Genomic DNA, 54,440 nt, shown 5'->3' on the forward strand with positions numbered 1-54,440 from the left:
TTTATTGGTTGCTTCAGAGATGGACTGCTGGGCCTTTGTGTGATGAAACAAAGATGGACTGTTGCTAGAGGAACAGTTGTTGCCATAATTTGCAGGTTGGTGGATGGGGGTCTTCCTTGGGACAACAGCTGCTCTCTAATAACACTGAGGAAGAAAGGAACTCCACCACTTACATACTGACAAGGCTCAGCTGTTAAATGGAAATAATTCCAGACTCATGCAGTTGGTTGAGATAGTGCTGCTAGTGTTTAATGCTGTCAAGAAGGTCTGCTCTAGAAATCCATATTTCACACTTTTGTCTTATAAGCCTTGGTGCTGAATGCAGAAATCTAGATCTTTGATGCTGTTTTTCTTTCACTGTTTGACCCTTATGGTTATTTAAATGTAACATTTCTCCTCAATTTAGCTTCACAAAAGATTTGAATCACATCAGAAAATGAGGTGATTCAAAACGATCCAACAAATGTCTGAAGAAGTTCAAAACGTTCAAGGACAAAGACAGAAAACAAATTGCTGGTACTGATGGACCTGATGCTGGAAATCTAAACACTCAACAAATAAACTGCAGCTAATATAAACCAAAACCTCTTCCCATTATTATTTTTTTAAATAAAAAACTGTGCTCATACAATTACAGTGCACCATGAAAATATGATAGATGCATTAATGGTTCATAAATTACACAACAGAGAGCAACGGTTGCATTTAGCAGCACTGGTGAGAAATCTAAAAACCAAACTTAGGTGTCCTATTCTGACTGTACGGAATCTGAATTATTCCACAACTTATTTCATAAAAACAATAAAATACAACCTCATAGCAATTAAAACTTCATAGATTTATGAAGAAAAAGCTCAAATCTTTGGTAAAAATCAGATTGTGCAGATTAGTTACCATTTGAACCAAGATTTATTTGATCATGTATAGAGTAGGCTTGTTTTAAGAATTCATTTTAATTTGAGGACATTTAGGTTGGATAACAAAGATAAGACATAAAGGTGGGAATCAGAGTTTCTTCCTGGCATCATGGTAAAAGCTTTAAAACAGATTCAGACAAAGATTTAAACTTCAGCCTCTACAGTGATCCTGTAAATATGATGATGATGAAAGTTGGGCAAAAAAAAGACAAAAACAGCATGATTGTCTCTGACACGTGATTTTATTGTGTATAATGAACATTGTGTGCGATTGTTTCCCCGACTGTGTGGAGTTGAAGACTTGGTGTTGGTGTGTGAACCTTCCCCTCCCTCCAGACTACGACAAAGTGCAAAATAACAACCCTCAGGTAAATTCAACTCCCCGCCTCTCAGATTTGCTAACCTGCTCTTCAGACCTGTGTGACATAAAGCAAACGCACTCTTCCACCAGCACAAATAGGACACATGGAGTTCATGTAAACAGAAAAACAAAGCAGAGCAGCGAAACATTTAGGAGGCCTCGAACATCTTCTTCCTGTCAGCTTTGTCCTCAATGTTCTTACGCCAGTCACCCACCGCTTCTGTAGGCTGCAGAGGACAGGAAGCAGCGAGTTAGTCCAAACAAATCGGGAATTTAGACATCTTAGTTTTATTAAAAAGAGAGGTGATTGAACTTAATCAGCTGATTTCTGCACTTTGACAGCTGACACATGGAAAACCAGCCCTTACATGCCTTACATGTGACTTTATGTTTCTAGAAGTAGAAAAATTCTGTAATACTGTAAAGACTGACTGATGAAATAATTGACAGGAATTAAGTTTTTTTGAAAAAGCAGTCTTTATTATGCTACTCCTAATAATTTTAAAAAAAAAAATTAATTTCCTGAATGAGTTTTACTTTGCATCACAAACTGTGAGATTTATTCAAGTTTTTCAGGAAAAAAAACACACAAAAGATGCAGAAGTCTCCAAAACGTCCTCCAAAAACTTGTGGACCAAATATGATTCAGTTGTTAATTACAGATTTAAGAGAAATTAAGAAAAAAATGCTTTTTAATTTCATCTGTGAGCAAATGTGTGGGATACAAGGCTCCAGTGCTAGTTTCTGATCAGAAGTCCAAAAATGTTCTCTTCCAGATTGCCACCAAGTTTCCCTGGGTGTGCATATTATTTTTGGCTGTGTAAAAATTGATTTATGTTTGAAATCTGCAATATAATCTCAGCCTGGAATTCAAAGGCCACGGTGTATCGTCTAACCGCGTGACGCTTTAACGTCCAAGTCACCAACTATTTTTTTGTGCACGTCAGAATTATTTTGTCATGAATGCCAAAACTTTGGAGAACATTATATATAATATTCTGATAGTGTAAGGTCATCACATTGATGATAAGCTGCTTCATAGATATTAAAACAGGTTTACTGGCACCACATCAGTAAACTCAGTAATGTAAAGAAAGAATAAAAATCCATCACTGCTGGAACTAAAAGTGCAAACATGTCGATTTATCCTGACAAAACCACCCTCTGTCTGTGAACTCACCTCCTCCTTGACCTCTTTCTTGACCTGCTTCAGGTTGGCCCTCAGGTCCATGGTCACCTTGTGTTTGGAGCCCAGCAGAGCCTGCAGCATGGTGTCAGCAGACATACGCACTTTCTTCAGGGCAGGCTTCTTCACTCCTATCAGGTCCACAACTTTGATCTTCAGGTCTTCAATCTATGCACAGAAAGAAAGTGTTATATTTACCCTTCTTTACTTTTTAGAGGCCACTCTAATCCTGTTATGCTCCCAGAGGAAGATTACCTCTTTGTCAGCCTTTTGCACCTTGGCTTCGGCATCGTACCGCTCTTCATCGATCTTGTCGATGGCGGCGTGAAGCTTCTTGCAGAGTTCCTGTTGATGCATAAAGAAACCCCAGAAGATGATCTTCCCACAGCTTTAGAGTTATACGGCCTTCCCTTTTTATATCAAAAGTGCTGTTAAAGTAACAAAACCAGTGAGTAAATCATTTGTTTCAAGCTCATATAAAGTTTTAAACTACTTTTGCTTCTAAAAGTACACAAGACGGGAAGAGACATGCAAGTTACCGCATTGCTAGCCATGCCGATCAAAGCAGCTAGGTGCTAAAGGATGTACATTCCTCTGGCAGAGGAGTGCTAATATTAGCAGGTCACTCGGTGCTTCACTTAACACTTTCAGGTAATTTATGTTTATGATGAATTACAGCAGCAAAGTTCAGGCTAGCTTCTCATTTCATTAGCATCCTTTAAGTGTCCAGTTTCCATGCTGCATTATGGTGGCACTTAAATGCCAAAATAATAATAACAGTCATGTTTCTACTCAAAACAACAACATAATGAAATAAATACAGTAATAAACAGCATAAATTAATTAATTAAATGAATAGGCTATTATAGTAGCTGATTGTTTCCTGAACTACTAAAAGAAACATTTTATTCTTTTTTATTCTTTCTTTTTTCTCGGATAAACCCTGATGTCTCTCTCACCATCAGGGCGGCCTGGTCTCCGCTCATGTCTGGAGGAGAACAGTGCTCGGCCATGTAGGCCTGTTTGGCCGTCTCGGTGTCCTTTTTCTCCTGCTCGATCCAGTTCGTAGCAATCTGCAGGATCAAGCTCTGCAGGACAGAAATCATCATCAACCAGTCTCGTGTTTAATGGTCTGCACTCAAACATACTCAGCAGCAGAAGAACTCAATTTTTTTTCATAATCCTTATTTACCTTGAGATGATGCCTGCGGCTGGAAGTCATCTTTTTCCTGTTTGAGAGGAAGTTGTGATCATTAATAGTTGTAAAGGTTACATTTTTCTAATTCACATCTTTTTTGGATCCAGATATTAAACATTTAAAGGGAGCATCTTTAAAAGGAGGCAGATTTCGGTGCATATATAAATGAGGTATAGTGTGCATCAATCAGACAGGATGTTCTTCGCACTTACTCAGACATCTTGGCGGTTTTTCGGGTTCACAACCTGCAGTAAGACAAACATAAAACTGAGTGACTGGAGGAAACGTTGAGGTCTTTCTGAGCCCTGCTGAACACCAGAGATGTTCAGATAATCAGTGTGAGGTTCTCTGAGATCAGCATGTTCTGCTGCTGTGATGGAGATGGATAGACGGGAATATTTGTGCCGTAACGCGATCTGAGGCCACAGCTGAAGAGCAGCGACGTCAACTGAACTAAACTGGGCTGGCCGGGATCGTGTGTCACGTCTCTGCGGTTTACACGTGATCGAGTGAAGGATTAATTTGAAAAAATCTCCAGTGGAATATCATTAACTAACATGACATCATGAACTAGCTGACAGTAGCTAACCTTTAGTAACTATCCATAGTGTCTCTGAGGCACTCTGATAGCATGTCTTCATGACCAATTAATGTCACTTTTTGATTAGAAGATTAGGTTAGACATCTTTTTTTGTTTGTTTGTTTAGGCAGGGTATATATACATATATAAGATTAATTAATGATTCAAGTGTTGTTCAGTTTTTAACTTTATACATAAACATTTTCAGGGAACCAGAAAATATTTACCAAACCAGAATCAGATTTTTGTAATTCCAGGCCTTCTGATCAGCTCATATTTCTGTTGTACGCACATCCAAAAAGTCAATGAACAATTTGAGGCAAAACAGCTGAAATCAGGTCTTTGACAAGACTGAGGCAGAGCAGCTGAACACGTCATATAAATTTAGGTTTGACAGAAAAAGGTCAAATGTCACCAACAAATGTAAAGAAGCCACTTGGATTGAGTGAGGAACAGTCAGAGCTGTAATCCTGCTTTAAATCATGTCTTTTCAAAACACAGTCGTTTTGAGACGTGGCTGCATGCAGCATCTTTTTATTCTATCTGATAAAATAGAAGATGCTGCTCTCAGAGAAGCTCAAAGATGCTGGAGATATTAGAAAAAGAAAAAAGATAAAGTAAGGAAGATTTCTCACCTATTGAGAGGAGGAAGAAGAGGACAGGACACACTTGGTGGAAGAAAAGGAGACACTGCCAAAGCCACAGACAGTGAAAAATGAAATAGGTATATATGGTGGTTTGCGATGCCTCAGCAAATTGCCCAGATCCTCTTTATGGAAATGGATTCCCAGGCAGACCAATAGGCCTGCGAGCTCCTGAAATACACCCGGCCCAGCCCTGCTCTGCAAAACGCCCTCCCTGTGAGAACCCTTCATGCCTCCATGCTGTGTTTGTGTATATGGAATAAACTTAAAGGAGAATGAATAGAACACGTTTTATGTCTTCAGAAGGCTTTGGACAGATTTAATATATGTTTTGATCTTTAACTCAAAAGGAGCATTTTAAGCCCTGCAGCATCACAACAAATGGAAATCTTCAGCTTTCCTGTAAAACCCAACGTTAAATTATTATGTGTTTCCTTCTTTACTGTTTTATGTCTTTTGTTTAATTATTTAATTTGAATTTTTCTATGAAAAGTGGCCAAAATTTCAAATAACGAGGACAGTGTATGTGTTTTAAAGTTTAGGCTGCAGATTCCTCTAAACACCCGGGTTTACAAAACAAGTGTCTATTATTGGCTCCGAATGATGTCATTAAGCTTGGCTAGCCCTAACAGGGTCATCACAAAGTTCTCCCTTTGACCAAATAAGCACCGCCCACCTGCTGATCAAAGCTTTTGTTTGAGATTCACAGCCACTCAGAAGAAAGTTCCTAAAATGAGGGGCTACACCAAGCCCAGCTTAATTTAAAGAAGGATTATTTTGAGCCACAAATTACACAAAGCTACGCTAACATAGTTTAAAAATAAAAACATGGAAATGCTTCCAACATGTGAACATTTCTGCAACATGATTTTTTACTTGCAACAGGGTAAGATGAACTTACTTTAATAATCTCAATAGTCTAAAGTTTAAACTGTTTGGAATCAGATGTTTTTTCTTTACATGTAGAAACTGTTTGAAAACTAGAAAGACGAGAAGGTTGAATCGTTGCTTCTTTGTGTGGAAAATATCTAAAAAGGATTTTTTTTTGCTTGCTCTCTGAAAACATGATGTTTTGGGTTCAACAGCAAAAACTGCTTGAACTTTTGTAAATGTTATTGTGCATTTAGAAATGTAATTACTTTTTTAAAAGAAGTATCATTTATATAGGTTTCATTGTTTGCTCTCTTAACTATCAGTTTTATAGTTTTTATGCTGCAGACTGGAAAAGTCATGTCGGAGAATCTCTTCTCTCAGCTGAAAATGAGTTTTCCTCTTTCAGAACGAGCTCAGGTCCTCTAAATGTTTTTTTTCTAATAAATTTGTCAAAAATCGAATTTCTTTAAGGTGTCAGTGTGAAAATGTTAAGGAATCAATTTGAAGGGCATTAAACTGTTACTAAGTGGATACAAGTAGCAACAAATTAATCCTTATTTCAAAACTTTTATTGCTAACGATTCCATGAAAAGCTGTACATTTTGAACTGACGTTTCTCTGCCAGATGTTTCAACTGCAGACGAAGTTAAATTCACTTTGTTTTGGTTCAGTCTCTCTGACGCGCAGGGGTGACAGCGTGACAAAAAACAGCCAAAAAATCATCAAGAAACTGTCTGAACTTTTGTCCCTGAGGGTCCAGACGAGACCCAGAGACACCTTCAGTCACTCAGACCTCAGTCTTAAACGCCCCCGCCGACCTCCACCATCTCCGCCGATCCAGGCGGCTTTTAGGAGCTCTCGAACATCTTCTTCCTGTCGGCCTTGTCCTCGATGTTTTTACGCCAGTCGCCAACGTCTGCAGGCTGGAAAGAATGAGGAGAACTCGTCAACACCTCAAACTGAGACCAAACATTTTATATTTTTTATATTTTATGCTTGAACCTATAACGTTTAACCTCCTTGGTTGAAGTAACTGAAAAAAAGCAAAATATGTTCAAACAATAAAAACTAAACTGATCTGGAAACTAAATGAAACTAAACTGACTTCAAAATAAAATTAAAAAACAAACAAAATAAATAAATAAAACTAATTAGAAAATCCAAAACTATAATAACAGAGCCATAACCATTTACACTTGTGCCTGAGGCTTGCCTGACTCAATGCAGTCTTCTCCCAAATGATAGCTGTGCATAGATGAAAACATGTGCAACAAATAAAAATGAAAATAAATAAATGTAGTTTAAGAGAAACACTAACTTGTACAATATTTGAATGTTTAGGCCTCTATGTTTTAATTTTCCTCTCTATAACGGTTCGCATGTCATGCCTAACTTCACTGCTGATGATCATTTTTTATGTGCATTGTAAAACTGTCGTTTTATTTATTTATTTCATTTTGTGTAGCAGAAATCTGATTTACAGTTTTAGAGAAGAGAGAGAAATCATTTAAATTTAGAGAATAATTAAATTATTTTATTCAAATAATGAGATCACTCGAGATCCACTGTATCGAGCTGCTGGGCCAAACGTGACGCGTGATAATGACGGAGAGAAGCTCTGCAAACCTGCTGAATCAGCGTTCACCTCAGATTAGTTCCTAACACGTGGCTACGCTCTGTTTCTTTCGATGAATTCGGTCCAGTGAGTTAAACTGAATCCTGAAGTTGTTGCAGTAGGACACAGTGATGATGAAACAAGCCGATTTCCTTGCTGTGAAAGCCTCGTGTCTCACCTCCTCTTTCACCTCCTTCTTGACCTGCTTCAGGTTGGCCCTCAGGTCCATGGTCACCTTGTGTTTGGAGCCCAGCAGAGCATGCAGCATGGCGTCTGCAGACATGCGCACTTTCTTCAGGGCAGGCTTCTTCACACCGGCCAGCTCAATCACCTTCAGCTTCAGATCCTCAATCTGGAGGTCGAGAATCGTTCGTTAAAAGCTGGAAAAGCAGCCAGTCAGATCCGCAGGTACTCCGGCTTCCTCCCACACTCCAAAGACATCCAGGTTTCTAAGCTGCTGTGAACCGTTCACGTGAGTGTGAATGGTTGTGTGTCTCTCTGTGATGGCCTGCCAACCTGTCCTGGTTGTAACTATCACCTATGAAAACTGGGACAGACGTCTGCCCCCTACAGTCCTGAACTGATTTAGCAGCTAGGAATATAAAAACCATTTTAAACACATGAAACATGTTCCAGCAGCACACAGTTAACTGAGTTTCAGACTTTTATGAAAATCAAAAATGCCCTCATATCAAACCTACGCCTCCTTTTTCCTTCCAGCTCTTTCATACTTATCCAGCTGCCTCTCAACATGCATTATAATAGTTCCAATTCATACTTTTTGATTAAAAAAGACCTGCTGGCTGTCGACACAGTCGTCACTCAGTAGTGTTAGAGCCTCTGATTCTGATATTTAGCACTGAAATCTACACCTACCCAGTCGAGAACGATCAAAGGAACTAGATCTGGAAATAAAGCATGCACACACGATGACATTAAGATTAAAAACATCTAAAAGTAAAGTGAGTTTTCCATAATCTCGCTCAAACTCTCACCTCTTTGTCGGCTTTCTGCACTTTGATCTCGGTGTCGTATCTCGACTCGTCGATCTTGTCAATGGCGGCGTGGAGCTTCTTGCAGGTGTCCTTTTAAAGTGCAGAACGAACGCTTTTCATTAGCAGTCAGCATGGATGTTCACTTTGGAGGTATTTATCTGAATTCCTCTATTTTATATATATTTCATGTTTATTTCTCTTTTACCTCATAGATGTGGTTTCTAGCTAAAACATGAATTTGTAAGAAATAAATGGTTGGCATCAGTACATTGCATTAAAATACTTTTATTTTGAAAATTATGAATTTCAGCTAAATGTAAAATAAGGTCACATAACTGCTTAGAAAATATTCATAGCTTTTTAATCACGGACATGTAATGGAATGTAAGATTTAACCAGCTCATAACACAAATGTTTCACCTTCCTCTGATGTCCTAAACTCAACTTTTTGCAACCTGCTCCACTACAATGAGGAAAACGCCCCGATGTTTTCTTGTGGTCATAAGAAAGTGTAAGCATATGACACAGTTTCGTTCTAACCGTAAGGGCAGCCAGGTCTCCGCTGAGGTCAGAAGGTGGGCAGTTCTCAGCCAAGTAGGCCTCCTTCGCTGCTGCGATGTCTGTCTTCTCCTGCTCGAGCCATTTGGCGGCGATGTGCAGCATCAAACTCTGCAGGAAGACGAAAACATGCAAAGTGAAGAGAGAGCCTCCAAAAATTCAAAGGTTTTAGAAAACAAAAGGTTTAAGCCTCACCTTCAGATGATGCCTGCGGCTGGACGTCATTTTCTTTCCCCTGTGAGACAGAGATTAGAAAATTACCTTCAGAGCTGAAATGACCGACTGTAATTTTTCTGCATTTTGGTAATTCAGTTCCTTATTTTACGCAACACCTTTCTATGTCTACAAAATCTGCTTCTGCGCGAAGCTATAGATGTCATGGATCGCTGACCCAGGGTTGGGGGTTTGTTTTGAGTTTTCTTTAGCTTTTAATTGTGATCATCTTTGTCACATTATTCGGTGCTGGTTTCAGTTCCAAGTGCGAGCAGCTGACCTAGAGTTTGTCTTAGAGCTGTTTGTGTTCTGGTTTCACATGTTCTGGTGGTACTGCAGCATTTCTTGGTTTCAGACTGGTTTATTTGTCCCTCGTTTTTTCCGCTTTGCTTGTGTTTCTGTGTCAAGCTCATATGTCTTTGTCCAGGTCTCACTGTTAGGTAGTTCCTGTTTTATTTTGATAGTCCCTTGTCCTGTGTGTGTCATGTTCAGTTGGCTTGTTCCCTCGTTATCCTCTGTGTGTATTTATTGTCTCAGTCGTCCCTTCCCTTTTGTCATGTTCTCCCTTAAGCTGTGTGCCTCGTGTGTTTCGTGGCTAATTTCTGAGGTTCTGCAATAAAGCTGCTTTTGGAGTTTACATTTTGTCTGTGGAGTTCTGTGTTTTGGTCCTAAACCCGTCTGCCACACAGCAAACCTGACAATACAAATCCACCTGTCAGCACCTCTCACTCCCACTGATAAGTGCTTCATGTGCAATCATCTTAAAGAAGGTGAACCAGAAGCAGGAGTAAGAAAAGAAGAAGAAGATGGGGGAGAGACAAAAGGAGGTAAAGAAGAAGAGGAAGGAGAAGGAGGAAAAACACAGAAGAAGGCTTGGAAAAAAGGTGGAAGGCAAGCAAATAAGGAGAAAATGAAAAAAGTAAAATTGTACTCACTCAGTCATTTTGGCTGTTTGTGATCTTCACACCCTGCAGAGACAGAAAACACTCGTTAGTCAAATGCGAGGAGTGAAAAGTAACAGAACCTTGACTCTGCCTGACTCACACCTGTTATTGATTGGGTGCCCTTTGACCTCCAGCGAGAAACACGATGCGCTTTACTATCATGGAAAATCACACTGCCACAAACCAGCTAATTTTGGACAGGAGGGGTCAGGCACCCAGGAGCGCTCGACAGTTGTCCCCTCTGAAGACATTTCTGCCTGGAATTTAAGTTGTTGGAGCGAGCCAACGATCTGAGCACTAAATGTCACTGGCAGATGAACCGAGTGTGGCAGCGAGTGCACAGTGAGAGCAGCTAACAGATTTCAACATCCTGCAGCCATGCCAGGCACCAAAGTGTGTGCCCAGGTCACCATCTGGAGAATGAGGCTTTTTTAAAAATAAAGTCTGCATCCATCATCAAAATACAAATCCCACAGCCCAACCTAAAAGACACAAACTGAGTCCTGTGAGCTAAGAGTCACTAATTTAGCTCAAAGATGCATAGAAAGACTCAAATCATTTAGGACTGATTATAGAAAAACACACATTCCTTAAACTTGGTCAGCAGAACGTGCAGGAAACGACTCTTCTTCACCTCTAAATAAAACCATTTTCTCAATTTTTTTCATGATGGTATGATCTATATGATCTATCTGGATTTGATGTGATCTCTAAATGATTTGAGGAATGGCAGGTCTATAATATCCAAAAACTCCAACCAACTCTGTGTGCAGATTTAAGCTAAAGTGGTAAAACAAACGCATCTTCGAACATTGCTTCAAGCCTCAAATCTTGACAGTTTCGTCAACAGCGTGCAAGCTGCAAAGCAAACATCAATAAAAGCTCTGCAACACCAAAATCCACATTTAACCCGTCTGCATGTCCAGTATCGTCCGCTGTCTGAATAGCCATCGTAAGTGTCAGCTCCAGCTAACTGCTCCTTCTCTCTCTCTCTAAACACAACATCAGAGGTCAGAGGTCACAGCTGCAGCAACATCTTTAAAAACAAAAAAATTAGTCCTTCGTGCTTAAAAAGCCTCTCCAGAATGCCCGGACCCCCCACCTCTTGAGCAGCCCTCCCTGTATTGTTCCCTGACAGTGAGTGAAGCTATAGGAGAAATTCTCACCTACTAAGCAAGACGAGGAAGAAGAACAGGGAGGGAGACACAGCTAAGTCTCAAAGAGTAAAGATTAAACAGAGTATATAGGCTATAAAGTGCTGGCTCAGCAGGAAAGCCAGCCCTTTTTATGGTAGCAGAGCTACTTCAGACCAATGGGTCATCAGGCTCCAGAAATACCACGAGGAACCTCATAAATTTCTACTGGAGGAAGTCGCCTCCCTGGATGAGAGGCTGGACGGGAGGCTGGACAGACGCTATCAGGTTCCCACCCGCAGAGGCCAGCGGAGGGACGAAGCAATTGTCACACAACAGTCAAACGGAGTGGCTGACGTAATTCAATCTCACTGATTCCCACTGAGCTCTGAGAACAGCATTTGAAGCTGTTAGACACAATCAAGTTCAGCTGTCGTTAAAATGAGGCTTCAGCACCAAGTTACTCTTCACGCACATGACATCACTGATGTCCTGTCCAGGGTTAAGGTTAAGGGTTAAGTGTAGGGGTGAGGGGGAGAGGGAGGGTGAATTAAATTCACCCCTTTTTAAAATGTTAATGCCGAAATGAAAGTACAACTGTATGTCAAAGGTAACATCCTGTAATTTCAGCAAATGTCCCTATAAACTGTGGGATTGTTGCAACAAAAAGAACCATCACCCTCGATGGGCCACCGGTGACGTGGTGAACGTTAAGAGGCTAAACACAAAATCAAACCATAAAAACTGACAGCCAGTACAACTTAAAATCAGCTCTTTGAGCAAAGGGGGCCGTGGATTTTGTTCCACACCCTTGGTAGAGTCAGTGTGCCAAATACAGAGCAATCAAAAACAGAAAAACTACAACAAAACTAAATCTGACAAAATGGCATCAAACAAAGTCTGACTTAAGAAGACAGTTTAATACTGATGAGTTTTATGTGCTTGAAGCCATAATGCTGATGGTCATTTTGAAATTTGGACATATATTTTGTAAAATTTTTAAAAAGTCATAAATAAAAATCTAATATTTAAATGAAACAAATTAACGTGTAAATGTAAGTTAAAATGTATAAATGAAGCAAAACAACTAATTTGGCATCATTTTGGCTTTTTCCTCTTTGCTTACAGACGGAAATCGAAAGAAAATTTCCTTCCTTCAGTTTTTGGTGGATTACATTACAAATAAAAAAAAGAATTATATAAGCCATATTATTATCCTAACAGTGAAATAATGTTTGATGGTTTGATATTTATGTTTACCACATATAGATGCAACACCAGTATAATACTGATGTACTACACTGTGCTACTACCTATAATAAGCACATTAATAAGCACTAATATTTCAATACGAATGTACTAAATGTTCGATTTTGTTTTGACTATCCAAATATTAGTATTTGAGGGTTTTTTTAAAATGCACATTAAGTTTGAAATTCATCACACCAGGTCGCTGCCTATGAGAGGGAATCAGGAAAGTGAAAGTAAGACAGGGAATGTAACTTGACCAATCATCGTTTTGTTTCTGGTCTTTATGTTCTGTTTCTATCACTGAATGCATTAACGATGACTTATTGTTATTATTGTTGATTTATTGTTAATAGAAGCTGAAAACAGTCTGATTGACTGCATTCTTCCTTAGAACTTTAAATCAAAAGAGAAACACTTGAAAGTTTAGAAAAAATCAATTTCTGATGTTTAACACAACCGTTGTTAGCTGTTCCCCTCTCAGCCATGACATTCACAAATGGAAAGATATCTAAACATCTAAACATACCCGATAAACTATGTTGAGAAATCCCTACTTAATTTATACGAGTTATTTAACATAAAAACTGTGAATATTGTAAGGAATGAAGACAAATTGAATGCAGTGATTAAACAAAGAGTGATGAAGGTCAAAAGAGTAACAGCACTCACCATTTGTAGAACTCTGTGTGGCTGCAGCTTTATTGGTGATCAAATATGATTTGATTACAAACAATTGATCAATAACTTCCAGGTATGACGAAAAAAAAGTTGAGTCTTGAGTCAGATAGCTGAGTCTTCTAGGACTCAAACTAAAAAGAGAAGATGTAAAAGAAGAAAACGGAGCCAGCAAATAAAGGACGAAAGGGCTCTCTACTGACATCTGGTGGTTCAACATCAGCACAACACATCTCAGTTTCTAACTGCCTATTTGGAAATGTAAGTTATGTTAAAGTCATCTTACACCTGGAAAGAAGCTTCTCCTGCTTTAGATTTCTGATTGAACCTGATTGAACTCAGGAGTAAGTGAATATACAACAGCCCGTATAAATTAGCCCAACTTAAATTAGCCGTTAAAATAAAAAAAGACCGCCTTGAAAAAAGTGCAGCTTCACAGCATTGCCTTATTCCAAAAAGAACATTTAATTGCACATCAGAGGCAACAGTGAAGAAGAGCTGTAACATCCCAGAATGAGCAAAACAAAAGTTGGATGAGAAAGTCTTTAAGAGGTCTCAAACATCTTCTTCCTGTCAGCCTTGTCCTCAATGTTCTTGCGCCAGTCGCCCACCACCTCAGCAGACTGCAGGACACAAACACAGCCCACCATCAGCAACAGTTAACTGTTTTTAGCTCTCTTAAACAATCAGCCTGCAAACACTCACCTCCTCCTTCACCTCCTTCTTGACCTGCTTCAGGTTGGCCCTGAGGTCCATGTTTACCGTGTGTTTGGAGCCCAGAAGAGCTTTAAGCATGGCGTCGGCACTCATACGCACTTTCTTCAAGGCTGGTTTCTTCACTCCGGCCAGCTCGATGACCTTCATCTTCAGTTCAGTGATCTGAAGTCAAAAGGAGAAGCTCAAAGGCTGAACAGAGCAGATAAACACAGACCCACGCAGTATACTGCAGCACACAATCTGCTAAAAGGAGGACAGATGCACACAATCCTCCACCTCTTTGTCGGCCTTTTCCACTTTGACCTGGGTGTCGTATCTCTCCTCATCAATCTTATCAATGGCCTGATGCAGCTTTTTGCAGAAGTCCTGTCGAGAATTAAAAGAAAAAAAACAGATGCAGTTGTTGTCATATAAACAGCCCATCATGTAAGAGTGAGGTTGACGTTCTTACCATCAGAGCTGCCTGGTCTCTGCTCAGGTCGAGGGCGGCACAGTTCTCTGCAAGGTAAGCTTCTTTGGTGACGATGATTTCAGCAGCTTCCTGCTCGAGCAAGTTGGCAGCGATTTGCAGCATTAAACTCTGAAAGAGGACGACAAAGAGATTCCACATTATTACTGCTGTGTGTTGTACTGTTGTTCTTGATGCTGCTTCATTTACTTTTGGGGCCACGTAGATGCAGCGCTGATAATCTTAACAGAGTCTCACCTTGAGATGATGCCTGCGGCTTGACGTCATCTTCTTTCCCCTTTAATTCATAAAGACGCGACATATTTAAAACAACATTCGAGTATTCTGATGTAAACTCTTCACAAAATGATGAATGTGATATCCTGATTGGCTCTTTCAAAGTGTTTTACACAGAATAAACATACTCACTCAGACATTGTGGCTTCCTTCAGGTTTCTGACTCTGGTAATAATCTGAAAAAATGAAGAAGAAAATGAAAGCAAAGATTTGAGACAATGTAAGTAACAAAAGATTACATTCAGTAAATTCAATTAATTTATTACCTCCACCAAAGAGGTCATGTGTTAACCATGGGCAACTGAAACGTGTGGTGTGTACCATAATATATAAAAATCTTAAATGTCACACCACATATGACCTCTAAACTCTTCTTCAAGGTCAATACTGATCTGAAGATCAACGTGATAATAATCCAATATAGAGCTGTTTAAAACTACGTTTCCTGCTGCCTTTGTTTGTACTGACAGCATTAGGAATATAAGGAAATATGGGAATTCGAAATCTATTCCAATTATAGTTTGAATCCAAATATCACGTCACCTCTGACCTCATCTTTGCACACACATCTCGTCTTTATTTTTACTGCACTACAAACTCCATAAAGTAGATTTAAAAAGAATAAAGAGAACAAAATGAATGTGAACGAAAAACAACACTATTCCCAAAAAAGTAAACTGCCTAGAGAGTGAGCTGAGGTTTGGGTGCCTGTCAGTTACCAAAGATGGTTTTACAGGCTGAATCGTGGGATGTTTTTTCACAGGACTCTGTTATCTGGATAATGACATACAAGCCACGCTTTTATAAATTTAGATTTGCTATTAAAATGCAACTTGGTGTAGAAATATGTGTTAAAATCAATAAGTACATCACAAATACTCTTAAAGTTCAGTTTTGTTCTGCTCTTTTTTTGATGTCTCCCTCTGGAAACTTCCCCCGACAGCCTCCACAGGAGGTTTGTGCATTTTTGGTCATTTAAGAATAGAAACTTCAGGGTGAATCTTGTGCCAGCTGGGCCACTGCTAATCCTGGCTCAGTGTCAAAGGTCAACCATCACATGTCGGAGAGTAATGCAATCCAAGGGGACGACATTGAGATGTGAAAATTATCAAACTGTTAAAAAAATGATTTAATTTATATTTTCTGTCATTTGATCCCAGCTGATTAACTTTAGGACAACACCTGAATCAGACTGCTGCAGGCTTTTACACGTGTAGTTCATTCACTTTCACATTTTACTAATTATTTTACTGGCAGAGACAATCGCTCATTATCTCGGTGCAGCGACATTTTCTCTTTCCTTTTGCCTTTCAGGAGAGCTCAGGTGGATGTGCTGGAACCATCTGATTTTTCAGTTCTTTGACCCTGCAGGCTGATAACTGTTTGAGTCGATTTATTTACAGATTCTAATGCAGTTGAATAAAACTATATGTGCATTAATCACGAGTTTTAATACCATGTTAATAATTTAAAAAAATAAGAAGGAGCTTAATTGTGATGTTCAGTGTGAAAACGAGATAGAAATGTCATTTAACCAGTTTGGAAAACTCATTTTTGAAACAATAAATCAGTTTCTTGTTTATTTATAAATATGGAAATCTAGTTTGTTTTTTTAATCTTACAGTAGTTTTATGTAGATTTTATAGTTTTATGCACATAATGTAAGGGAGCAAGATGGTAAAACCATAATATATAAACAGGAAACATCCAAAAAATATGAAAACTTTACTCAGTTATGATTGAAAAATTCAGTAATTCTGTACATAATAATTTTCTTATTGAATACATTCATTCAAGATTTATATATTGAAGGTTTTTTAACCTGTTGAGATTAATCTGCACCAGACTCACTAAATTGTATTTCCTGTGAGGATCAGCTTCACTTTAAGCATTAAGTAAAAGAGTTTCTCACCTACAAAGTGATGATGAGGAGGCCGGCAGAGACTGGCTGAAGGGCTGGGACGCAGTGAGGGAGTCACTGATTAAAAAGCTAACTCTGTGGGGTATATATGCGCTTGGACGGGGGTTTGGTTTCAACTTTTATGGCCATGAGAAGCCCTGAGACCGACCAGGCCAATCAGCTCCTGAAATGCCTTCATCCTTTGACCAGTCACCTCATAAATAATCAATCCAAGGCGGTCAGCAGTCCTCCTTGGGACAGGTCAGGCTGACAGCTGGACATGAGGCACTATGCACAGGGAGATAAGGAAATGATGAGACTTAAATCATACTTAATATGACTTAAAGTTTGGGATCATTTCTAGTTTAGGGCATTCATAAATCAGCAAAACCAGCTGTGACAACGTCAAGAAATCAAAACCGAGGGGATGCAAAGAGATAAATTAAAAAAAAAAAAACATTTATTTTGGGCATCAGATTAAAGCATTAAATATTTGAAATAGAGTCTGTCTTCAACCTTCACTGTGTTTAAGCAGTTTCTTGTGATGTAAATGTTGGATAGATCAGAGATTCTGGAGGTTTTTTGCAATTATCTACAAAACGAAAGAATGCACTTAAACTGCACATACACCCTTTGTCATTAGGAGTGCGTTGCCTTAATAATTCAGAGATTTGTGCAGAAACATGCTTTAAAATACAATCAGAACTTCCGTGATCCACAGTATCTGCTGCTGTGGTATGAACTTCTGGATGCAGACATTGTTAAAATACTCACGTTACATTGGCAGCAACTGAAAAGAAAAAAGAGATAGAAATTTTAAAAACGGCAATAAATAGAAACAGTGAACATTTTCACATATAAGGCAAAGAAAGACAAATATGATAAAAACTGTGACTCACCTGAAAATGTCCATTTGAATGTGGTTTTGTAATCAACACAAAAATCCAAAATTTTTAGTAAAAACAAAAACAAAAAACGTCTTAAAAAACAGCAGGACGTTACCCATCCTGTTCAGTCAGTTAGCATCATCGTCAAAAATCAAAGCCAAACTCAAGAGTTTCAGAAGTCATGGATCAGTCCTCCCAGATCTGCTTTGATAGACTGAAAATCCTAATTTTACTTTTGAAACATTTTGACTGGATACATTTTCATGAGTTGATGGCGTTTGCAGAGGACTGCAGATAGAAAACTTTAAAGAAGTCCAGTGCAGGAAATCCTCTGCTGACCCCGTGTGGTCAGAGGTGTGTATTATCTGTTCTTCATCATGTTACTAGAGATCTGAGAAAAATCTCAATATCTATATATATATCTATATATAGATATATATATAGTAATAATTAAGAATAAACACTCTACATGAACAAGTATTTTTAAAAAGTGTAGAGATCTTTCACATGACCACATACAACTACATTCTGCTATATATATACAAAAGGGAAGCTGTATTGTAAATGCAGTATGTATATGCAGTATGTATGCAGTTCTATAGTGTAATGTTCAGATGTATAACAAAAATTATGAATTTTAATTTTTCAATTCCAGAACTCATTTCTTGTTCATTCTTGTTATGTTGTCATTTTGTCAGTTTTTGTAGACTGTAACTAAAAATGGTCACGCAGAGGTTTTATCTAATAAATGATAAGTGTAGAGCAAGTTTCCAACATAGCCAGACTGTCGTGGTTAGACCACAGTTCTACACAGTGTGAGATAGTGGTGATAGTGTATTAGGCCCAACATTGTAATTTTGAGAAGAAAGGATCTGATTTAAGGAAAAATGTCTCTGTTAAAAGAAAAAAAAACTTTACAAAAATAAAAGTTTTCTTATCAAATAACCAAACTTTGCAAAGATGCATCAGTCTTACTAGACCACAGATAGCACTGCCTGTCATTTCTTATGGCAATAAAGATGTACTTTCTTGCCATAAAAATATAAAATCATTATATTGTCACAAGCCTTCTTCAGTTTAAAGTTTGGTTAACTGGAAGTATATCACATTTACCTACTGAAGGCTGTCTGGCTTAATGGGAATCTACCCAACATCAGGAGACAACTGTCAGGTCAGTTTATCTGATTCATTGAGAAACTGCTTCTCAATCCTGGAGTTGTCTTGCTTCTGGTAAATGTTAGCTTTCCTGCTAACACAGACATTTTTGCTTTTGTACATCAGAAACTGTAGCATTCTGTTTTTAACAATGCAACTGTGGTCTGATAAAATCAATTCCGTATTGCAAAGTGTGGGATTCTAGGTTACTCCTTTGAACATAGAAGGGCCCTAATCCACCCAGCGTAGATTCACTGTCCAGCTTTATATACAGTCTATAAGGGGGAGGGGCCTGTATTTTCTAAATACTGTGAAGTGTGAATTAAAAAGGAAAAGATTACATTCACTTTTCACAGCTCCCTGAACACACTATAACCCCTTCTATATAGTGATAAATGGCTTTTCCAATTGCAAGTCGACATCACTGCTACACTAATGATGCCGTAGGAAAAACATGGATATTGTGTCTTGTCCCTCACTGACATGCACAGCACTACAAAGAGCACCTTCAAACAGAACTCGTTAACAATCAGCTGCAAGTTTTTGTTTTCAATTTTTACGCTTTTTTATGTACAACTTCACTTCAGCATGTCGTCATTGCAGAAAAAAATGTACTGTGGTTTCTGTTCCAAATCAACATTTGCTTTAATCATGGACAAAAACATAGAAAGACGAGCTCAGCACTGTAAAGTTTGAAAACAGTGCGCTGTGCACTCAGTTTGCAGTGTTGTGCATCACTGAGTCAAAGACAAAACATCCAACGACAGCAGGGGTAGGAAATTAAATACATTTATTACAAAAAGTCTAGGAGCAGGAAGGTGCTAAAAGTGAACATCAGTACAGATGGAAACAGGAAGTTACACTAATGAAAAAAGTTTAAGCAGCTTTTACCCTTTGAAATTTATAAAGTTATACAAATGTACAATAACAAAGCAGGCTGAAACTTACAAATTTAATGAGAAAAGGGGTTTTTCAATTCAATGAGCAATGCCAGAAATTCCATAAAAAGTGCTAACATCCCAGAACAGCTACAAGAGCAGCGAGCAGTTCTTTAGGAGGCCTCGAACATCTTCTTCCTGTCAGCCTTGTCCTCAATGTTCTTACGCCAGTCGCCCACCGCCTCTGCAGGCTGCAGGAAAAACAGTGACAGTCAGAGACAGTCAAGACTTTCTAGCCTCCTAAATGAATCTTAAATTAAAATATTAAATGCAAACACTCACCTCCTCTTTCACCTCCTTCTTGACCTGCTTCAGGTTGGCCCTGAGGTCCATGTTAACTGTGTGTTTGGAGCCCAGCAGAGCTTTCAGCATGGCATCGGCGGTCATGCGCACTTTCTTCAGAGCGGGCTTCTTCACTCCAGCCAGGTCGACCACTTTGATTTTCAGGTCCTCGATCTACGAGCGACCAAGCAGTTTAAAGGTGAAACCAAGTCGAAAGCAGAGCAGTGCGGACGCATTTAGAACCAGCGGCGAAACGCTGAAAACGCTTTACATTTTGCATGCACCCTACATCGGTGTTTTATCTGTAATGTGAGTTTATCACATTAGCAGTGCAGGAGGGGCTCTGCTTATGAAAACTAAACTGCTACTGCTACTCAGACAATGATATTTCTAGAATGTCTGATTTATTTATTGATTTATTTTAATTTGCTGATTACACAAATATCTCCGGCTCTGTGAAGAATTTGCAACAACTTTTGAACCTGATCAACTTGATCAGGACTCAGAAATTAAAAAAAGCTTAACATAAATTAATTATCACTAAATTTGAAAAACAGACAATTCAAAGTATTATGTATAAAATAAATAAAATTTAGATACTTAAATAAAATGTTAAGATAGAGTGAAATTAAATTCCTTGGTGTGACAATAAATGACAAAATTTGCTGGAAATTAAATATACAATATATTTTGTTGTTACTTTATTATCCATATTTAAATGTTAAAAATAAAACAGTCTAATCAATAATCATTATTAATGAGAAAAAAATTATCTCTCATGCATCTAAATTGTAGGAAATATCAAGAATAAAGAATAAAGCAGACATCATGCACAAAGAGAAAGGATTTGTGCTCATCCAGATAACTTCAGGATTTAACCTTGGTGCTCAGTATTACTTTCACTTCTTCCTGGGGAACATCACCATGGTAACTTACACTGCAGATCTAACCCGCTCTGTAGGAGGTAATGTTCTAGATTTGAGACTAATAGGTATGAAATAACCACAGATCAGTCAATTCTAAGGAAAATAACATGATTTCTGAAAGACCCTTGAAATATGGAAAGAAATGTGGATTCTCATGTGCAACAATTTATGATACTAATATGGGACATCTATTTATATTTGTTGAAATTATATCAAATTTGTATGTAGATCAAGCACAGAGTTCAATTTGTTCTTTATATGTCGTCTCTATTGACTCCCAGAACATTAAACAGCTGCAGCTGAACAGATAAAAACTAAAATTGTCTTGACTCAGCTTCAAATAGGCTTTTAATACAGTAGCCCTACTCCAATCTTACCAACCTGATTATTACAGTGAACCTTTGTACTTGATGCTTTAACTCTTGTGCAAATCTTGTGTAAGAAAGAAGGTGAAAGAACAACCTGCCTTCCTGTTTTGTTTACAACTATATCACACTGAGTGATTTCAAGGTTAACACGTTCTGTGGATGTGAAAAGCTGCCAGTCTGTTCTGCAGAGCAGGTGGAAGTGTACCTCTTTATCAGCCTTGCCCACTTTGATCTCCAGGTCGTACCTCTCTTCATCAAGTTTGTCGATGAGGGCGTGCAACTTTTTGCAGGTTTCCTGAGCGAACAGACACATCCAATGTTTTGTTACTTAGGACTCATCTTTAGTGAGGATATTATAGTTACAAATATCCTCACTAAATGAATATTATAAATAAGAGCTGACAAGAATTCGGAAATCCTCAAATAAAAGAACCATTGTCTGCATGAAATAATGATAAAGGGAATATTCAGAATGATTTCCATTCAGCAGCTTTCAGTTGAGCTTTGACTCTCACCATGAGAGTTGCCTGGTCTCCACTCAGCGCAGGAGGGGGGCAATTCTCTGCCATGTAGGTCTGCTTAGAGGCTGCAATTTCCTTTTTCTCCTTTTCAATCCAGTTCGCCGCGATCTGCAGCATCAAACTCTGCAGGACAAAAGAAAAGTCGAGAAGTCAGTAGTAATGAACCGTTGAGTGCGAAAGTGAAACCTGAATACTTTAAAATGTTCAGCAGAAACACCTTTGGCTGTATAGAGGTCTATGGGAAACTAGTCTTTGAGTCAGTTGACCTGTGACCTCAGAAAACACTTTGCTGTTGAGTTTATGGCTTATCTGTTACTTTTAACACTTGGAGTTCATTTTGTCAATTTTGTCATTTTGTCAATCGTCATTAGTATGTGGAAAGATAATAAAGTAGGGTTGGGTTCCTGATATATTGGCCTATATTTGCCAGTATGTGAGTATAATGACAGATAAATGAAAATTAAAAAATAAAATAACAAAGAGACAGGACACAAAAAACTATGCAAACAATGTTGCATAGTCTGTCCACCAGAGGGCGCTGTGTAATTAAATGTTGACAACAGGTGCTTGGAAGACCAGAAACTCCACCAGCTGATCTGAGCTGAGTTGGGGAGCGCACAAAGGACTGATCTACAGTTTGCTGTGACAATAAAGAAAGATTACTACAGCTGCATTGTCATATTATCTTACTAGCTCATAAATAACTACACATAAGCATTAGGTAACCCCATTTGCTTAATGTGGTTGACGTTACAGTATCAACATCCATCTTTTATTTACAGTCGATACAGAGAACATGCCAACTTTCTTTTTAAAGTAATAAAACCGTTCAAAGCTCAGAAAGACTGCCGACGACATACCTTCAGATGATGCCTGCGGCTTGAAGTCATCTTTTTTCTGTGAGGAGTGAACACAACAGTCTCTGTCACAACTGTAACAGCAGTAATTCAAACAGCTGTACAAACACAGCTAGAAAGAAAATGACATGAAGTTTTTAAAGTTTTCCCTCCTAATTTTCTTCTTTGCACTTTCATTTCTGATCATTTTCTTTCTTTAGTCTGTTTGACCTTTCCTCATACTTTTTCCCTGTTTTAGTAATTCCTCTAATTTTCTCCTTTATTTATTTCCTTCTTTCTGTTCTTTCCTGTATTTTCATTTTCATTTTCTCCTCATTTTGTTCTCTTTTCTGCTTTTGTTATTTCTTCTTTTTAAATTCCTCCCTTTTTTCTAAATCCTCTTCTTTTTCTGTTTTTCCTTCTTTTTTGTCAATTTTTGTCTTCCTTTCCATTTTTTCCATCCTCCTTTTTCTTCTTTTGCCCTCTCCTTCCTTCTTTTCCTCTATTAACGTTTACTTCCTACGTAAGATCCATAGTAATCTTATGTTCTTAACTTTAAGTCTTAACTCAGCATTTTCATTTGATCCAGTGAAGTCCAGTAAAATACTTGCTCCACTAAAATCACTGATATATGATGAAGAGACAGCACTTACTCAGACATGTTTACGGTTTCTGTTCTTCACAATCTGTTTGGAGAAAGAAACAGAAGAAAAACTCATCAGGTTGGAAACATATGAGACACCTTATTTGTATGAAATATGATCTATTCAGCCAGTTGATGAGCAGCTGAGTGATGACAGAGCTAACTTTGGGGTTGGGGTCAAATGTGGCCACTGACGCCTGCGGTAAGCTCCTTTACAGGGGTTCATAACTAAATATCCTTGGGGAGTTAACACTTCAATTCCTTTCCCAGAGAAGAATCTTTCCAACAGAATGTGCTGCGGCAGCAGCTTTGCGGCCAACACCAGCGGGTAAACACACCCCAAAAACAAGGCAGCCGGTCCCAGAGTCAAGTTTCAGAAGATATATTTAATGAGAATAACGCACAGGTTTAGTTTTCCAGCTGAAATATGACACAAAGAAGCTAATTTAAGGCAAGAAGGTTTATAGTTTTAGGCTATAAAACTTCTAAAACTGTAAAACAAAAAGAAGAACTTTTATATTTGTGCAGTCCACAAATCAAACCATAAAACACTCAGAATCAGCTCCATGCTTTACCAATCAATATACTTAAAAAAAAAAAAGTAACAAATAATTACATTTTGTGATGCTTATAGCAGAGTGACTTCACAGCTTGAGAAATGTTTAACAGTGGAGCACAAATTCCCTAAACAGTCAAAAAGGAAACTAATATCCATCATAACACCTCATTTTTTTCCATGTTTTTTCCTTCCAACAAAATACAATAAAACGTACTTTGATTTTACTTTTAATGCTTCATAAATAGTTTTTACAGAGAAACATACAGAAAAAGAACAGATATTCCCAAACATAAATCTGTAAGACGCATCGCAGTAACAACTGTTCTGATTATTTTAGGAAAGAAAAGTAAACTCGTTCCATAAAATGCTTTCCAGTAATTTCAGCAACAGAAAACTCTTAAACTAACCTTGAAATCATTAGAAATATCCCAGCTTTGTTTTTGCTTTTTTCTAAAAGAAATTAAACATCTAAAAAAATAAACCTAATGAAATAACTAAATAAAGAATGACTTCTGCAGATTGCGTTCATACATCTAAATTTTATCAAAACTTTGCAAAACTGCCAAATGTTCCCAAAATGTAGAAATCTTCATAGAAAGTCAAAATCAAATGAGAGCATCGTTCAGTCTCTGCAGCGCTGCTCAAACACACAACGCTCAGATCGCCCTGGTTCATGTTTCCCTTCAGTTATTAACAAACCCCAGAGGTCAGGACTTTCATCACCTTAGCGCTTTCCCCCAAAAGATTCCACATAGCAGTGGTTTCATATCCGTTTACCAGCTCTGTACAGACATGCAGAGAGAGGAGGAGGAGGAGGAGGAAGATAGGGAAACTGGTCTCACCTACGACGAGACGGAAAGTCCAGGAGGAGGGCAGCAGTGGCCAGTGGCAGTGGGAAGAAATCATCCCAGGGGTGTATATATACGAGGTATCAGATATGGATATGGTGCTCCTGTTTATGGAAATGCAGAATCCTCAGACCAATCGGTCAGCAAGATCCTGAAATATCATCAACCCCTTCCAACTTCACCCCATAAATCAGCGTTTATTGAGGAGGAGCCTGGTTTCATTTTAGGACTTTGCTGGGTGCCACCGGGATGCTATAAAAGGGAGGAAGAGAAGGATGATGATGATTCACATTTGATATGAAACTATCAGAGTGCAAATATTTCACTGGGTGATCATGGGACTGCTGGAAATAGAGGGACAGTAAAAACATTTTTGGCTTGTTAATGCTCAAATCCAAAAAGTTGGTAAGAAGTTGTGACAAAACAAACTTTTCAGGCTGGTTTTCACTTTTGAGTCATTGATTAAAGGATGATTTTTCTCTTTTTAACATCACTACAAGCAGTCAACACCCCTTGGTTTCATTGTGTTCCTTTAAAGATTTACAGGTCCAACATGATTGCTTAAATGTGTCAAACCTCTCAGGATTCAAGGAGAAAGGTCTGAAAATGCATTGAATTCATTCTTGTGAGTAATTTACATCAAAATGTAACTGTATCTATATCTATGTGATAGTCAAGAAGTCACTTTGTCTTCTGGAGTCCTAAAGTGTCAGACCTGGGTGTGCCAACATTGGAAACATGAGCATTTTATCACTAATTAGAAGGAACATTTCTCACAAAGCACACAACCTTTGAAGCTGGCATGAACTTAAATCCCAGCATCTCCATGTTGTCACCTTCATCTCCACAGCTGCCTGACTCGTCTGAACGCAGGACGGGGCTAAAGCCTGGTTTTCCCGGTAATGACAAAAAATAAACAATTCAATTTAATCCTCAATGGACCAAAATAAAGATGCAAACATTGCTAATGTGGGATGATATCTCTTGTTTGAGCTTACCTTCATGTAACTTCCGAAGATGGATCACGTGAAACCACTTCCTAAAAGCCAGAAGGGATGTGTTTTAGTCTAAAAACTAAGTTTCTAATGGATAATTTAACTTTTAAGTTGTGAAAAGCTGATCTGGGATTGTACCGGCGATCAAACTGAACGCTGCGATGAATGAAGAGCGCTGGACCAAGCGGAGGTGGCTTCCACAGCTTCAAATAATCAAACAAACAGGAAAACTTTGATATAACTTTTAAACATTGCTCCAAACAAAGTGCTTAACAAGCTCACATTTCTGCAGACTATAAATACCACATTAATGACTTGCTGGCCTGCTTATTGTTTCATATTGGACCTCTTATCTGAGCTATGGCTCTGCCTTCAGAAAGGCTTCCAGATCTTTCTCTGGCTGCAGAAGGGCCATGTTGATCAAGTTACGTGTCTTAGATTGAGATGGAGGTTGTTTTTTTCTTGGATGACATAAAATCGCATCAAAGCATTTTACCTTCGCTATTTTTGACCATTTATAAACGATGGACACAGCTGCCAGGAGGGGAAGCTTCAAGCTGAGCATTTTCACCATCACTGGAGACATTATAAAAGATGCTGGTGGGACATAGCAAACACATCATTCTTCAGTCTCAGTGCTTTGGTGCATTCTTAGAAGCTCTCTTTTTTGACCTAGAAACTTTAAGGGCACACAGCGCTCCATGCTGAGATTTGCCCATTTTTACTTGCTTCCACAGCCAGCATGCACCTCTCTTGTTTAGCCTGGTTAAATCTCAGTACTTAATCACTACTTTGTTTTGGTTTAGGAGCAGTTGGAATCATGCAGTGGTAAATGAAACTTGTACTTTACGTCACATGTGCAGACACATATGTAAAGAAAAAAACAATACAGCATTCTCTGATTGTAGTTTTAGAGTTTTAATAAATATTGTAAATTAACAATATATTTAGTAACTAATGCTCAAAAATGTAGTGGAGCTGTGAGACTGACCAAATTCTACAAAGAGCCTTTTAGGAAATCAAATAAAAGCATAAAAAAAACTGGATTGCTTTGTTTGTTAAATTTTCACTGGCGATCACCTCAGGCCCACGAACGAATGTAAAAGAGTCTGCAGAGCCAAAAGCGTTCAGCAGATCAGACTATAGTCTTATAAGCTGACAGCTGAGGAGGAAGGTGCTGACGGGTCTGAGTGATGCACAGATGATGAAGAGTCATGCTGGGAATGCAGCATTAAGGGGCAACGTTTGGGCTCAGGTTTACGGTCCCGTCACAGAGTCCAGTAGGTGTTTTCTATGAAAACACACGACCTACAACTCGAGCTTCAGGAACGCTCCATACCTCCGGTGTGACTTTAGAAACTCAAGTGAAGCGTGCTGCCTTTCCTCACTATGTGAAAGTATTAATAACTATATGTTTATGTTTACACGCAGTTTGATACATGCTCCTGATGCTTGTAGTAGTTTGCTCGGAGTCATCCACCATCTGTGTTCATGTGGCCTCCTGCAGGGATGGTTTGCAGTTAGATTTACTGCCTGTCATTAAGGCTTTCCCAGTGTTAAAATACCATGCATCTATCTAAAGGCATCTCGCAACCAGAGAAAACTGCTGACAGCGATAACATTTGGAAAGTGTGAACAGTTTATTGCTCTTTGTTTCTACTTCAATTTTACAAGTTAGATTTACTAAATCACTGATTGGGCAAAACAGATGTAACAATTTTTCATGCGATATATACAAAAAAAAATTTTTATTAATACACATAAGCCAAAGCCAGATGCCAGGTCATCCTCTTCAGCATATAACTGCAGTGTGTTAGCTGCACACTAAAAAGCCTTGTCCCAATGGGAAGAAAAACCAAACCAAAAAATAAAAAATAAATCACTACGTTGGTGATAAAAATGCTTTTTTAAATCAGTTTCTTTCTTTAGAATAACTTTAGACTTTCAGGCTCAGGCAGGTGATGCTTGGTTTATACTTCTTGTGGCAGTGATGAGAGAGCTGGACTGGAGCGATTAATGATGCCAGCATTCTGCTCACACCCCTAGAAGGAGACAAGCCCAATGCTTAGGCTGGACCGGAAAACTCACTCAGCAGGTGTGTTTGGTCTGGTGTCATTTTCCTTCAACTCACTCACCTCCAGCCTGACCTCCTTTTAAACCCCCTTTCTGTCCCTTCAGATTGGACATGTCGGTCCGTGCTGGCTGCCGACAAGATAAAGGACCGGACACAAAGTACAGTACAAGTGCTGCCAAAAACTCGCCAACACTGGGAGGTAAAAACAACTCCACCTCACTGATAAAACCACACAATCCTAAAGGTAAATGAGCTTTCTGGGTATGCGGTCATGGGCATGTGGTCATCCAACAGTGTGCAAGATGCTCTGGTTACAACGCACCGAGGTGCATTTCTCACTTTTGACTGTAATTTAAAATTGCCACCTGATAAGTGCAACGTAACACTTTAGCACCACAGCTTGTCACAGTAATTTTTGGAGGAGCTGAAGTATGTGACATTGAGAGCAGCTGATTTCACTAATTAACACGTTTGATTCAGAGAGGAAGAGCTAATCGGTGCGATCGGCTGCTGCTGCGTTGGACTGGAACTCAAACCTGCAGGTTGGACTGCATTACGCTCCACAGATGTACCACGAGCAATGCAGATGCGTGATTAGTGCATGCAGTGTTTCAACTCAGTTTTTATTCGCCATCTAGTGGACATAGTTTATAATCTTCCCAATGCACACAGAGTGGGCCAGTCCAAAACAAGGATGACATATAGTATTTCACATTAATGACAATATCGACGCTCATTCTAAACCTGTGGAGAAACTGGCACAGGTAAAAAATAAAGGAGGGCCTTTGTTTTACTTGATTCTTATTCTCATACTTAAAAAGACACATGAAATGCCAATAAGTGCTTAAATTATATGGAAATTTGCAGAAACAGATGAATGTTGTCTTTTGCAACACTAGTGCCTCAAGAGAGGCATTTTAAAGATGGACAAAACTTACAATTCCTGCGTTTTAATCATGGATGGAACCACGGCAGGTTTCAGTCATCTTTGGGGTAGAGTTGGACTTCATGTTGGCTACATCCATCTTTTACATACAGAGTGATCACAGACTGCAGCCTCCCATAAATTAGCATTGGACACTACTGAACCTTGGTTTTTAATGACACTACAATTAATAGCTGTTATTCCCCTCTTGTTACAATATATACATGCATACAATCCATATCATCTTTGTCAGAATCCATTGGATTCTACCAACGCTGAACATGGATGACAATCTTTCATCAAGACAGTATCTGTTATGTTAAAACAAGCCCTCAGATTCTCATCCATCTCTTACCTCTAAGTCCTGAAGACACTTATTCATGTTCAGGCCTCTGAGTATGACAGAGATTATGGTTCCCTTCCTGAAGGTGAGAAGAAGGATGTACTGTGAGCAGCACTTTTCTATGGGTTACTGCAGGTCAGCATGGAGGAGACTGTAAATGCTCCTCTCCTTGTCTGTTCTCTCATTTCTAATTCTGGCTGGTGTGAATCTAAGTGGAGAGGCAGCTGTTATCTGAGGATATGATGCAGCCGTCAGCAGAGGTCAAATATAACCTGCGGTAACACTGAGCAGTGAGATGCCAAATGCACAAGACATTGTTGTCAAGTGGAGGAGAAAAGTGGATTAATAAAATCCAATCTCCAAGTGTAACCGTGAAACAAAACGACAGGAGAAACCTACACAGTGGTGTGAAAGAGAAATTTTCCACAGGATTCTTTTTAGTCCTGTGAAAAACTAAATCCACCCTTACTCCTTCATTAGGAAATAAGAGAGTACTTATCAGCCAGGTGCTGTTAGTTAAATGCACTTGATTAACTGATCATCACCAACTATCTGCACCTCTGCAAAAGCAGAAGTTTGGCAGTTTGCAGGTGTGGAGCTTTCAGGTGTGTGTTAACACAATAACACAATCATGTCAGGAGTGGACATGCCAGCAAATTCACCCCAAGGTCAGAAACTGTGAAAAAAAAAACCCTAGAGGTCCAGCTCAGTCTCTGCAGGCCTCAGTTAACATGTTAAATGTCAAAGTTTATGGCTTGTTTGGAAAGGTTGCTTCTCTCGAAAAAGACTCAAGACTTCTGGAGCAAAACAGGACCAAAGTGGAGATGCTTGGTCATAAAGCACAGCAGCACATTTGGAGAAAACCAAACACAGCATATCAACTATTCACACAGAGGGGGATTTATGTTTGTCTACCTTTTTACCCTGTAAAGACCAGTGGGCCAAACTTTCCACACAATAATGTGAAAGACTGGGAATATGGCTAAAATAACAAGGAGTCCAATGCATTATTAGTTATGTCTAAATAAAAGCTTTCTGGAGGGAGTGAATCAAGCATTTTTCATTGAACTAGTGACTCTGAAGCTTTCTTTCTTTCTGTCTTTTTCCTAATTGCTCCATCGAAGGAGTAAAATTATTGCAGTTTTCATACACGGGGTCTTCTGCTCTGTGATCATACTCTAAGTATCACAGTGTTTTGCTTCCTGCTGCCAGGAGTGACAGACATGAGAGGATGGATTTAAGCTGTGAAATCTGGTAACGATTTAACAAAATGCCACACGTGTCTGTACAGGACTGGGACCACCTGCACCTCCAGGTTTCAGCTGAAAGTTGAAACCAGTACTCCCAGTGGCATCTGCATGACTAACCTTTTATTTGTTTATTTTACTACCATCAAACTACATGAAGACTTTTAAATTTATGGATATTTTTGACTTCAGCGTACCTTTGTGGAAAAGCATGCTGTGTCACATCTAAGTGATCGAATCTGCAAAGAAAGGAAAGAAAATCAAGTGATTTGGGGGGAAAAAAGCTTAAAATCTAAAAATAGTAAAATGCGATTTAAACGCTCACCTTTTCTGCTCTGTGGAAAATAAGCCAGACTTCTTCATTTATGACAAAAACATTTAGGATTCAGGTTTTGGAAGTCAGCTAATTAAATATATGCAGTTATTACTCACCTTCTAAATATTACTATTTCAGCTTTTTCCACAAGCAAGCCAACGGCTTTAAGCATCATAATTCAATGTTGTTTCTTCCATAAATTCAAATTAGGCAACTTTTTATAAAACATCACATTACTATCATTTTTAAAGTGTACAGGTAAAAAATAGCTCAGTTAGTATCTTAGTGCAATAAAATAGTTAAATAAAATTAACCTCCAGTGTTTTACAAACTCAGGAAAACTGGGAACAAGATGAGCATGAAGCTTTTCTAGTTAATGTGACAGCAAAAAGACGGTAAAAGTACATCACATCTTGTTTTAGAAACATGAAGTGATTTAGTACTGTTACAGTTCTCCAACGTAGGAAGCACAATTATTCCTCTACACTGGCCTTGTGCCTTATTTGATCCATTATAGGCTGTCAGGCAAATGCAAGCCTTCTCAAATTAGTTATTTCCCACAGGCTCTATAAGAACTATGGATAAAGACATCGCAATGTTACAAACCAGCTCCCAAAGTCCAGTTTTTGATGGCTCGCCCTCCTATCTTTTTAAAACCAGACGTCACAACTGAGGGATGCGATTAAGAAACCATTTTTATACTGCTGTCCACTGACGGGGTCCATAACTTTCATAAAGAGCATAATGTTACTTTAAACATGAGCAACTGAGCCCCCAGTCTCATTAGCAAAGGTCTGGAGGGGGTTCGCAACCTGTTTAAGGCGCTTCACATGGAAGCTACATGTGGGGGGGGGGGGTCTTCAAATATTTGCACTTGCAGACAACAATCAACTGTTACATTCACAAAGCAACTAGGCAAAATAATAAATGGATGAAATTAATTAATAAATGAAAGTGTATTACAGGAAACATGTTGGCAGACAGAATAAGAGATGTAACTTGTGGGTCTGACAAGTTTCCAGACTAGTTTTAGGTTATAATGAATGAAACTTTAGGTCCATTTTATAAATTATCTCATCATAAGAGACAGAAAAGATAATTGTCCGGAATATGCTCATTGGCCACATCAGTGTCAGTTATCAGACTGACAACCAGCTTCCCAACAGGACTTTACAAACCACTAAGTGATGTAATGGTGTCTGTCCATCTTTTGATATTTACAGTTTATGGTAACAGGTCATGTCAGAGATCTAATGGTTCTTGGACAGCTAAGTGGCACGAAACACTTGACTAGATGTTCTACAATCTACATCAAACAAGGGAGAAGTGAAGGATTGACCAAATGAATGTGTGTAAAGAGCATGTTGTAGTGTTTCATTTATTCATGCTGGGCCAGTTAGAATATGGGTCATGATTTATTTGCAAAATATGCGTCCATTGCATTTGGATTTTAACCTCAGACACTAACTAGAGTTTCAGGAAACGTACATCGTAGGCACATTAGTAAAAGCAAAAGGAGAAAAAAGTAGAATTGATTTATCTGACACATACTAACTGTAACACAGTACAAATATATCACAGTACAGTTTCAATACAGGCTAAAGCATGAAGGAAGCTTAGTGACGAGTATAATTCAAAGTGAGATATCCAAAAACTACAACCATGCTTCACTGGCATCAGTGCATATCACAGATTCCCTACATTTCACTGCACCTTAACACAAGCCTTGAATTAAAGTAAAGGCCATTTATCACATACTGTACCAAAACAGAAGCTTAGTAAGCACCATAATCTTCCACCAAACATATGCCTTTAGATTATGTTTACTAAGATCAGGATCTACAGATCAAGTAAAATGAATTAGAAATGCATCACTTTGGATTAAAACCCTTCAGTTAACAAAGACAGTAAACCCAATTTCTGTCCTGAAAGTCACCCTCGTATTTAGCTATCAAACATCTTCTTCCTATCAGACTTGTCTTCAATGTTCTTACGCCAGTCTCCCACATCACGCAGCTGCTTGTCCTGCAAACACAGACGATACTCTGTTAGTCCAGACTGAAATCAGATGCAAAAAGGCTGCTAATCAAGAAAAAAACTATTTGTTTTGATGGTTTTTCTGCCCTCTAGTGGCCAGAAAATGGATTGTTACAGTTTCTGAGGATTAAGTCCTCCTCAATGTTGAGAAGAAACTCTACCTCCTAAACCAGGGGTCTCAAATCTGCAGCTCCAGAGCCACATGTGGAGCTACTGTAGATGCCTCCCTGTGGACACCTTAGTATTGTAGGTCTTAGTATTGTTAATTAAGACCTGCTGTGCTGTAGAGCCCAGTGAGGAACTCTGTGATCCTGTTTCGCTGAGTGTAATTCTAATTTGACTGTGCTGGCACTCAATCCTTTAGCCTAAATGTGGGCTAATAGTCACAACAGCACGAAGGCAGCAAAAATACTAATGCTCTAGCTTCAACCAGTGGGTAAAGTAGGCACACTCCTCTTTTTTTCTGTCTGTGGAGTTACTTCTCATCGCTGATAAGGACTTAGACCTCACAGGTATCTGTGATTTTATTGAGTGAGGACCAAATGAACCAGGTAGCTGCTCACCTCCTCTTTCACCTCCTTCTTGACCTGCTTCAGATTGGCCCTCAGGTCCATGTTGACAGTGTGTTTGGAGCCCAACAGAGCTTTGAGCATGGCGTCAGCAGACATGCGCACTTTCTTCAGCCGGGGTCTCTTGAACTTTCCTCTCAAATCCACAATCTTGATATTGAGGTCCCTGACCTGAAGGAGGATTCTGAGGATTACTGACCTGACAGATTAAATAATCAATCATGAAGCAAACAGCAGTGACATGCAGGGTGTTTGGTGCTGAATTCATCACCAAGTACCGCTAGCTTTAAAACAGTGTTGTTGGGTAATTAAAATGCTGACAGAAAAGCTACAGGAAGGAATAAGGATGTGAAATATTTCCAGTTAATGTTGCTATACAATTCACGGCAACTGCAGACCTCACAAGAAGGTTTGTTGTGTCTTCCATCAAAGTCTCAAGAGTGTGGAGGAGAAGTCAGAAAATGGTCAGTTACTCAATGAAAGCCTGACAAGCATCAGCCTAGCAGCAAGATCAGTATCTGCTCCTTTGAGGAGTAGCGGGCAGAGGACACAGGGAGGAGCCCTAAAAGGTGACGACTGCATGTGCATGTTTCTGGCCTGTGTACACAGAGCAGTGCCACCCAGATGGACTGCAGAGCCAGCATGCATGTACAAGCAAATGTGACTGCATAATATTATATTTGAAGTAAGCAGTTTTGTAATGTACTTATTCCTTAGTGTCAGACCAAAATCCAAAAGATAGGGAAGCTTCTAACATGAAAATAACCAAACAGCAACTGAAAATGACTGAAAAGGTTAAAAAAAACTTCAGGTATGTGATACTTGTTCAGAATACTTTTTTGGTCTTTTTTTGTTTTAAGGTGATCAGGAGAAAATACAAGAATTCATTTGGTTGATATTAAAATATAGCTTCCTATGTTTGTTGCAGTTTATACAGATATACAGATACAGATACAGTATCTCTACTCGGTGCAAATAAAGACAAAAGGCCAACCTGGTGCAATGAAAAGTCTCTCACCTCATTCAGCACCATGTTCAGTTTGAACTCTATGCCGTATCGCTCATCTTCACTGATGATGATCTGCTCATGAAGCTTCTGGCACAGTTCCTAAAGTCAACATAGTGATAAAAGTTTTTTCTTTTTTAGATGCTTCCAATTTCAAAAACCCACAAAAGAAATAAAATGCAATATGAAACGTGTCAAAAGCATAATTGTTTGAAACAGTGCAGTTTCTTCTCACCAACAGCTCATCCCTGGAGTACGGCAGCTCAACAGGAGGACATTTATCTGCCAAAAACGTCTCTCTCTCTTTGGCCTTCACATTCGCTTCAGCGTCCAACAAATTACCTGCCACCACGAGCATGCAACCCTGAGGAGATTACATCATCACCCCATGTCAGGTAAGAGGAAGCACAGGCAAGCAGATGGGCATGTGTGAGGTATTTTGCTCTGTTAAGCTTATCAGTTAAAGTTAATCTTACCTTCAGGGTGTGCTTACGCCTCGCAGACAGCCTTTTCCTGCAGACGGAAACACAAATTATAATTGATGGAAGTAATGTATATTTGTGATGATCAATTTTATTGCAACCATAAAGATCGGTTTAATCCATTCCCAAAGGAAATAGTAATATATGTGGGTCACTGATGTGACATCAATATTTCATTGTCAAAGCAAAATGTCTGTTAAAATTAATTTCCTAAACGACATGTAGGTATTTTGATTTCTTTAAAAAAATCTTTAAGGTTTTATACATTTTCAGCGCATTGAAATAAGTGAGCAGCTTTATTGTGACTGTTGCAAGGTTACAAAATGCAAAGCAACAAAGTCAGTAAACAAACTCCAAAAGAGCCGGGCAATCACGAGGGAGAAGACACACGGGACTGACAGGAAACTATTATTTCTACTAGTACTATTTCTACACAAAAAGATAATCAGGGTAGACACAGGAGGGTGACAGGATGCAGTTGAAGATGACCAGTGACAAAGGGGCAGGAGGTGGAAGTAAAACTGAATACAAAACACAGAAGATTAAGGTATTAAAATACAAAATTGGACAATTGGGAAATGAAAAACAATTATAATGAAAGGAAAGGACAGACAGAGGATGTCAAATCAGAGGGAAATAAAGCAGGGATTAATTAAAGTCTAGAAATACACAGTAACTAGAACTACACAGAGTACCAAAGATAAATGAAAATCAAAGATGAAATAAACAAAACTAAGAGCTTTTAATATTAAACAAGAATTAAAAACTTTGGAACCATCCAGGGATCGTGGAAAACATATGCATGTCTCATTAGTGACCCATAAATAATTTAATAATAAAGTAATCAGTGCAGTTATGATGAATGCAAGCTAAATGTCACACACTGAATAAAAACAAAACCAAACAGTCCTTGTGAGGGAACCGCTTGTTCCTTTGCACACTGGCTGGTTACACAAACAGGGAAAATAAACTTACATGATTTACAGAAAATAGTAAAGTTTTTACTCACTCAGTGGCCATGTTTGCTGGATGATCCCGAGGTTACCTGACAAACACATAACAAGAGTTAATGCTTTTTATTGGAATCAATTTAGATACAAATATACAAATATATACATTTTAATGTCCCTGCCAGCAAAATGGTGACAGGGACACAATAAAAAGCAAAACTAGAGAAAAACATAAGTCACAAAGGATAAGGAGAGAGCAGTGGTCTGGAGCCACCACCTGTTAAACCATCACCTGTCTGGGTGTTATCTTTCATATTTATACCACAAGGTTTAGGATTGTGTTCATGGGAATTTTTGACCATTTTCCCCAAGCACATTTCTGAGGTCAGACACTGACGCTGGCTCACACTCTGCTCTAATTCATCCCAAAGGGCTTCTGTCGGGTTGAGGTCAGGACTCTGTGCAGGCCTGTCTAGGTCTTCCACACCAAACTCTCTCATCCAATTCTTTATGGACCTTGCTTTGTGCACTGGTGAGCAGTCATGTTGAAACAAAAGCTGTTCCCACAAAGCTGGTAGCATAAAATTGTCCAAAATGTCTAAGGGATTGACCCAAACGCCTGAAAAACACTCCCACACCCTAATCCCTCCTGTACCAAACTTTACACTTGCCACAATGCAGTCAGACAAGTACTGTTGTCCTGGCAACTGCCAAATCCAGACCAGTCCATCAGATTGCCAGACAGAGAAGCATGGCTTATGGAGATCACATCTCTACTGCTCTAAAGTCCAGTGATGGCGCACTATACACCACTGCTTTCAGCACTTTGCACTAACCTTAGTCATGTAAGGCTTGGATGCAGCTGCTCGGTCATAGAAACCCATTCCATGAATCTCTCTACACACTTGAGCTAATCTGAAGACCACATAAAGTTTGGAGCTCTGTAGTGATTTAACTCTGCAGACAGTTAGGTAGATGAGTAGAAGCACCTATGGTAGAGGTTGGCAACTTGTGGCTCCCTCACGAGCCACAGGTTACAATTAGGGTGAACGGTAATCCTGTTACTATTCATACTGGATGTAGTAATACTTAATGTATCCTCTCCCAGTTACATCTGCAAATCTGTCACCTGCGTGTGCTGCTCTTTTTCTCACGTTCTTTGGTAGGAGGAGCTAAAATGGCTCTTTTGATGTTGGAGGTTATGGACACCTGACCTAAAGTATTAATTCTCACCAGGGTCTTGAGTTATCATGATCACCAATCTGAATGTCCACGGGATAACAACTATACTCCAAGCCTTTTAGACTGAGGCGTAACTTACCAAAGATAACCCAAGCAAATACAACATGAAGTTTTTAAATGATGATTTCTTTTATTAAAGGGAAAGAAAGCTATCCAAACCGCTTTTATGACATTAACATCTTCCCATTCAAGTATTATACACAAACGCTGTGTATCAGCATAAACACCTCATACCAACTTTCATTTTTCAGGGGCTGATTATTTAGAGACCTTTTAGTCACCGAGTGGACCACGAACTCCTCTTTATACTAAAGTAAAGTCGATTTAAATAAATGTGAGGTAATCTGTCCACTGTTTGCTTTATAAAGAATTGAGGGTGAACAAGGAAAAGCAATAACCCACATTTTTATTTCAGTATTAAACCACATCATGTCTCCGTTCTCTGACGCTGTCCTGCACCCACATTCACCTATCTCATATTTCATGTTTGGACCGTGTGAATTCTATCTTAAGACATCATGTTAATTCCAGGAAATTTCATGGAACGGCACTTTGTAACCCAGGACGTGTTAATGCCTTAAAGGAACCATGCCGCTATTTCTAGCAGCACAGCTCAAGGGATACAGGTCCAGCACTGCGAAGGGAAACATTTCAACAACTGTGGATTGCCATGACATTTGGTTTGTTGTCTTGTGCCTGTGCTTTCAGCGCCACGAGCAGGTCAGATTTTTACTTCACTGTAGCATGCAATAAAAAATGAATTTGCATAGATTTTGGAACAGATTACTACAATGCTAAATCAATGTTATGTTAACTAACTAAAAGCCAGTGTTATAACATTGTTATAAGGGTCACAGTGTTATAAAAAGCATATAATACCAGCGCCACACCTCTAAAATAACCTGAACAGACGTGTACTTTTGGTGTGATGTTAACAGAACATGCTAATATTAGCATGATAATAAGATAATGACCTTTACAACGCCCAGCATATGATATAAAGAACATTGAGGAGTTCATGACTATCCTTCCACTTCACACACTCTCTATAAAAAGACAACTACTTTCTCCTTTGCTTCTAAAAGATTATCCCTACCAGAAGTGTATCATGTAGCATGCTTTATAACATCCACCCACGTCTTCTTCTGTTTGTCCAAAGTTGGATATCACATCTTAAGCAAGGGTATTCTAGACATCCCTCTCCCCTGCAACATTTTTGGTCCCTCCTGGGCAACCTTGAGCCATTCCCAGGATAGATGAGACATGTGATACCCCCAGCTCAGGGTCTACCCTGGGGTCTCCTCCCAGCCGGACATGTCTGTAAAACCTCCAAAGGAAGGCACCAAACCACCACATCTGACGTCATTTGGATGTCCTTTTGACACAAAGGAGCAGATGTCAAAGCAACCCAAGTTCCAGGGCTGAGCTCTTGTAGCTGTCTCATTCTTTTTCATTTGTCACTAACTAGAGCTTATAACCATGGGTGAGAGTTGGAGCACAGATCTGCCTTTAAAGCAAACGTTGATTGCTTTACAAGTCAAGCTTTTCACTATAATAAGCCTGTCAAACTCCTGCATTTCATCTAACTCCAAATGAGTCAGCCTTCCCATCAGACACTCTACATTGCCATCACTTACAAGCAAGACCTCAAGATATTAAAACATCTTAACAGCAACCCAGCCCCAGAGGGAGCAATCTGCAGTTTCAGGAGAGAACCAAGGTTTCAGACTTGGAGATGCTGACTTTAACACTTGGCTACAAGATGTCGCAGTGGGTGCTAAAGATTGGGGCCTGATAAAGCCAACAGAACACGTCAAGTGGAAAAAGCAGAGCACGATGCCATGTCTCCATACTTGACATGCTACTCACACCAAGGCCCAAACCTTTAAGCCTTTACTGTCTGAGAATACAGATAGTTGTCTGAACTGTAAACAACCCCAAATTTTAGGGTTATTTTGTCCATTTACAAGCCACACCTAAGACACAATCTGTCAATTAAGATGCTGCATAAGCTTCACTTCTGGAAATGTACCTTCTCCCTTTATTATCATCACAGATAATGGTACATAGCTAGAAAACAGTTGCTTAGGCGTGTCTGTGGATGGCAGTATCAGTCTGTCAGCCCATATATTCAGTTATTCTGGCTTTTCTTCCAATGTGACATCCCTGCTTAGTAATCACTCATCTTATCAACAACTTCAATAACTTTGTTGAGCCTCTGAATTTTCATCTAGCCCAACCATTAGGTACTTGGAAGTTCATGACATGTAAAACTACTGACATTTCCATAGTATCAGCTGGAGTTTTTGTTTTGTTTGCAAATAGATCCAAACTCCAGGCAAACAAAATGCAAACTATCTGCAGGGTTAGATATCAGTGGACGGGTAAACCAACCCTTCAAGTACCAGCCACACGACACTTGTAGACATCCTCAGAAGTTAGACGGTCACTGCCTGAGCTGCTTGTAATGTTTAGGAGATGTGATGGAGGAGAGGATTAAGACTATTTCTGGAGCCACAGCTGTTCTTGACGTCTTCATTGTACAGGGGGAAAAAAGAGGGACAGCAGGCTCGCCTTAAAAGAAAAGACGAGTGACAAACACTGCAGGCATCCTAACGCACATAACTGACCAGGAACACATGGTCGTCATCTGTAAGCCAATAAGAAGCCGGTGAGGGGGGTATCGCCGGGTATTTTAAGACACTCAGAACTCCGAGGGCACAACAGCATGTTGCTCTAGAGATAAAATCATATTTGTAGGGGCATTGATTTTTAAGTGTGTGTGCGTGTGTGAGTATCATGAGCAGGATTGTCTCTGAAGGAGCAGGAGGATTCACAGTAACCCAATACTGCAGAACATCCCTCAGACAGCCAAGACACTAGAGCATATCACAAAAATAGCGTGCCGCTGCCCTCAGACACACACTGCTTCACTCTTACAAAAATAAAAACAAGAAGATACAGGATACATTTCCATCCAATGCAAAATCCTGAATTGAATCTGCTGTAATAGCATGTGTGTTAGAGAAAAGACTCAAAAGTGTTCAAAAAGCCTAAATGAAGCTTGTCTCAAACACTTGTAGAAGAGCATCAATAGATGAATGATGACTTCAACAGCGGCTAAAACAGAAAAACAGTTGGAAAGTATTTTTAAAAACGAGCCAAAACACAAACGACATGTGGAATAAAATATTTTTCTAGCTTTGTGGTCGGGCTTATTCTGCACAAACATAGTTTCAGGTACTATGTTTCCCTTTAAGTCTCATCCATGCATTTCCATTTGAGTGTCCCAAACAGCTGAAAACTCCAGATAAAGACATTGATGTGAAGCTAGCTTTGAAATGAAGTTGATAAAATGAAGTTTTGTTGTTTCTTAAAACCTTTGAAGATTACATTTTCCTCAAAAAATAATATTTCTACAAAATATAGACATGGGTACAACAAAAACAATATGACTTAAAGTTATATTTAAAATACACAATCTGTTGTTCAGAGAAGTCCAGAAAAAGAACCAAAAACCAAGCCATAGTGGGCTTTAATGCTTTAACGCGTGTGGAAAAAAACAGGCTAAATTTGATAAGCAGGGATTAAACTGAAGTGTAAAATGTGAAGTCAGGTCCCTGAAGATTAGACCCAGTTTTCTTCTGCTGTCCCCCCGCTTCCCTCAGTGCTGACAGGAGGATAAACACTGGCAGATCGACTTTCAGGTTAATGCCTTGTAGTGGTGTCATCTTTCAGCATGCCACATCACCACGCCATACATCACCGTACGCCAATGCAGCAGAGCGAGCACACGTCCAGACGGAAAACTACTCTTTCAAACTTTGAAATCCTAAAAATATGTCAAGTAATTACATGTAACTCCACACAAACATTAACTACAGAGTGAGGAAATCACTCAAATTCTCCACTGTCAACATTCGATATAATGGTGACTTCCAAAAGACGTAAAACCTCCAAGAACCTTTTATGGTCACTACAAACTTATCAAACTGACACCATCTTTAAATAGTTGGCCAGGCGCCAACAACATCCTCCCATCAATGACAGCAAATATCAAATATTCTCCTCTGAGATCAAAGCTTCAACCTTCCACAGAGACATTTACGTCTGCACTCCCAAGACGAGACAAATCATCTACAGCTGCAACCAACCAAAATGTGATCAACTAAAATAAAAGAGGAAAAGAGAGAAATCTTACTTTAACCAAGCCGAGCTGTTAGAGTCACGGAGACACAGACAGAGTCGCAGGCAGACCAAGTGTTAAGAAGGTATATATTGCAATCTCCATGGCCTTCTAAATCCTGCACTTTCTCGTTATGGAAGTGGATTACTGGTCAAACCAATGAGCTGGCAAGGTCATGAAATACAGTACACTGTCATCTGCCCCCTTCCACGGCTTGCCTCATTATAAATAACCCGCCCTTTAACATTGTAATCTGTATTATCTTGAGCCATCAAGTCTCTGACAGGCAGAATTCAAGGAAGAAATGAAACCACAGAGATATTTTATGAATCCCACTTAACACTTATATAAATACTTTGCTGACAAATGATGAGTTGAGATAGAGCAGGAAAACACACACTGCTAACTTTAACTCGTTGGCTATGGAGAAGCTTTTTTTTTTTTCATTTTAATATTTGAAAACAGGAGGAAGAGGAACTCACAGTGTGCTGCTGCAGAGATGAGCTTTGGAGGTGACTTGGTTAAATAAGAGAACGTTAGCATCCTATAAAACATTAATAAACAGTGTAACTCACATTTTAGATTATTTTAAACCTGGGATAAAATGTGGTGATAATTTAAAAAGAACTAAAACAACTTTAGAAAAACATTTGATAAAGAACACTTACCTGTGACGTGTCCCTGAGTGAAGACAGTCGAACACCCTTTTTCTACTGATGGCCCAAAGAGTGCGACCACAATTAAAAAGTTGTCATATTTTCAAAGAAAATTCAAAATTAGTTTCAAAATTTCAAAGAAGTTTCTCAGAACTTAGATTTTTTTTAAATACTTGCATTGCCCGTGCTCTTAAAGGTGAGAGCGGCTGTTTTAATTCCATGCAGGTAAAGAGGACTCATCAAAAAGTCTTTAAAGGATGATCGAAATACACCAAGTCTAATAAGCTCTTTGAAAAGGAGCACCAGGAAATAAGAGGAGGCAAGGGGAGAGACAAGAATATGGACACACACACAGAGGAAAGAAAACAAAGGAAGGAACGGACTCAGAAAGAAAGTCGTTACCAAAATAAAACTGGGAGCAAAAGTGAAGGAGAAGGCCACTAACAAACCGGCACAGATGACGGCAAGGAAACACAGTAGACATCAGGAAATTTTGATATTATATCAAAACCAAAATGTAAACACTAAGCAAGAAACCATGAAGCTTGTATTCTTTCATTTACTCAAAAAAGCTTCTGCCCAAAATGCTGACTTTAACATATTAGGCAGCATGAAGACTCCAGCAATACTTGAACAACAACAACAACTTTATTCGCAGACCAACACGTCTCGACTTCATCAGGGACAGAAATGATCAGATTTAATGGATTCTGCTCAACTGAAATGTATTAATTGGTATCATTCATTTAATAACAATCCAAATTCTCAGCCGGAAAAGGGTGGAGTGCCCACTCCGGGTCGGGGATGAGTTCCTGCCCCAAGTGGAGGAGTTCAAGTATCTCGGGGTCTTGTTCGCGAGTGATGGGAGAAGGGAGCCGGAGATCGACAGACGGATTGGGGCTGCAGCTGCAGTAATGCGGACGCTGCACCGGTCCGTCGTGGTGAAGAGGGAGCTGAGTGTAAAAGCGAAGCTCTCAATTTACCGGTCGATCTACGTCCCTACCCTCACCTATGGCCACGAGCTGTGGGTAGTGACCGAAAGAACGAGATCGCGGATACAAGCGGCAGAAATGAGCTTCCTCCGAAGGGTGGCTGGCCTCTCCCTTAGAGATAGGGTGAGAAGTTCGGCCATCCGGGAGGGGCTCAGAGTAGAGCAGCTGCTGCTCCACATCGAAAGGAGCCAGCTGAGGTGGTTCGGGCATCTGACAAGGATGCCCCCTGGGCGCCTCCTGGGTGAGGTGTTCCAGGCATGTCCCACCGGGAGGAGGCCCCGGGGCAGACCCAGGACACGCTGGAGAGATTATATCTCTCGGCTGGCCTGGGAACGCCTTGGTATTCCCCCGGATAAGCTGGAGGAGGTGGCTGGGGAGAGGGAGGTCTGGGCCTCTTTGCTTAGGCTGCTGCCCCCGCGACCCGGCCCCGGACAAAGCGGATGAAGATGGATAGATGGATGGATGGACAATCCAAATTTCTTTAAAGATTATGCATTTGAATAAATAAACCTTTAATTTTATATATCATTTTACTTCCAATTGAGACTCAAGTGTCTTTCTCGAGACATTTTTTTTTATTTCTGAGCATGATCCAAAACAACTTTAAATTTAATGTTCATGTGAATGATCAGCAGTTAAAATGTTCATCTCTTTAATAGTTTTTTTCTCCCTGGAATTATACTTCTGCTTTCTTATATTATACTTTTACATGAGCCCAAAAGCAAGATTTTTTTTCATAGTATATTTAAATAATAAATTTTATGAAGCTTTGTAAACCATATGGTTGTAATATTCCGAGTTAAACACGAGTATTTCAGAAACGTTGTTGACACAGAAAGAATAACAACTAAAAGACGAGCCTGGTATCAGAATGTAGGTAAAAAGCAGAACTTTCATATCATTTAGCTTCTTCTGAGAAACCAGAATCCTCCATGCTCATAGGAACCTTGAAAGTTATAGATTTGTGGAGTTATCTCCAATCGTGTTTTCAATGAGAAAACTGATCAAACATCCAGGGTACCAATATGTTATATACTGTGATACTGGTGCTCAGATTTCTTCATAGGCAAAAAACAAATAAGATAAAACTAAAGCTAAAAATAGTTCTGAGGAAAACTAAGAGTTTAGCTTTAGATTGTGACGCTTGTAGTCAGTGTAAAATTGCTGTTTGTAGCAGAGCTTAAATGTGTTTTGTAGCCTTAAAAATCACACATACAAGCTTCAGCCCATCCCTATAAATGTGTATGATTATGAAGGATGAGGATCAAACTTTGTGTGACTTCATTAAACTTCCAAATTGTAGAAATAACAATCAGCTCATCAGATGAAAACTGGGATCACAAATAAATCTTTAAAAAATGACATATTGGTTTATTGGTCTATATTTGCAATTTGTGGAACTTTTCTCACTCAGGATTCTTCGACTGAACTTTTATTGACAAAAGATCCAACCATCATTATAACTGTTGGATGGTGCAAACCACTACGAAAAGTTCTGCTGTTCCCAAAGCAAACAGGGAGGTCAAACACATACAAAGATATTCTGCTTTTTCTTAAACAGTCATCTTTTCTATCAAACTGTGAAACCTGTGGGAAAGATTCAATTCCAAGGTGATTTGTATGAAGTCTTGGTGTCACCTCTGTCTGTCACCAAAAATCAAAGAGCCATCGAAGATGAATTTAGAGTTTTAGTTAATCTGCCTGACACCATTAGATCCTTTGGGCCTCATAAAGCAAAAACAGCCACAAACACGACTCAGTCCGGAACTCTGAACCGCATTAGAGCTGCTGCTTTTTAACATTCCTGCAAGCTAAAGAGAAACCACAAAAAGATCTTTTTTTAAGAAAAAATAAAGGACATGTGTCGTTTCATTTTCCCTTCACTCCTATTTATTGAAAACTATCCCAACCTCCACTTCGGTATGTCAGCACAGCCCCGAAATGCATATTCTTAAGACCAAATAGTCAGCTAACTGACCACAGGTTAAAGAATATTTAAGAAATGTTCTCAAAAACAATCATCGTGATGCTGAAAAGTCATTGTTCAACTATAATAATAATAATAATAATATTAATGCAAAGATTAAAGTATTATGTCTATGATATCATACAGAGGGAAAAGTATAAAAAACTGCGTGAAGTTAAGTGTTTCGAGCAGTCGGCAGCCTGAGAGTTTGGTTGACAGGGATTACTGAGTATGTGCAGTGATCCCTGTCAGCCAAACGCTCATTATTACAAACTTTGGATATTTTTAATTTGGATACCCAAATTAAAAATATCCAAATTAAAAAAACACCAAAACTCACTGTTGTTTTGGAATAAATCACATTTTCTTCAGTTAAACACACACTATGTCCATAAGCATGAGCCATCACAGCGCAGTTATCATTTAGAGGTTATTTTTTTAGACTGTGGCTGTCTCTACTGTCATAGTTTGGTTTCTATTAGTGTAAACCAGAAATGCTTCAACCTGGTTGGCATTACCATAAGTAAAGACAGCACATCTTCTTCAGCAGGAATTGTTTGTTTATTCAGTAAAAATGTTTACAGGATCAAAAATGGTTGTGTGCTTTCTAATCGTCACATTAAGCCCGTCAGTGACAAACAGAAACTAAAAATACTCTTAAGCATTGTTTAGGCCTCAGCCTCAAACATCTTCTTCCTCCCATCCATGCCGGATTTGTCTTCAATGTTTTTGCGCCAGTCGCCGACATCACGGAGCTCTTTGTCCTAAAACACAACCAAAAAAGAGAGCCAGGTTAGGTGCTTTAATTAAACAGTGTCAGAGAATAATCTCAGCCTCATACACCAAGTTAGAGTCTAATATGACTCTAACTTAAATAGCAACGACATTAAATGTCGTTGCTATTTAATGAAATTTGATTAAATGTTGCTTAAGTGACAAAATGTTAGAAATCTAAAAAATATAGCATCAAATGATAAATGCACATTGATAAATATTACTGGCTGCTGCTTTTGAGACAACAACAAACACATTTATAAAATATGCATCCAACCAGGTCCTCACCTCGTCCTTCACCTCCTTCTTGACCTGCTTCAGGTTGGCTCTCAGGTCCAGGTTAACTGTGTGTTTGGAGCCTAGCAGAGCTTTCAGCATGGCGTCTGCAGACATGCGTACTTTTTTCAGCACGGGCTTCTTAAACTTGCCCATCAGGTCCTGGACTTTAATCTTCAGGTCATCGATCTGGAAAAGAAGATTACAGAGACCATGATGAAAGTTCTTCAGCATGGAATTTGATCCAAAGCACTGGATATTCCAGTTTTATTTAATCATCAGAACATTAAAGTGTCGGGTGAAAAAAAGTAGGTTTGCCATCTGGGCAGCGGTGCTGTGTTTTACATAATTTTATTCACACTCCCTAAATCTGACATGACATCCTTCTGCTGATGGAAGACTTCACCATCAACCGATACCTTAGTTTAAATGTTCAAGCAAAGCACAGCCCGAGCTTCTGATGATGGACGCACGGCAGGTTCCGCAGGGTTATATTCTACCTCTTTGTTGGCTTTGTTGACTTTCATCTCCAGGTCGTATCGCTCCTCATCGATCCCGTCGATCTTGCAGTGGATCTCCTTGCACAGATCCTGAGCACAGATGCAAAAGCCATTGTTACACATGCACTGCAACTATGAACTTTTCCAGACGTTACCCAACAGAGATGCATATTAGAACGCAAATGCTGGACATGAAATGGTCATTAACGAGCCAGGTCGCTAGTCTGTGTGACATCCTCAGCACAAGTGTTGGTGTTCTTTTGTGACGTGCCTGCAGCTCCTGCATGGTCCTGGGCATGGACACAGGAGGACAGGTCTCAGCTATGTACCTCCTCTTTGCCTCCTCTCGCTCTCTTTCTTCCTCCTCCAGTATACCTTTAGCGATGGACAGCATCAAACTCTTCAAAAAAAATAACGTACATGTCACATCGAGTGTACATGCAGATTGCAAATAGTTCCGATTGCAAAAGAGCTTTTACCTTCAGCTGATGCTTACGACTTGATGACACTTTTTTCCTAAAAGAAAATCAATCCGTTTGTCATAAGCAAACTTCAAAATTCAAAATCAGCTTAGATAAATCGTTTGTTTTTTTTACTTCAAAATGTTTAAGAACTTTTTCAGACTTGTGTAAAAACAAGACAGAAGTACTCACCCCGACATCTTGGTGTTTGTTTGGGTTCAAAACCCTGCAGAAAAACATTAGGGGGAAGGGGAAAGAATGGTTAATTATTAGGAAATAACTGTGAAGTCATGGGCTAACAGAAAGATTGGGAAGGAAGGCAGGTTAAAGTGGGGTCAGACTGAGAAACAGTTCAAGAATGCTTCTATTGAAAAGAATAACTCCACTTAGGAGAAACACGACACCGACTTGAGGATCAGCGGTACTCCTCGAGGAAAAGCCTCTAGGCTAAATTAGGATCAGGATTTTGGGTCTGTTGTCCCCCCCTGGGTTCCCTTGTCTGTCTTCTTGAAGATTATTAAGAAAAACTTGATACCTCCTGTGTTGGTGCAAACATCTCAGACATGACTAAGTCATGAAATGCCTTCTCTGAAAATAGAGACTGAGCAGAACAATCCAGATCAACAATCGCTGCACCCAGACCGAGAGGAGGGAAATAAGGACCCTGCCATTTTTAACCAAGAAGAATCAAGAATCTTCCTTAGATACTCAGTACTCAGTACTCAACTAGCAATAAATGTTTAGCGCAAATGTGGTCCACAATCTGTAGTTTCTCTGGGCCACATTCAGCCCTGATTGATGGTACAGACTAAGGGTGAGTCCAACTGGCTTAACTTAGGTGCACCTTATATGGCATAGATGGCAAGCTCGTTTGTGGCATTTGGACCACATGTGGTCCACACAATAATTGCAAAACCTTTCTTGCCCCCAGCTCTTGATTTTTGGGCTACCAACAGCACACACTACATTTGCTCTAAATAGTATCAGGCCTACATCGTGACTTTTGGTCCAGGTTGGACCAACAAGACATTCCTGCAAATGACAAAATTAACCCAGATTCAGCCCAGAATACAGAATCGTAGCATCACTTTGCATAAATCTGCAGTTTGAACCTTTCTTCTTTTTTTAATCTCATCCAAGCTTTCTAGCATTCAAAGTATTAAAACAGAATCCAATAAAAAGCTTAATATTTCTATGGAATAACACACACACACACACACACACATCATCATCATCATCATCAGTTAAAAGATGCGGATCTCAAGATGGTCTCAAGAAAAAGCAATAAATTTAAAGTTATTTTGATGCCTTCAAACTCCCACCATTTCTCAACAACACTCAACTTTTTAGAACTCGCAAACTCCAAACATCAGAAATTTAAACCATGAGAAGAAAAAAGTACTGATGATACAAAAGGGAGAGCACATGTTTGAAGTGACTTTAAGCTTTTCTTTTGGGATAATGGCACAACGTACCACAAAGCAACCACTGAAGGATCACACAGAGTTGAAAATGTAACGCAAGGCAGAACACCATCAGTGCACTTCTTCTGTGCAGCTGTCGCACTTTGGTTGGACCTGTGACAGCTACAGGTGCTGGAGCTCTCAGAGTGCTTACAGTTGACTCAGTCCCACTGAGTTACATAAAGAAGAGTTTTGTTCTTTCTACAAATACAAAACGGATGACATTTCACTGCGTTCAATTATGTTTTGGATGCTGATGTTTTCATGTATTGGAGCTTATCTGTATAAAACATGGAGCTGATTGCATTAGACCAGATAAATGTGACACACGACCTCTGTGATGACACGGCGAGAAACACTGGGACTATCACTTTCCAAACGCGAGAGTCCATTTGCACCAGCACACCTCATCACACTGCACTTCACACCTGGAGCGCTGACAGCGCCACCCCCAAAACAAACCATACTGGCATTAAAAAGCTTCTCATCACCATCGTCATCATCATCATCCTGCAGTGACACTTTCTAATGAGCTCATTTCCTCTCACCACATCACAAGTTTAGCTTTAGCTTTTTTTTTAAAAAAAAAGATCCCTTCAATGAACTGCAACAGAACGAGATCTGTCCAAAAGGTAGTCTAAGAGATTTCTCACCTTTTGGCTGAGGAGGAAAACAGAAATGACCAACCGATTTGGGAAGCAGCCTCGTTCCTGGTGCTATAAGTTGGTATATATACTGCATTCCCAAAAGGCAAAGGGAACCCCATCTTTCTCTTTATGGAAGGCAACTTTTTCACTGACCAATGGGATCCAGCACCTGAAATATTATATCTGACCTCCCCTCCTCACCCCCTGAGAATCTCCCCGCCCTATCTCGTCATTATAAATAACCCCTTCTGCCCAGATTGCTTTGCTTATTGAATTATTCTCTTCCTACCCCCAAAAAGGAAGTCGCTCCTGTACTGAGTAGAAACGCAGAAGTTGCAAATCAAACAGCATATGGTATATTTACAGGGTCGAGGGGTTTTAGGCAGTTTTAGGCAGTTTTTCAGGAGATCACGGAGCAGGAGTGATGAAAGTTAAGGAGACAGCAGGTGGGAGGGCAGAGCAATGTTGTCAAGACCCTGGCTGAAGGATACAATTAAGAAGCTGTTAACAGAAGGTGGCCAAGCACTTTCTACATTTCAGTGCAGGAGGGGAAAAAAACAGAGCGGGAATTCCCCACTGTTTCCTGTTTTTCCTCTTAATAAGGCAATAGATGAGAAATAAAAAAAAAGGTTTATCTGAGGAGAGGTGACATGACAGTTCCATGCAATCTGCTGCTTTCATGCTCTGTTATGCTGCTGAAGCTCTACCAGTGGCTCAAAACGAGGCTTTTTTGTTAATGTGGCAGCAGAGGGAGAATAAAGACTACACTGGGAACAATTTTCATGCTCTTGTGCAGCCCTGTGCCCTCATTCAGGCGTATTACACAGAAAGTGGCGCTGCACACGAGTCTGATAATTGCTTTGCATTACATAAGTGTTTTGTATTCAGAAGCGATCGTGCAGCTGTTACAGCTGGAACTCATTTCAACATATCTGAAATCTGCTTGGTAGCTTCATCGTTTATACTATAACCTTTTATTATATTTAATGTTAAGATTTAAATCTGGAACATAATTAGTGGAGCAGAAAGTACAAAATGTGACACTGCAGGTGAGCGGGCTGTACGAGAGGAAGTGGACAGCACTGTCGCCACATGGCCGGGTTCTCTCCAAATACTCCAGCAGGAACCTGGAGATTTTGATCATTCGGATCTCATATTGTCTCGTATTCTCTGGATGTCTGTCATTTTCTTTCTCTGGCTCCACTGCAGGAAATTTCCTGATTGAAGGAACTTAGTTCTTTAGTGCATGTCAGAGGAACCAGGGCACAAACGAAGCAACAGGAGACAGTTTGACCTCCACATTGTGCTTATTCAGGGAACTTCCAGGGTGGGAGTGGCTTACAAATCAACATTTAGCAATGAGCTAATTTCTTAAATGGTAATGGGTGACATCACAGTGGTTGTGTCCATTATCAGTCTGTGCTTCTCACTAAGCGTGCACACAACACCAACTCTGAACGGCTTCAACATAACAGAGCTGTGTGTGCTCAAATCACTTCCAACACATGAGCAGCTGTTAGATACATCAGTTTCTTTAATATTTCAACAGTGCAAATTAAATCTGATTAATAAACACGACATGAGAAATACATTGCTTCACATTTCTGAATCACATCGTATTCATTGAGAACATTCTGGGATACTGAGAAATCACCTGAGAGAACGAGTTAGAAAACCTATTCAGTCTGATATGATGATTGTGATGGCGAGAGTTTACGACGACGGGGAAAAAAAGAAAGAAAAAGAATCTGTTGATGATCGTTTCCACTACACGAGCGTCAAAACATCTGTCAAATATAGAATCCGTTTCAGTCTCACCGCTACTATACACTAAAGTCTGCAAATATATCACAGCAAGGACGAGTCACACAAATGTCTTTTTTCTTCTTTTTCAAAATAAAACATCCAAAAATATTCAACATCTTACAAGATATCTAGAAGTTAAAGTCATACAAAGTGTGCAAATGTCAACGAACGCTCATGAGATGACTCCAAATGAAGGCACCATACTTTTAGATTCTACTCCATCACATGAACTGTGACCGTGGCGGCCTGTCCGATACCAAATTTGACTAAGACCCCCCCACCAAAAAATATATATATATGGAAAAAATGAAAATAAAAATGAAACTACAAGCAAAATAAAACCCAGTCAGCAGTGATGGAGTACCAGTTCTGCCTTGATGCCATTTAACAACCAGCCCACATTTTGACAGACTTCAGATAGAATCTGAGCTAAATATGGAAGTCATTGGTGAATTTCTTGTGGTAGTTCCCATGATACCCACAGCAGTGGTTTCAACATTGAAACCAGTAATTCTCACACTTTTTGCAAAGGACACTGGTCCATTTCCCCCTTACTAAAATACATGGACCATCCAATGTTACACTCCCATTTAAGTGAGAATTTGGCAATGAGCTAATTTCTGTATGGCTAACACTCTGTCCTAACAATATATATATTTTTGTACAAGGGTTCAATAAATTGGCTAAAAAGGAAGAGGCTAGCAGTGATGTGGCGACCAAAGACAATCAAGACTCAATGACATTCAACTTTTTCAAGCAATGACTGGCAAAATAACCGCTCGGGGTGAGAAGTGGAAGGTTCAGCACTTTCCTCAACTTTGAGGCAAGCAAGTGCGCCGCCTACCAATGAGAGGGCAGGATAGTGCTGATTGATGAGAGCGGGTGGTAAATACATCCCCACTAGTGTTCAACCTTTGTTACCGTCTGCTCACTCACTGACATCCAAACAGTATGGCTCCTTAAAAGTCCTTCCACCTGGCTCTACCTCCTACAGTTCACAGATGATTACTACAAGCAGATGCATGTATGGAAGACCAAATTAATCAAAAATAAAAGACCTCATATATACATCTATGTTATTACACCTAAAATATCAAAATGCACATAATTTAAAAAAATGACTTTTTTTATTTCCTTTACAATTAATTTAAAATTCCTTATGTTTTTTTGATTTTGTTTTGTTCATTTCAGTGGTATGTCCCAGGTCATTTGATGTGTCGCTTCCTCTCATCCTTCTTTCCTCTGTACTACACTGTCTAATCAAAGGCCTGAAAACCCCCAAATGAAACTTAAAATTGAATGAAAAGGAAAATCGAAAAACGGTAAGTTTAGGAAACAAAGATATGAATTAATGTCACAGTTTATGAAATGAAGCCTACATTTGATTTTAATATTTTTAACACTTTACTGAGTCATTATTTCATTTTTAATTTTGGCAGTTCTGGTCCTCCACAATACTTACTATTTTTGATATACACGCCTGTGTAAGCATTAAAGATATAACTAAAGTAATTACAGCAAGAAATGGTGATGCTTTCCTGGTGCAAATGTTTTTTGTGTTTAAAGGTACTTCTAAATTCATTAATTTAACACACGCAAAAAAAGGCAATTGCCAGTGCTATCCCTTTAGCCTCTTAGTAGATGTGTCTATTGTATAAACTTCAAATTCCTAGATGATTTTCAGAAAAGCTGACCTCTGACCTTCAGGTCAAGGTCACTGTGATTCAAACTTATACAAGATTTTTATTAGATACAGCTATAAAACTTGACTTCAGAAATTTGGTGTGATGACAATACACCATCAGCCTTTCACAGCTGAGGCATTAAGGCTGCTTATATATTTACTTAAAAACCAACTACACCCACAGAATGTAAAGAAGCAACTGCTTTGAATTTGTCAAACATATCTGTGTACTGTGTTGAAGCGACATCAACTGATGTTAAAACAGGCCTGTGCCGTTGTTTCGTGTAGTACCACAGGATGGCACAGCGAGTTACCCAAGAGCAGATTCCCACAGCTAACCTGGTAAAATGCAAATCGTCTAGAGGAAACGGGGCTGAGAGAAACGTTGGAAGTTTAACGAACAGCAGCACACATCTGAACATGTTTTAATACACCTGCTGTTAAAAAGCTGCTCCCTGGTGGTGACATTTGCAAATGGTAAATAAAAAGGGTACCTTTAAAGACAAAACAGTACCTCTGAAAAGGTCATTTTCACCATTTTCTGACATTTAACAAAATATTTGTAGGTTAAGAAGAATTTGACAGGTGAAAGACTCATGACTTCAAAGCCCTGACTACTATTAACACCTTCATCTGGTTACTTTTAATGAACATGGTCTCATTTTTCCCCTCATTGTGAAACTCAGTCATGTTAAGTGTCTTTAAACATTCACAGGGAAACTTTAATACTCTTCTTTTTAGACAGTTCTGTAAGCAGTGGAGCGAAAAAGTAAAGAAAAAAAAAAATTACCTCTTGCCATCCATAAACCCCGAATCGCAGTTCAGCAATGATGGTGCACTAATACTGATAAGAGATGCATGTCACTCAACTTCACCGCACACCAAAGTTCAAATTCACAGAGCCACGCTCCTAAAGACATTTCAGCGAACTGTCACTAGAAACGAGGCTCAAGTCTTCCTCACAGAGGACAAGAGGGACCGTTCATCCTGTCAAGTATGACCTCAGCGGGGGGAAAAAATAAATAAAAAATAAGCACACAAAAGATAGATAACGGCACAAAAAGGTCAGAAGCAACACAAAGTGTCCATGTGCAAAAGTTCCCTTTTAAGACAGAAGAAGATGAAACTGCAACATAATCCAGGAAGCGGCTGTAGATCTAAAGATAACAAAAAGCATGCATGTCCTCCATTGGCTGGAGTACAGACGGTTTGTTTGGGTTTCAACCCAAGTCCATATTTCATCTACTATGACACTCCAAACTAAGACTTTATCAGCTATAGATCTCCAAACAAGCAATGCCTCCTCACTTTGCCCAAAAGTCTACATGAACCTGATGGCAGGTTACAGTTGGCACTAAAACTTTTTCTTAAATGGATCTCCAGCATCAGCCCAAGTCTGCAGCTCACATTAAACCTTAGACAGTAAATTTGTGAAGAGGTTCTCTGGGTAAAAACTAGGGTGGACATTTCTAAGCAAAGAGTGATGATTTCTCAAACGACTGTGTGCAGTTGTGGCTAGCTTGCGACATGTTAGCTCTACCTGGTGGACTTTGCAGTGGACTTACTTAGTAAAACAATTCTATACCATTCTCATAGAGCTGAATCACTGCCTTCCACGCCACTGCATCAATTCAATGTGTTACAGTAGAGGGTTTGCAGAAACTACATACATGGAGAGCAGAAGTATAAATCCACTGATATACATACACGTTTCTATGCAGTGCATAATTAAAGTCAATGAGCTAAAATAATTAACAGAAGACTCGTGAGCAGCTTCTGCTGAACGGTCCGACCTTTCCTACACAACATGAGCTCTGGCCGACCTTTAGTCTATTTAGTTGTTTAATGGTGACCACCAACTACGTCTTATAGCCATCTGCACATAGTAGTAACATGTTACAGTAGCTCACTAGAAAAAACAAAAATAGGGGAAAATATGTATTTGAAGATAACAGATACACTTATAATTTAATAAGCATTCAAATATTTGAAAGCCATGGCCATTCCAAGCACAGCTGAAGGAATTTTCAACCCCTACTGGTGCAATTCCAGTTTGTTGCATCTTTAGGTTTTGTAATGTGCATATAGACAACGCAAAGTGACGCTGCGCTGGGTTAACTCGCTGAGAAACTAATGTACTAGTGGGAGAGTACTGAATCACAGGTGACCTCATTTACACACAGCAACAGTTATTTTATCAGGACATTGCTGTCTTTTTTCTATTAGTTCTACTAAACCTTTTGGGCTGTCTTTACGTAAAATGAGTCGTGTAAAAAGGGCACTAAACAGATACATTACAGCACTCGCCCAATATTCAGGCTGGTAACAGAGTCCATGTTGTAAGACGTTCCACGTGGTCGCTTGCTTCTACAGTT

General features: G+C 39.3%; 6 protein-coding genes across 11 annotated transcripts; all 6 read right to left on the reverse strand.

The window, feature by feature from the left end:
• Window positions 1-1,140: 1,140 nt before the first annotated feature.
• On the reverse strand, window positions 1,141-4,964 carry LOC146629668 (troponin I, fast skeletal muscle-like). The gene is made up of 7 exons (XM_085360184.1): window positions 4,878-4,964; window positions 3,875-3,907; window positions 3,657-3,693; window positions 3,424-3,552; window positions 2,720-2,809; window positions 2,459-2,632; window positions 1,141-1,505 (listed from the first exon to the last, which is right to left on the reverse strand). Exons 2-7 carry the CDS (start codon window positions 3,880-3,882, stop codon window positions 1,428-1,430), a joined length of 516 nt encoding a protein of 171 aa, XP_085216310.1. The 5' UTR covers window positions 3,883-3,907; window positions 4,878-4,964; the 3' UTR covers window positions 1,141-1,427.
• A 1,327-nt stretch (window positions 4,965-6,291) lies between these two features.
• On the reverse strand, window positions 6,292-11,313 carry LOC146629669 (troponin I, fast skeletal muscle-like). 3 transcript variants are annotated; one of them, XM_085360187.1, is made up of 7 exons: window positions 11,251-11,313; window positions 10,076-10,108; window positions 9,123-9,162; window positions 8,910-9,038; window positions 8,370-8,459; window positions 7,553-7,726; window positions 6,292-6,682 (listed from the first exon to the last, which is right to left on the reverse strand). In XM_085360187.1, the coding sequence occupies exons 2-7, from the start codon at window positions 10,081-10,083 to the stop codon at window positions 6,608-6,610; spliced, it is 516 nt and encodes a 171-aa protein (XP_085216313.1). In that variant the 5' UTR covers window positions 10,084-10,108; window positions 11,251-11,313; the 3' UTR covers window positions 6,292-6,607. The 3 variants fall into 3 exon arrangements, with proteins under 3 accessions (XP_085216313.1, XP_085216315.1, XP_085216314.1); XM_085360189.1 differs by having other exon boundaries at window positions 11,255-11,298; XM_085360188.1 differs by lacking the exon at window positions 11,251-11,313 and adding an exon at window positions 10,187-11,231.
• On the reverse strand, window positions 10,072-19,420 carry LOC146629670 (troponin I, fast skeletal muscle-like). 4 transcript variants are annotated; one of them, XM_085360182.1, is made up of 8 exons: window positions 16,518-19,420; window positions 14,738-14,770; window positions 14,567-14,606; window positions 14,312-14,440; window positions 14,137-14,226; window positions 13,849-14,022; window positions 11,255-13,766; window positions 10,072-10,108 (listed from the first exon to the last, which is right to left on the reverse strand). In XM_085360182.1, exons 2-7 carry the CDS (start codon window positions 14,743-14,745, stop codon window positions 13,689-13,691), a joined length of 519 nt encoding a protein of 172 aa, XP_085216308.1. In that variant the 5' UTR covers window positions 14,746-14,770; window positions 16,518-19,420; the 3' UTR covers window positions 10,072-10,108; window positions 11,255-13,688. The 4 variants fall into 4 exon arrangements, with proteins under 4 accessions (XP_085216308.1, XP_085216306.1, XP_085216307.1 ...); XM_085360180.1 differs by having other exon boundaries at window positions 11,251-13,766; XM_085360181.1 differs by having other exon boundaries at window positions 11,251-13,766; window positions 14,738-14,781.
• Window positions 19,421-19,485: 65 nt separating this feature from the next.
• LOC146629671 (troponin I, fast skeletal muscle-like) lies at window positions 19,486-24,546 on the reverse strand. The gene is made up of 7 exons (XM_085360185.1): window positions 24,463-24,546; window positions 23,072-23,104; window positions 22,443-22,479; window positions 21,577-21,705; window positions 21,267-21,356; window positions 19,768-19,941; window positions 19,486-19,676 (listed from the first exon to the last, which is right to left on the reverse strand). Exons 2-7 carry the CDS (start codon window positions 23,077-23,079, stop codon window positions 19,599-19,601), a joined length of 516 nt encoding a protein of 171 aa, XP_085216311.1. The 5' UTR covers window positions 23,080-23,104; window positions 24,463-24,546; the 3' UTR covers window positions 19,486-19,598.
• A 6,160-nt stretch (window positions 24,547-30,706) lies between these two features.
• Window positions 30,707-40,922, reverse strand: LOC146629672 (troponin I, fast skeletal muscle-like). Its single transcript, XM_085360190.1, has 7 exons — window positions 40,856-40,922; window positions 35,472-35,507; window positions 34,457-34,493; window positions 34,216-34,344; window positions 33,993-34,082; window positions 32,969-33,145; window positions 30,707-32,393 (listed from the first exon to the last, which is right to left on the reverse strand). Exons 2-7 carry the CDS (start codon window positions 35,480-35,482, stop codon window positions 32,313-32,315), a joined length of 525 nt encoding a protein of 174 aa, XP_085216316.1. The 5' UTR covers window positions 35,483-35,507; window positions 40,856-40,922; the 3' UTR covers window positions 30,707-32,312.
• Window positions 40,923-45,005: 4,083 nt separating this feature from the next.
• On the reverse strand, window positions 45,006-48,624 carry LOC146629673 (troponin I, fast skeletal muscle-like). Its single transcript, XM_085360191.1, has 7 exons — window positions 48,582-48,624; window positions 46,658-46,691; window positions 46,484-46,520; window positions 46,276-46,404; window positions 46,005-46,094; window positions 45,517-45,693; window positions 45,006-45,218 (listed from the first exon to the last, which is right to left on the reverse strand). The coding sequence occupies exons 2-7, from the start codon at window positions 46,663-46,665 to the stop codon at window positions 45,123-45,125; spliced, it is 537 nt and encodes a 178-aa protein (XP_085216317.1). The 5' UTR covers window positions 46,666-46,691; window positions 48,582-48,624; the 3' UTR covers window positions 45,006-45,122.
• Window positions 48,625-54,440: the final 5,816 nt, after the last annotated feature.

This window comes from Diplotaxodon limnothrissa, linkage group LG7 (assembly GCF_057381915.1).
Source record: "Diplotaxodon limnothrissa isolate DT_005_m linkage group LG7, D_limnothrissa_male_GT1.1, whole genome shotgun sequence".
Classification (NCBI taxonomy): Eukaryota; Metazoa; Chordata; class Actinopteri; order Cichliformes; family Cichlidae; genus Diplotaxodon; species Diplotaxodon limnothrissa.

What these genes read in the sequence shown, in the direction of transcription:
- LOC146629668 (XM_085360184.1), bottom strand. An exon ending in GAGACCAGGCCGCCCTGATG is followed by an intron (nt 2,810 to 3,423) that starts GTGAGAGAGACA and finishes ATGCATCAACAG; the next exon opens with GAACTCTGCAAGAAGCTTCA. An exon ending in TGCAAAAGGCTGACAAAGAG is followed by an intron (nt 2,633 to 2,719) that starts GTAATCTTCCTC and finishes TTCTGTGCATAG; the next exon opens with ATTGAAGACCTGAAGATCAA.
- LOC146629669 (XM_085360187.1), bottom strand. An exon ending in GAGACCTGGCTGCCCTTACG is followed by an intron (nt 8,460 to 8,909) that starts GTTAGAACGAAA and finishes GCACTTTAAAAG; the next exon opens with GACACCTGCAAGAAGCTCCA. An exon ending in TGCAGAAAGCCGACAAAGAG is followed by an intron (nt 7,727 to 8,369) that starts GTGAGAGTTTGA and finishes CTCGACCTCCAG; the next exon opens with ATTGAGGATCTGAAGCTGAA.
- LOC146629670 (XM_085360182.1), bottom strand. An exon ending in TGGAAAAGGCCGACAAAGAG is followed by an intron (nt 14,023 to 14,136) that starts GTGGAGGATTGT and finishes TTTTGACTTCAG; the next exon opens with ATCACTGAACTGAAGATGAA. An exon ending in AGAAGGAGGTGAAGGAGGAG is followed by an intron (nt 13,767 to 13,848) that starts GTGAGTGTTTGC and finishes TGTGTCCTGCAG; the next exon opens with TCTGCTGAGGTGGTGGGCGA.
- LOC146629671 (XM_085360185.1), bottom strand. An exon ending in GAGACCAGGCAACTCTCATG is followed by an intron (nt 21,357 to 21,576) that starts GTGAGAGTCAAA and finishes CTGTTCGCTCAG; the next exon opens with GAAACCTGCAAAAAGTTGCA. An exon ending in TGGGCAAGGCTGATAAAGAG is followed by an intron (nt 19,942 to 21,266) that starts GTACACTTCCAC and finishes GGTCGCTCGTAG; the next exon opens with ATCGAGGACCTGAAAATCAA.
- LOC146629672 (XM_085360190.1), bottom strand. An exon ending in GGCGTAAGCACACCCTGAAG is followed by an intron (nt 34,345 to 34,456) that starts GTAAGATTAACT and finishes TAATCTCCTCAG; the next exon opens with GGTTGCATGCTCGTGGTGGC. An exon ending in TGAACATGGTGCTGAATGAG is followed by an intron (nt 33,146 to 33,992) that starts GTGAGAGACTTT and finishes ATCCTCCTTCAG; the next exon opens with GTCAGGGACCTCAATATCAA.
- LOC146629673 (XM_085360191.1), bottom strand. An exon ending in GTCGTAAGCATCAGCTGAAG is followed by an intron (nt 46,405 to 46,483) that starts GTAAAAGCTCTT and finishes TTTTTTTTGAAG; the next exon opens with AGTTTGATGCTGTCCATCGC. An exon ending in TCAACAAAGCCAACAAAGAG is followed by an intron (nt 45,694 to 46,004) that starts GTAGAATATAAC and finishes CTTCTTTTCCAG; the next exon opens with ATCGATGACCTGAAGATTAA.